At 52.9% G+C, this 71,442-nt stretch overlaps 1 protein-coding gene and 1 pseudogene across 1 annotated transcript; both read left to right on the top strand.

Annotated features, from left to right (window-relative positions):
* The first annotated feature begins 18,348 nt into the window (after positions 1-18,348).
* On the top strand, positions 18,349-45,591 carry tnip2 (TNFAIP3 interacting protein 2). The gene is made up of 6 exons (XM_070877704.1): positions 18,349-19,608; positions 32,453-32,764; positions 36,871-36,951; positions 40,555-40,887; positions 44,033-44,152; positions 45,185-45,591. Exons 1-6 carry the CDS (start codon positions 19,222-19,224, stop codon positions 45,464-45,466), a joined length of 1,515 nt encoding a protein of 504 aa, XP_070733805.1. The 5' UTR covers positions 18,349-19,221; the 3' UTR covers positions 45,467-45,591.
* Positions 45,592-48,536: 2,945 nt separating this feature from the next.
* Positions 48,537-48,776, top strand: LOC139279595 (U2 spliceosomal RNA; annotated as a pseudogene).
* Positions 48,777-71,442: the final 22,666 nt, after the last annotated feature.

The raw sequence follows: 71,442 nt of genomic DNA, 5'->3' as shown, positions 1-71,442 counted from the left end.
GCATCCTATGACTATACCATAAGGCACAGACCAGGCACAGACAACTGTGCCGACGTGCTCAGCAGGCTACCCCTAGCGACCACGGAAGGGTCTGACGAACAGGACTGTGAGGTAGTCATGGCAATCAATGCCCACGACGGCTCGCCAAATCAGAGCCTGGACGGCCAGCGACCCCACGTTATCCTTAGTGAAAAGATGTGTCCTAACCGGTGACTGGGCAGAGCCTCGCGATGCCTGCCCCGAGGAATTAAAACCCTTTCACAGGTGCATGCATGAGCTATCACTACAAGCAGACTGCCTGATGTGGGGCAGCCGAGTAGTCATGCCTCTGCGAGGCAGAGAGGCATTTGTCCGGGAGCTCCACTGCGAGCACCCGGGGATCGTTCTCATGAAGGACATAGCCAGATCCCACGTCTGGTGGCCTGGTATTGACGCAGACTTGGAGCTCTGTGTCCGAAAGTGCACCATTTGTGCCCAACTCAGCAATGCCCCCAGGGAGGCTCTACTGAGCCCCTGGCCCTGGCCTACCAAACCGTGGTCGCGGGTACACGTAGACTATGCGGGCCCATTCATGGGCAAAATGTTCCTCGTAGTTGTAGATGCATTTTCAAAGTGGATCGAATGCACCATTTTAAACTCGAGCACAACCTCCACCACTGTGGAGAGCCTCGCAATCATGTTTGCAATGCACGGAATCCCTGACATATTGGTCAGTGACAATGGTCCGTGCTTCACCAGGGCAGAATTCCAAGACTTTATAATTGACCACGGCATAAATCACGTCAAGACGGCACCGTTCAAGCCGGCCTCCAACGGCCAGGCGGAGAGAGCAGTGCAAATCATTAAACAAGGCATGCTTAAAATTCAAGGTCCCACGCTGCAGGGCTGCCTGTCGCAACTGCTGCTGGCATACAGATCTCGTCCGCATTCACTGACTGGGATCCCCCCCGCGCAACTGTTGATGAAAAGGACTTTAAAAACAAGGCTCTCATTAATCCTCCCAGACATGCACAAAATCGTTGAGGCAAAGTGCCGTAAGCTGACTGAGTACCATGACAGAAATTCGAGGGGGAGATGAAATAAGATAGGGGACAAAGTGTTTGTACTAAACTGTGACAGGGGTCCCAAATGGCTTGCAGGGATAGTAACGGGCAAGGAAGGAAACAGGCTACTTGTAGTACAAATGGACAATGGCAAAACTTGCCGGAGGCCTGTAGACCAAGTCAAAAGCAGATTTACCAACAACACTGCGGAACCAGAGGCAGACTACAATGTGGAACTCGCACCACACCTGGTGGACAGGCAGAGGGAACAACCTGAGGAAAGGGCAATCCCAACAGACAGCCCAGGCGAGTCAACAACAATCACACCAATCGAAACAGACAGCCCAGGCGAGATACCAGCAACCACACCCAAAGAAAAACAGACACAAGGCAAACAACTGAACCACAACTCAGACGCTCCACGCGAGAGCGTAGACCACCTGAGAGACTGAACCTATAAAGACAATAAGACCTTGATGGTCTTGTATCTTACATTATTATATATAACTGTATTCCAACATGCTATACATGACTGTAATAAGATATGACCTGTAACCACCAGCATACCTTACCACCAGGGGTGCACTTGCAAGAGACAGGTATATAAGGACAGGTCTCAGGCAAGTGCAGCATTCCAGAGCTGTGAAATAAAGGTGCAGGTCCAGAGTGACCTTGACTTCACTACATGCCTCGTGTGAATCTGTACTGAGGGGACAGGACTTTACAGAATGTTTGTCGGCTTTTCTGTTTTTCGGGGTGAAAACGAAGGCGAGGCGGGAAAGTTACTGGCCAGGAATAGTTTGCGTTTTGATAAGGAAGTTTCTGCATCTGGGCCCTGCTAAGGGAGGTGTTATACAATTTTTCATAGCTCAAAAATGGGAAACTCACAAACTAAAGTGCTGGGCCGTGTGTGCATGAGAGAGGCCTGGGGGAGGGGGTTGGGACCTTAAAAAACACACAGAAACTATGATGTATGAAATGATACAATGAACTCCGTACTGTGAGCCTGTGTTTAGGTGTAACCTGGTCGGTCTTTAATGAAGATACAAAGGTGAAGTTCAGGTTATATACCGGGCCCAGCAAGAGTGCACCTATGACCTATGGTGGGCAGACCTTACGTACATCCATTACAAAAACATTCCCGAAACATTGCCCACGCCACCACAACACAAATCGCTAAAAACAATTAATAGAACAAACACTCTCACTTACCTTCGGAGTACTCTACCTCTCTCTGTGTGCCGGCATGGCTGGACCGCACTCATTTCCCAGGCGGTCATTGCGGGCGCACTTCTGGGCGGGCGGGTCGGGGAAAAGGCCAAAGTATTGATGATGTCACAACACGAGGCGTTGCTCACCCGGCGCAGCTCTTCCCGCCGGTGCCGCCGCAAAACCCGGCCCGAGGATCGCGGCAGGGCGCTGGGCACCTCTCCGTGCCTCTCACACCGCTCCGCGGCCAGACCCCGAGCGCACAGGACCGGACAATCCAGCCCGTAGAGTTGGCTGCTGCTTCTGTATTACCAGAGTCTGTGCTCCAAAGTATAATTCATGCACTTTTACTGCGTTAAAGGCGCTATATAAATGCACGTTGTTATTGTTGCTGTTAAGAGTGTTCAGCATGATACGGCACGATATAAGTGCTTTCTTTTTTAACTTTGCAATGATTCCAACTTGTTCAAGTAGCCCCTGTTGCCGCACTCAATGATGATCATGAAATGGTAACCGAGGAGAAATACAACAACAACTTTGAACTTATACAGCGCCTTTAACACAGTAAAACGTACCCAGGTGCGAAATAAGGAGATATTCGGGAAACTTCACACCGAGCCACATAATGAGATATCAGGACAGGTGACCAAAAGCTTGGTCAAAGAGGTTCGGTTTTAAGGAGGGTCTTAAAGGAGAAAAGAGAGGTAGAGAGGCGGAGAGGTTGAGGGAGGGAGGTTTAGGTGACAGAGCATTACATACAACTTACAGCACAGAGACAGGCCATTCGGCCCAACTGGTCTATGCTGGTGTTTATGCTCCACACGAGCTCCGCCCATCCCTCTTCACCTCACCCTATCAGCATATCCTTCTATTCCTTTCTCCCTCATGTTCCCCTTAAAGGCATCTACGCTATTCGCCTGAACCACTCCCTGTGGGAGCGAGTTCCACATTCTCGCCACTCTCTGGGTGAAGAAGTTCCTCCTGAATTGCCTATTGGATTTATTTGTGACTTTCTTATATTTGTGGCCTCTAGATTTGGTCTCCCCCACAAGTGGAAATATCTTCTCTACATCTACCCTAGCTAACCACTTCGTAATTTTCAAGACCGCTATCAGGTCACCTCTCAGCCTTTGTTTTTCTAAAGAAAGGAGACCCAGCAAACAACATTATAATTTATAATCTATAATCAACAATAAAGGTTAAAGAGGCAAAAGCACAGTGTTACTCATAGTACATGGTGGGAGAATTATTGTGTGAGATAGGCTTCAATCAGTTGGCTGGCCATTTATTGGCTCTTAAATTCATGGTAAAGATGACTGGGGTGGGATTCCCAGAAGATTTCGCTGCTGAAATGCAGCAGCAGTTTCTCAAATCTACCACTAGATGGCAGCCCTGTAAAGTAACAGGAGTTTCCGAGGCTCTGCTTTATCAGACCGTGAGCTTTGAACTGGAGTGGGAGAAAAGGGAAGTACTTCGGTCAATGTGAGTCACCCTGGGCAGCTCTCACACACCTCCTAGTGGCCACCCGTGGAATATCATGGCCCAAAGGCCTGGGGGTTAAATTAGCACCCTTGCTTCTTGGCTAGAATGATGCCAGCCCAGAGAAAGTATGGTAAAGCCAAGAAGGGAGAAAATCAATCACATATAGCTTTTTTAAAAAATTCTCAAGACTAAAACGCAACCAATATGTATATATATATAAAATCTTTGCCTTTCGTACCTCTAGACTTGACTATTCTAACGCACTCCTGGCTAACCTCCCACATTCTACCCTGCGTAAACTAGAGGTGATCCAAAACGCAGCTGCCCGTGTCCTAACTCGCACCAAGTCCTGCTCACACACCATCATCATCACAGGCAGTCCCTCGAAATCGAGGAAGACTTGCTTTCACTCTAAAAGTGAGTTCTCAGGTGGCTGTACAGTCCAATACGGGAATTACAGTCTCTGTCACAGATGGGACAGACAGTGGTTGGAGGAAAGGGTGGGTGGGGAGTCTGGTTTGCCGCACGCTCCTTCCGCTGTCTGCGTTTGCTTTCTGCATGCTCTCGGCGACGAGACTCGAGGTGCTCAGCGCCCTCCCAGGTGCTCTTCCTCCACTTTGGGCGGTCTTTGGCCAGGGACTCCCAGGTGTCGGTGGGGATGTTGCACTTTATCAAGGAGGCTTTGAGGGTGTCCTTGAAACGTTTCCTCTGCCCACCTGGGGTTCGCTTGCCGTGTAGGAGTTCCGAGTGGAGCACTTGCTTTGGGAGTCTTGTGTCAGGCATGCGGTCAATGTGGCCCGCCCAACGGAGCTGGTCGAGTGTGGTCAGTGCTTCGATGCTGGGGATGTGGGCCTGCTCGAGGACACTAACGTTGGTGCGTCTGTCCTCCCAGAAGATTTGCAGAGTCTTGCGGACTCATCGTTGGTGTCCATCCATCACCCATCACCCCTGTGCTCGCTGACCTACATTAGCAGCTGGGGAGGTGTGATCGGCAGAGAGGGGGTAGGGAAACCAACTCCAACGATACCCTCCTCCAGATGAAATGCTTAGAACATGGCCTTGTTATAACCAACACCTTGTTCCGTCAGAGAGACAAGTATAAGGCTTCATGGCAACACCCTCGCTCCAAGCACTGGCACCTGCTAGACTACGTCATCGACAGAGCGAGGGACCGCAAGGACGTGCGCATCACCCGCACCATGACAGGAGTGGACGACTGCTGGGCGGACCACCCCCCAATCTGCTCTGTCATCACTATCAACGTAGCCCCAAAACAGCGACGGCAACAGAAACAATGCCGTAGGAAAATCAAAGCATTCAAAGACCCTGTTAAGAAAACTTTATTCAGCCAGCGCCTCACTGCCAACGACTCCCAGTGACCCAGAGATGTAGAGTGTCCACAGTGCCTGGTCTGCCCTCAAAGCCTCCTGCGAAGAGATGCTCGGTCACTCAACCAGGAAACACCAAGACTGGTTCGACGAGAATGACCAGGAGATCCAGGAGATAATAAGCCTCAAGCGCAATGCATTCTTGGGACTGGAAACAGCAACACAACTAGAGAGCAAGAAAGCAGCTCTACAGACGTCTGAAGGCCGAGGTCCAACATAAAACCCGTGACCTAAAGAACAGATGGTGGGTGGAGAAAGCACAGGAGATCCAGCAACTAGCTGACATCCACGACGTGTGTGGATTCTTTAGCGCAGTCAAGACCACCTACGGCCCAAGCACCCAAGGTCCTAGCCCACTGGGGGCTAAGAACGGAGAGGTGCTCATCAAGGACAGAGAGGCAGTCAGTGCCCACTGGAAGGAGTACTTCGAAGATCTCCTTAACTGAGACTCTGTCTTAGATGTGAGTGTCCTCGATTTCATCCCACAGCATGTTACCCGCCACCATCTCAGCATAACCCCAGCCCAGCATGAGGTTGAAAAGGCCAACCGACTACTGAAAAAACAAGAAGGCCTCAGGAGCAGATGGAATCCCCACTGAAGCATTAAAGCATGGCGGAGAAGCACTACTGGCGTGAATACATGATCTCATTTCCCTTATTTGGAAGGAGGACAGTATGCCAGGGGATTTCAGAGATGCCGTAATCGTGACCATCTTCAAGAAAGCTGACTCATCCGATTGCAGTAGCTACAGAGGAATCTCCCTGCTGTCTGCCTCAGGGAAAGTCATAGCAAGAAGCCTCCTCAATCGCCTTCCCCCTGTGGCTGTAGAGCTCTTTCCAGAGTCGCAATGCAGATTCTGTCCATTAGGGGGCACAATGGACACGATCTTCACCGCACGTCAAATCTAAGAGAAATGCAGGGAACAGCACCCAACCCTTATACATGGCCTTCTTTGACCTCACAAAGGCCTTCGACACTGACAACCGTGAGGGGTTATGGAGCGTCCTTGTCAAGTTTGGCTGCCCTCAAAAGTTTTTCACCATCCTTCACGACAACATACAAGCCATGATCCTGGCCAACGGTTCCACCACAGACCCAATTCACGTGCTGACCGGGGTCAAGCAAGGCTGTGTCATCGCACCAACCCTCTTCTCGATCTTCCTTGCTGCAATGCCCCACCTCACCCTCAATAACCTCCCCAGTGGAGTGGAGCTAATCCTCAGATCAAACAGGAAATTGTTCAACCTCCATCGCCTCCAGGCCAGATCCAAGGTCGTCCCATCCTCTGTCACTGAATTACAGTATGCAGACGATGCTTGTGTCTGCGCACACTCAGAGGTCGAACTCCAAACCATCGTCAACACTTTCACTGAAGCGCACGAGAATATGGGCCTTACATTAAACATTCGTAAGAAAAGGTCCTCTACTAATCTGCCCCCGCGACACAGCACTGCTCCCCGATTATCAAAGTCCACGACAAGCCCTTGGACAACGTGGACCATTTCCCATACCTCGGGAGCTTACTGGCAACAAGGGCAGACGTCGATGGCAAAGTCCAACACTGCCTTCAGTGTGCCAGTGCAGCCTTCGGTCGCCTGAGGAAGAGAGTGTTTGAGGACCAGGACCTCAAACCCGGCACCAAGCTCATGGTCTACAGGGCAGTAGTGATACCCGCCCTCCTATATGCTTCAAGAGACATGGACCATGTACAGCGGGCACCTCAAAGCACTGGAGAAGTACCACCAACGCTGCCTCCGCAAGATCCTGCAAATCCATCGGCAGGATAGGTGCACCAACGTCAGTGTCCTCGCTCAGGCCAACATCCCCAGCATCGAAGCACTGACCACACTCCATCAGCTCCGCGGGATGGGCCACATTGTCCGCACGCCCGATACGAGACTCCCAAAGCAAGCACTGTACTCAGAGCTCCGACACGGCGAGCGAGCCCCAGGTGGGCAGAGGAAATGTTCCAAAGACACCCTCAAAGCCTCCTTGAAAAAGTGTAACATCCCCACCGACACCTGGGAATCCCTGGCCCAAGACCGCCCAAAGTGGAGGAAGACTATTCGGGAAGGCGGCGAACACTTGAGTCTCTTCGCCGGGAGCGAGCGGAAGCCAAGCACAAACAGCGGAAGGAGCGCACGACAACCCAAGCGCCCCACCCACCCGTCCCTCCAACCACCGTCTGCCCCACCTGTGACAGAAACTGTAGGTCCCTCATCAGACTCAACAGGCACCTTGAGAACTCATATTAGTGTGAGAGCAAGTCATCCTCGACTCCGAGGGACTGCCTAAGAAGAAGAAGACATTAGCTTTTGGTTAAGCAACGCCTCGATTTCAAAATTCTCATCCTTTGTTTCAAATCCCTCCATGGACTCACCCCTTCCTATCTCCTCCAGCCCCACAACCCCCCGAGATGTCTGCGCTCCTCGAATTCTGCCCTCTTGAGCATCCCTGATTTTAATCGTTCAATCATTGGTGGCCGTGCCTTCAGCTGCCTGGGCTCCTCTCTAAACCGCTCCACCTCTCTTCTCCTTTAAGACGCTCCTTAAAACCTTCCTCTTTGACCAAGCTTTTGCTCATCTGCCCTAATGTCTCCTTATGTGACTCGGTGTCAAATCTTGTTCTATAAAACTCCTGTGAAGCACCTTGGGGAGTTTTACTACTTTAAAGGTGCTATATAAATACAAGTTACTGCTGGTATAAAATGTCCTATCCCTGTGAGAGTGGATTCAAATGGGTTGTGTGCATACACTGGTAGTGGGAGCAGACAGTGAGAATTTAATAAAACATGGTGGTCGGACTGAGCTGGGAGATACAGGCTGGAAAGAAATAAAGGGAGAAATATGAAAGTGTGTGGCGGGAAAGGGTCAAACAAGTAAATAAGTCTGGCCCAGACCAAGAGGAATAAATAATGAAGCCAAAAAAAACAGCGTGTATTTATATAGTGCCTTTCACAATCACCAGATGACCCAAACGTTTTACAGCCAATGAAGTGTAGTCACTGTTGTAATGCGGGAAACGCAGCACCCAATTTACACACAGCAAGCTCCCACAAACAGTAGTGCGATAATGACCTTATAATCTGTTTTAGTGATGTTGGTTGAGGGATAAACATTGGACGTATGGTGTCTTTAAGACGTCTGAAGGTGCTGCACAATGGTGTTATCAAGCAATATTTGACACCGGGCCAAATTAGGGAGATACTAGGGCAGATGACCAAAAGCTTGGTCAAAGAGGTAGGTTTTTTATAATATAGCATCTTAAAGGAGGAGAAGATCGGAGAGGTTTATGGAGGGAATTCCAAAGCTTAGAGCCCAGGCAGCTGAAGGCACGGCCGTTGATGGTGGAGCGATTATAACAGGGATGCTCAGGAGGCCAGAATTAGAAGAGTGCAGAGATCTTGGAGGGCTGCTGTGGGGCTGGAGGAGATTACAGCGATAGGGAGGGGTGAGACCATGGGGGGATTTGAAGACAATGTCGGTCGGCGAGCACAGGAGGTGATGGGTGAACAAGACTTGGGCAGCAGAGTTTCGAATGAGGCAAAAAAAACAAAGCACAGGGAAGACGGCACATCGAGAGAGCTTGACCCGCTCTGTGTTGTCCGCTGCCAGTCACTTTGAGTCATGGCATCAGGTTCATAAAAGCAGCGATAACGCAGGCACAATCTGACCCACTCACCCTGGTGGCAGCAAGGCAAGAAAGAACTTGCATTTATATAGCACCTTTCATAACCTTAGGACGTCCCAAATGAAGTACTTTTTGAAGCACGGTCACGTGTCGCAATGTAGGAAACGTGGCAGCCAATTTGCGCACAGCAAGCTCCCACAAACAGCACTGACTAGATGATCTGTTTAATAGTGATGTTGAATGAGGGATAAATATTGGCCAGGACACTGAGGAGAACTCCCCTGCTCTTCTTCAAAATAAAGGCTTTGGGGTCTGTTGCGTCCGCCTGAGAAGCAGAAGGGTCCTCGGTTTAACATCTTATATCTTTGGGTAATAAGGGAATCAAGGGATATGGGGACAGTGCAGGAAAGTGGAGTTGAAGTTGAAGATCAGTCATGATCTTATTGAATGGTGGAGCAGGCTCGAGGGGCTGAATGGCCTACTCATGCTCCTAATTCTTATGTTCTGATCCGTAAGGTGGCATCTCATGCAGTGCAGCACTCCCTCGGTACTCAACTGGGAGTGTAGTGCCTAGATTTATGTGCTCACGCACCTGGAGTGGGCCTCGAACCCACGGCCTTCTGGCTCAGAGGCGAGGCCGCTACCCACTGAGGAAGAACAAAGAGAAATAATTCTCCAATTGATCAGAAGTGAAAGGAGCTGGGCCTTGCTTCCTTATTGAAATGTTATTACGGTCGTACACTTTGTAATCTGGAAAGTGTAAGGCATCGTTTCCACTGACTGCATTGTGCATGACATCATCGCCACTGCCTCCAGAGTTGCTCGGGTCCCAAAGCCAGTGTGAGAAGTGTGGGTTAAACTCTCTTACTACTCACAACTCGACCAATCGACAACCTGACACTGGCTCAGTTTCAGATTGAATTGCTAGAAGACAGGTTTTCTGATTTGTGCCCTTTCTGATCACATCACACCGGGGAGAGAAAAAAAAATCACACAGATTCTGTCTCGAAAGACTAAAATAGGAACTGAATCACTGGGGTTTTCTCAAAACCTTTTGCCTCCGGTGGTATGAGACAGATTTATATTATGAATTGCGCTCAGATTGTACACTGATGGCACACATCACTTGCTTTAGTTTACTTCTTGTACTGTCAGCCGTGGTTCAGTGGGTAGCACCCTCCCTTGCCTCTGAGGTTGTGGGTTCAAGTCCCGACCCAGAGACTTGAGCACAAAAATCTAGGCTGACGTTCCAGTGCGGTACTGAGGGAGCGTTGCACTGCCGGAGGTGCCGTCTTTCGGATGAGATGTTAAACCAAGGTCCCATCTGCTCTCTCAGATGGATGTAAAAGATCCAATGGGCACATAGAAACATAGAAAATAGGTGCAGGAGTAGGCCATTCAGCCCTTCGAGCCTGCACCGCCATTCAATGAGTTCATGGCTGAACATGCAACTTCAGTACCCCATTCCTGCTTTCTCGCCATACCCCTTGATCCCCCTAGTAATAAGGACTACATCTAACTCCTTTTTGAATATATTTAGTGAATTGGCCTCAACAACTTTCTGTGGTAGAGAATTCCACAGGTTCACCACTCTCTGGGTGAAGAAGTTTCTCCTCATCTCAGTCCTAAATGGCTTACCTCTTATCCTTAGACTGTGACCCCTGGTTCTGGACTTCCCCAACATTGGGACCATTCTTCCTGCATCTAACCTGTCTAAACCCATCAGAACTTTAAACGTTTCTATGAGATCCCCTCTCATTCTTCTGAACTCCAGTGAATACAAGCCCAGTTGATCCAGTCTTTCTTGATAGGTCAGTCCCGCCATCCCTACATTACAACAGTCATTACAACTATTTCGAAAGAAGAGCAGGGGAGTTCTCCCCGGTGTCCTGGCCAATATTTATCCCTCAATCACCATCACTACTAAAAACTGATTATCAGGTCATTATCACATTGCTGTTTGTGGGAGCTTGCTGTGCGGAAAAATTGGCTGCCGCGTTTCCGACATTACGACTATTGTAACATAACTTTAAATCAAGTGTCCCCTTTCGGTAAGGGCACTAGAACCTTCAAATTTAGAAAATTAACTGGGAACTTTGCCAATCAAATTAAAATTCTGTTCCCGACAGGTGATGATGCTCTCCAGTCCCTCCGGTGCCTACCTCTCGCAGAAGGCCGCGAGCGTACCGGTGGACACCGCAAGCCTTTCCTACATTACAACAGTCATCACCATAGGCAAAACGAGGATGACTTGCTTCCACGGCAAAAAAGGATGAGTTCATAGGTGTTTTAATGAAGGACCTAATATTCCAGGACCCGAACTACATATTGAAGGGTGGAAGATGCCTGTGCGTGGATTTCTTTTAACGTGTGGTGGCCGTTGCACACCAGCCACCGCACGGGCTTGACAGAGCTAGGTCTTGGTCCAGAGGCAAGGATTACCCAAGACGACTGGAGACCAGTCTCTGCTGCACGGACCTAGTGTGCACACATATCACAGTGTGGGCTGACCCGTGCTGTCCCTGGGCCCCTGGCCCCGGACTCACGCCTCCCCTGGGCCCCATCACATCCCTCTATAGTCTCTCGCTGCTCCTGCTGTACCTGCCCACGCTCCAATCACCGACCTGGACCTTGATGACATCACTCTTCGCTGCTGTCGCCCTCCTGCACCAGCTCCCGCTGCTCCCTGAAGCAGTATGCCTCCACGCTGCTCCCAGGCTGCTGCACCTCCGCTCCTTTTATGGCCCCAACCTGCCGCTGGTGTTCTCAGTGCCTACACATCGAAAAGTACTTCATTGGCTATAAAGCGCTTTGGGACGTCCGGTGGTCGTGAAAGGCGCTATATAAATGTTAGTCTTTGCTTTTTTTTCAATCTTTTTTAAGAAAGAATTCCGAGGCTGTGGCCGCTGCTGGCCAGCTTGGATTACGTGCTCAAGTCTCTGGAGCAGGATCTGAAGCCGCAGCCTCTTGGCTCGGGGGGCCAGAGCACGGCCAAGGCTGAAACCGGCGGGGGACTCCACGGGAGACTTTGATTGGTGAAATGAAAACAGAAAGGCCCGGCAGTACACAGCGGGGTCAATCAACATCTGGGAAGTTGAAAGCTGAGGTTATGACGATTTGGCCGGGTATCTTCAATCCCACCCAGGCTCCCCTCCCTGTCGCCTTGCCAACTCCGGGGGGACACATTCCTGGAGGTTTCATCACATGACCCTAACCCTAACTCTAACCCTAACCTCCCACCTCCGACACCACCCCCGCCCAATCAAACTGCCGTTAACCTCATCTCTAATAGTTTTACAACGAATAAAAGACAATATTCAAAGGAAATGATAAAAGCACACCATGTACATAAGAACATAAGAAATAGGAGCAGGAGTAGGCCACCTGGCCCCTTGGGCCTGCTCCGCCATTCAATAAGATCATGGCTGATCTGATCATGGAATCAGCTCCACTTCCCCGCCCGCTCCCCATAACCCCTTATAGTTTAAGAAACTGTCTATCTCTGTCTTAAATTTATTCAATGTCCCAGCTTCCACAGCTCTCTGAGGCAGTGAATTCCACAGATTTACAACCCTCAGAGAAGAAATTTCTCCTCATGTCAGTTTTAAATGGGCGGCCCCTTATTCTAAGATTATGGCCCCTAGTTTTAGTCTCCCCTATCAGTGGAAACATCCTCTCTGCATCCACCTTGTCAAGTTCCCTCATAATCTTATACGTTTCGATAAGATCAGCTCTCAATCTTCTAATGAAAGAAAGACTTGCATTTATATAGCGCCTTTCATGACAACCGGACGTCCCAAAGTGCTTTACAGCCTTTTTCAAGTGTACTCACTGTTGTAATGTCGGAAATGCAGCAAGATCCCCCAAACAGCAATGTGATAATGACCAGATAATTGCTTTTATTGATGTTGGTTGAGGGATAAATATTGGCCAAGTCACTAGGGATAACTCCCCTGCTCTTCTTTGAAATAGTGCCGTGGGATCTTTTACGTCCATCTGAGAGAGTAGACGGGACCTCGGTTTAACGTCTCATCCGAAACACGGCACCTCCGACAGTACAGGGCTCCCTCAGCACTGCACTGGAGTGTCAGCCTAGATTTATGTGTTCAAGCTCCTGACTCAGATGGAGGGTGCTATCCACTGAGCCACAGCTGACACTTTTGATTTTTTTGCCAGTATGATTTTTCTCCTGGGTTGCTCTTTAAGGTTGAGTAGGTTGGGCCTCTACTCATTGGACTTCAGAAGAATGAGAGGTGATCTTATCGAAACGTATAGATTATGAGGGGGCTTGACCAGGTGGATGCAGAGAGAATGTTTCCACTGATAGGGGAGACTAGAACTAGAGGGCACGATCTTAGAATAAGGAGCCGCCCATTTAAAACTGAGATGAGGAGAAACTTCTTCTCTCAGAGGGTTGTAAATCTGTGGAATCCGCTGCCTCAGGGAGCTGTGGAAGCTGGGACATTGAATAAATTTAAGACAGTGATAGACAGTTTCTTAAACGATAAAGGAATAATGGGGAGCGGGCAGGGAAGTGGAGCTGAGTCCATGATCGGATCAGCCATGATCTTATTGAATGGCGGAGCAGGCTCGAGGGGCCGTATGGCCTACTCCTGCTCCTATTTCTTATGTTCTTATTTCCTGGAGATTCCAGGGCAGCCCTAGAGGGTGGCCAACCTTCGCCCTCAATGACTTCTCCGTGCCTTCGATTACTGTTTTCACAATCGTTTTCGAATTGGCATAAAAATCAACATTCTGAGGTTGAGGGAGTGTTCTGGTCGAGACGTTTAAAATGATAAAGGGATTCAATCGGGTAGATAGGGAATTGAGAACAAAGGGGGCATAAAGTTAGAGCCAGGCCGTTCAGGGGGTGATGTCAGGAAGCACTGAGGGTAGGAGAAATCTGGGACTCTCCCCCCCAAAAATGCTGTGGGTGCTGGGGGTCAATTGGAGCTTTGAAGGCTGAGAAGGATAGATTTTTTTGTTGGGTCAAGGTATCAAGGGACACGGAGCAAAGACAAGTAAATGGAGTTATAGAATCTATTATGTTTGTACTGTACCTATGAAGGACTCCACGAGGCAATGTGTTGTACTCAAACTGTAGTGACCTTGGTCCTTTGTTCATAACTCCAGAGTGAGGCACTAGCATGGTGGCTCCCCTTTTATACAGCCACTACCACCAGGGCAGGACAGGAAACGACGGTCTCCACCAGTTGCACCCTCTAGTGGTGCCAGCATAGTACATACACAGTGTAAACCTTATTGAAAGTACGTCGGGTAAACAAGTCTCCATTTTATGCAACTGTACAGTGACTACACAGAGAGTATATCTATAGTCTGCATATATAACAGAATCATAGAATGGTTACAACACTGAAGAATGTCATTCGGCCCGGAGGATGGGGATGGGGTGGGGGTGGGGGGGGGGGGGGAAAGAGCAGAAGGGGGCGGCAATCTGATGCAAATTGCCCAGTGACGCCCACATGAATGTTTTTTAAAATAGTAACGGTAATGGGTCAGTTGGGTATTTTTTGTGTGGGGGTGGGGCTAAATTAGGTGACAGGAAAAACCATTCTTGCAAATGTTATCACAAGTGATAAAGTATTACAGCATTCAAAATACCGCACGGATGAAATGTGTACAACACACTGGGTCTCCTTATTTTTTGAAGGAAAACTGGTCAATTGAAACCTGCTGATTATCATATCCCAGATATTCTACAACTCTGCTTTAACGTTGAAAATTCACGGCTATTCCCGAATGTTTCACCCAGATAGGTTTCCGAGTGTGCATATGTTAGTCACATTATCCATCTACCTACGTACGCATGCCTATATGAGTGTGTGACTATCTATATCAGGTCTGTATTAGGATCACTGTATATTTGATACATATTAATGACCAGGACTTGGTTTTAGAGGGCATTTTTTAAAGTTTGCAGATGACACAAAGCTTGGGGGCGATGAGGAGAGTTGTTGTGATCTGGAATGTTCTGGCTGAAAGGGTGGTGAAAGCAGATTCAATAATAACTTTCAACAGAGAATTTGATAAATATTGGGAAAGGAAAAAAAATTTGCAGGGCTATAGAAACATAGAAACATAGAAAATAGGTGCGGGAGCAGGCCATTCGGCCCTTTGAGCCTGCACCACCATTCAATAAGATCATGGCTGATCATTCACCTCAGTACCCCTTTCCTGCTTTCTCTCCATACCCCTTGATCCCTTTAGCCCTAAGGGCCATATCCAACTCCCTCTTGAATATATCTAACGAACTGGCATCAACAACTCTCTGCGGAAGAGAATTCCACAGGTTAGCAACTCTCTGAGTGAAGACGTTTCTCCTCATCTCAGTCCTAAATGGCCTACCCCTTGTCCTAAGACTGTGTCCCCTGGTTCTGGACTTCCCCATCATCGGGAACATTGTTCCCGCATCTAACCTGTCCAGTCCCGTCAGAATCTTATATGTTTCTATGAGATCCCCTCTCATCCTTCTAAACTCCAGGGAATACAGGCCCGGTCGATCCAGTCTCTCCTCATATGTCAGTCCAGCCATCCCAGGAATCAGTCTGGTGAACCTTCGCTGCAGTCCCTCAATAGCAAGAATGTCCTTCCTCAGATTAGGAGACCAAAACTGGACACAATATTCCAGGTGAGGCCTCACCAAGGCCCTGTACAACTGCAGTAAGAGCTCCCTGCTCTTATTCTCAAATCCCCTAGCTATGAAGGCCAACATACCATTTGCCTTTTTCACCGCCTGCTGTACGTGTATGCCAACTTTCAATGACTGGTGAACCATGATACCCAGGTCTCGTTAGACCTCTTTTCCTAATCTGCCGCCATTCAAATAATATTCTGCCTTTGTGTTTTTGCCCCAAAAGTGGATAACCTCACATTTATCCACATTATACTGCATCTGCCATGCATTTGCCCACTCACCTTACCTGTCCAAGTCACCCTGCAGCCTCTTAGCGTCCTCCTCACAGCTCACACCTCCACCCAGTTTAGTGTCATCTGCAAACCTGGAGATATTACACTCAATTCCTTCATCTAAATCATTAATGTATATTGTAAATAGCTGGGTTCCCAGCACTGAACCTTGCGGTACCCCACTAGTCACTGCCTGCCATTCTGAAAAGGGCCCGTTTATCCCGACTCTCTGCTTCCTGTCTGCCAACCAGTTCTCTATCCATGTCAGTACATTACCCCCAATACCATGTGCTTCGATTTTGCACACCAATCTCTTGTGTGGGACCTTGTCAAAAGCCTTTTGAAAGTCCAAATACACCACATCCACTGGTTCTCCATTGTCCACTCTACTAGTTACATCCTCAAAAAATTCCAGAAGATATGTCAAGCATGATTTCCCTTTCATAAATCCATGCTGACTTGGACCAATCCTGTCACTGCTTTCCAAATGCGCTGCTATTTCATCTTTAATAATTGATTCCAACATTTTCCCCACCACTAATGTCAGGTTAACCGGTCTATAATTCCCCGTTTTCTCTCTCCCTCCTTTTTTAAAAAGTGGTGTTACATTAGCTACCCTCCAGTCCATAGGAACTAATCCAGAGTCGACAGACTATGGAGAAAGAGCATGGGAGGGGGGAGTGGGACTACTTGGATCGTTCTTTCAAAGAGCCGGCACAGGCACGATGGACCGAATGGCCTCCTTCTGTGGTGGGGTTCAGTTTATTTGTAGCAGTTAAGATGTTGAAACTTCAATTACATCGCCGCTGAGTCCCTTTTCTTGGGTAAATATGCCCACTTTTCACAGCCACTCCATGTAGCCCCTGTGACATACTCAGGGTTCAATCTAATCACCCATTCTTGCACCATCTACAAAGCCAAAATATCGAACCAGAATTAGAGAGGTCGTTTCCACTTATGGGGAATCAAAAACTCGTCGGACATAAGTATAAAATAGTCACCAATATATCCAATAAGGAATTCAGGAGAAACTTCTTTACCCAGAGAAAATTCTTTACCCACCACCTGCGTACCATGGCTACTGTGTGTACCATCTACAAAATGCACTGCAGCAACTCGCCAAGGCTTCTTCGGCAGCAACTCCCAAACCCGCGACCTCTACCACCTAGAAGGACAAGGGCAGCAGACGCATGGGAATATCATCACTTGCAAATTCTCCTCCAAGTCACACACCATCCTGTTTTGGAAATATATCGGCGTTCCTTCACCGTCGCTCAGTCAAAGTTTTGGAACTCCCTCCCTAACAGTACTGAGAGAGTACCTTCACCACACGGACTGCAGCGGTTCAAGGCGGTGGCTCACCACCACCTCCTCAAGGGCAATTAGGGATGGGCACTAAATGCCAGCCTTGCCAGCGACACACACATCCCAGGAACGTAAGAACATAAGAAATAGGAGCAGGAGTAGGCCATACGGCCCCTCGAGCCTGCTCCGGCATTCAATAAGATCAAGGCTGATCTGATCATGGACTCAGCTCCACTTCCCTGCCTGCTCCCCATAACCCCTATCCCCCATCGCTCAAGAAACTGCCTATTTCGGTCTTAAATTTATTTCATGTCTCAGCTTCCACAGCTCTCTGGGGCAGCGAATTCCACAAATTCACAACCCTTTGAGAAAAGAAATTTCTCCTCAGCTCTGTTTTAAATGGACGGACCCTTATTCTAAGATCATACCCTCTAGTTCTAGTCTCCCTCACCAGTGGAAACATCCTTGCTGCATCCACCTGGTCAAGCGCCCTCATAATCTTACACGTTTCTACAAGATCACCTCTCATTCTTCTGAATTCCAATGAGTAGAGGCCCAACCTACTCAACCTTTCCTCATAAGTCAACTCCCTCATCCCCGGAATCAACCTAGTGAACCTTCTCTGAACTGTCTCCACAGCAAGTATATCCTTTTGTAAATATGGAAACCAAAACTGCACGCAGTATTCCAGGTGTGGCCTTACCAATACTCTGTGCAGCTGTAAACAAAAAAATGTGGAGTGATTGAGGCGAACTGCATAGAGGCTATAAGGGGAGGCTAGATAAATACATGAGGGAGAAATGAATAGAAGGCTATGCTGATGTGGTGAGATGGAGGGGGAGGGGGATGGAGGGCTGGTGTGAACATAAACACTGACATGGACCAGTTGGCCCGAATGGGCTGTTCCTGTGCTGTAATATTCTATGTAATTCTGTGTAAGGATTATAACCAGGGTTCCACGGGGGCTTTGTCCAAACTCAGGATCACTTCCTGGAATTGACAAGACGAGAGAGAGAAAAATAAATGCACACCTACATCAAGTGATCTACTTTTGAGAAACCTTTGGAAAGGGGTGGGTTTATTTACATACCATTCCAGTAAATCTCGGCTCGTTCACAATCCCCGGGAGATGTCCCACTGCTTGTGTCACCCCCTCCTCCTCCTCCCTCTTTTTCATATGAAACTGAAACGAAATTGACATAAGGACAAAAAAAAGAGGATGTGGCTGCTACGACCCGCTAACGCCCACTGCTCTAATAAATAGCGTTAAGTAAAGATATATATGTTTAGAATTTTTTTGGTGGGCACGGGCAAGGACTAAAACGACCGTATTAAAGATAGTAAACCCCTTGTTTGAAATACATCTTACTTGGGGTGAGAACAGGAAGCGTTGGGACGTCACATGAAGCCCTGCCTATATACTTTCTTCTAGATAGAGGCGTGCGCATTTGTCAAAGCAGTTGTTGTCACCGTGATCGTATTTCTCTTGCAACGGGACTTCACCGGAGCTTTTTTTTGTGCCTTAACGAGAAATCGGTATTCAGAACAAGACGGGCACACGCGAGTCAAGGGAGCAAGGCTGGTGACTATTTTGTGAGCGACAGAGAAAGAAACAAAAAGTACGAGAAAAATCCGAAGAGACAGAGCGAGAGAGAGAGAGAGAGAGAGGGGAATCCCCAGGAGGAAATTCCCTCCTGGATGGAAATACGCCGATTGTGAAATGACACGAAGCGGACGGAATGCATACATTCATTCACTGCCCGAGGACTGGCGTTAACCTCTGCACAGTTCCCCAGTCTTCAGTCTCAGCCCAGAGAGACAATCAGCGTCTTACATACTGTGCCTTCTTAACTTTTAATAGACCCCCAAAAAAAGTGCACTCTGCGCCTTTAGTATACTTATTTTGAAAAGACTGTGAACGCAGGGTCGCTGCTTAGTGATCGGGATATTTTGGGGTAGTAATTTTTTTTTTTAAAAATGACACTTTGTCATGTCTGAATCAAGATTTAGACACATTTTCTTCGATTTAATACTCGCCCTTTAAAGATTGTTGGGTCGGTAATTTACTGAGTATCATATTTTTTTGGCTACATTGTTAATTTGACACAATGTTTAATCAGTATTTCTTCCACTTATTGTATAGCTTTTAATAAGCTTTTTTTTTAAAAAAAGAGGGTGATTTACTGACCTTTTTTTGCATTTAAAACGAATGTAAATCTGGCACTGTTTCTACACCATGTCTGTGGATGATGAGAGTGCAGGGCGGCTTGTGGTGAACTTTAGCCAGTTGCAGGACCTGGTGGACACGCTACAGAAGGATAATCGGGTGCTGACGACCAAGCTCAAGAGCTACAGCACCATCGCCACCTTCTACCACGAGAGCCGGCAGGAGCTGGCCGGCCTGAGGCGGCAGATCGCGCAGAAGGACGGCTTGGCCCGGCAGCTGCAGGCTCGGCTGGCCGCCTACCAGGGCAGCGCCGCCCGCCTGGGAGCCGAGCCCGCGGCCGGCCTGGGACCCGCCGGCTCGCTGCTGGACAGCCTGCTCCAGGAGGTGACCAGAGCCAAGAAGGAGCTGGCCGACTCGGCGCGTGATTGGCAGCGGGAGAAAGACCAGCTCAAAGAGGTAACTACACCGAAAATAAAAGTGACAATTAAATCTGCCTTTGGGAACAGAGGAGGCTGAGGGAAACCTGATTTGAGGTGTGTGGAAATGATGAAACATGGAATACAAGAGTTATATTCAAAAGGGAGTTAGATGTGGCCCTTACGGCTAAAGGGATCAAGGGGAATGGAGAGAAAACAGGAAAGGGGTACTGAGGTGAATGATCAGCCATGATCTTATTGAATGGTGGTGCAGGCTCAAAGGGCCGAATGGCCTGCTCCTGCACCTATTTTCTATGTTTCTATGTTTTTCTACACTTGAACTGTATAAAACACTAGTTAGGCCACAGCTGGAGTACTGCATGCAGTTCTGGTCATCGCATTACAGGAAAGATGTGATTGCACTAGAGAGGGTACAGAGGAGATTTCCGAGCATGTTGCCAGGACTGCAGAATTTTAGCTATGAGGAAAGATTGGATAGGCTGGGCTTGTTTTCTTTGGAACAGAGAGACCTTATGGAAGTGTATAAAATTATGAAAGGTCTAGATTGGATAGGAAGGACTTATTTCTCTTAGCAGAGGGGTCAACAACCAGGAGGCATAGATTTAAAGTACAGGTTGAACCTCCTTTATCCAGCACAACCCCTGGCCCAGCACTATTCCCAGCCGCTCCGACATGAACAAATTGAAGTCCTTCCTCGTTGCCGACTCCCGCAATCGCTGGCCTGACCCCACGATCCACCGCCACCCCCCCCCCCCCCCCCCCCATCCCTCATGATCTTTCTGCTGCACTCCCAGCCCCAAGCCAGCAAGCCCTGATATCCCCTTGATCAGTACCTGTACCATCCAATTTAATGTGACCTCCCCTCGTCTGGAAAAATCCCTTATCCAGAACAGGCCAGGTCCCGGGGTGCCAAATAAGAGAAGTTCAACCTGGGTCTCAGTCGAAGGCTTAGAGGGAAGTTGAGAACTTTTTTCACCCAGGGGGAGGTGGGGATGTGGAACTCACTTCCTGAAAGGGTGGTAGAGGCAGAAACACACATCACATTTTAAAAAGTACTTGGACATGCGCTTGTAACCGACAAGGCTATGGACTAAGAACTGGAAGGTGGGCATAGACTGGGTAGCTCATTGTCTGTGCCGGACGAAAAATTGTGATAAATCTGGTCATTATCATGTTGTTGTTTGTGGGAGCTTGCTATGTGCAAATTGACTACACTTCAAAAGTACTTAATTGGCTGTGAAGCACTTTGGGACACCCTGAGGGAGTGAAAGGCACGATAGAAATGCAAGTCTGTCTTTTTCTGATGGGAAAAACCATGTAGTAATTTTTTTTTTGTATGACCCTTAATCTGGATTACATCTGAATAAGAAGAGCAAATGCACAACTTCTCTTAAGAGGCCTTTAACAAAATAATTTCTGTTTTGGGCCAAGCAATCTCCTTCTGTGCTGTAAATTTCTATGATTTCTGTATTATAATACAGTCTGATTTACAGTTTAAAAAAACCTCGGCTGCTAGTACAAGGAATAATCCTACTTGGGAACAGTGGTGGGAATACGATCCGTAATAGCTTTAAAAAAGGGAAGTGGCTCTCTCTTTGATTAAAAACTAATTAAACGGGTATAGTGAATTGGATTGAGTGGACAGCTGTTTCAGAGAGCTAGCGCAGGGTGGATGGGCCAAATGGCTTTGTTTGGTGGTTTTCACATAACACGGGGGAAAACAGACAAAGTTATGGAATTCGATTCCCTTAAAACACTAGTTTAAAAAATGCTCAAATCTGCCTAAGCGGAATGTACCTCGACTGCTCGAGTAGCTTTGGCTCCTGATGCACAGCCTGAGACTCGGCTGACATTATATCAATGGAAGTTCCTTTCTTCCGTCACTGTAAACCTATAGCCCTGATTACAACACCACACGTGTATATATAGAGAGGTCTCCGCAAATACTTTAAGTAATTAATTGTTTGTGAAGCACTTTGAGATAGTCCTGGGAGTTAAGGTGCTATATAAATGCAACAAAAAAAACACCCACTAATCTCCTTCAGGGAAGGAAATCCTTGTATGACTCCAGTCCCATACTAACGTGGTTGACTCTTAACTGCCCTCTGAAATGGCCTAGCAAGCCACTCAGTTGTACCAAACCGCTACCAGCGATTCAGGAAGACTGCTCACCACCACCACCTTCTGAAGAATGGGGAATAAATGCTGGCCTTGCTAGCGACGCCCACATCCCGAGAAGGAAGAAACAGAAATTAATTTTTTTAAAGGCATCTTTAAAGAGAAGTTGTTGCATTTTCTCTTCCTTATTCAGATGTAAGCCAGATTAAGGTTCAAACGGGCAAAACCATGTAATTTTTTTTTCATCAGAAAAGGACAGGCTTGCATTCATATAGCACCTATCATACCCTCAGGGTGTCGCAAAGCACTCCACAGCCAATGAAGTAGTTTTTGAAGTGTAGTTGCTGTTGTAATGTAGGAAACGCGGCAGTCAATTTTCACACAGCAAGCTCCCACAAACAGCAATGTGACAATGACCCGATAATCTGTTTTTAATGATGTTGATTTGAGGGGTAGATATTGACCCAGGACACCCTGCTCTTCTTCGAAATAGTGCGGTGGGATCTCTGATGCCCACCCGAGAGAGCAGACAGGGCCTCGGTTTAACGTCTCACCCAAAGGAACGGCACCTCCGACAGTGCAGCACTCCTTCGGTACTGGCACGCGGAAGTGCCGGCCTAGATTATGCACTCAGGTCTCTAGAGTGGGACTTGAACCCAGATGCAAGAGAGGTAGCACTGAGTCTTGACTGAACCTTCAATGGGAGCTGATTCCCTTTGTTTATGATTCACTGATGCCTGCGCATAGAATGAGGTTGATAATCCCCGGGGATGTATTTAATTAATAAGCACAGCTACATTTGTAGCCTGGAACCCTTGATGTCAGGGAACCCTATAGATTATATTTCCCTAAATTCAACACTGGGTCCCCCCTCCCCCTCTCCCTGCAACCCCTGGGCCACTTTGCAAGGGAAAGCCCACTGACTGGTCCGTGCGTGCGTCCCACAGGCTTGCACTCGATACTTTCAGGATGTGGAATTGTCCTCGATGGGGGCCAACAAATGAAGGAATAGAATGTACTGGGGAGTATTTTCACATGAAACCCCAAGGGCAATGAAGACATTTTCCTTGTCGTTGTGCTCAGATTGATATCTGTAAAACCCAGCGACGGGTCTGTAAAACTTCCCACTGTGCTCAATGCAAACGACACCCAGCAGCGAGGTGATTGATTCCGTCTTCCCAAACTGCCTTGTGCTTTGGATGGAGCTGAATTACACCAGTGGGACTGGCAGGTACAGAGCTGTCCTTGGTGGTGTTAGTTAGGAGAAGCAATTCCTAGAATCATGCAGCACAGAAGAGGGTCATTCAGCTCATCCGACCTGTGTTGGTCATGCGTTGCGAGCATGTCACAAGAATTGTATCGGCTTAAATCCTATGTTGCCCGCAATGTATTGGCGCTCACGCCCCAAACAAGCTCCGAGATGCCGCAGGCGTTTAACTAGGCTCGGTTCTAATGACGAGAAATTAAATCGCCAGAGGAAAGGATGGGAACAAGGATGGAAAGATAATAGGAGAGTCTAATATTCAGGCCAACAACGTAGAATAATATAGAATTTACAGCACAGAAAGAGGCCATTCAGCCCAACTGGTCCATGCCGGTGTTTATGTTCCACACCAACCTTCTCCTAACCTGCTTCAAATCACCCTATCCTTCTATTCCTTTCTCCCTCATGTGTTTATCAAGCCTCCCCTTAAATGCATCTGTGCTAGTCACCTCAACCACTCCCTGTGGGAGCGAGTTCCACATTCTAACCACTCTCTGGGCAAAGAAGTTTCTTCTGAATTCCATGTTGGATTTATTAGTGATTATTTTATATTGATGGCCCGTAAGTCCGATCTCCCCCACAAGTGGAAACATCATCGCCTCATCTATCAAACCGCTTAATAATTTTAAAGCCCTCTATTAGGTCACCCCTTGTTTTTTCTAGAGAAAAAGAGCCCCAGCCTATTTGAAAAAGGATTGCTTTCCAGGGTAAGGCTGAGGGTGAGACCGTTCCCCGTGGGGAGTGGACAGGAAGAAGAGAGACAGAAAATTGGAGAATTAGCCACCCTGCACCTCCGATCAAAGGCCTAGGAGTGGCTTGTCTGCTTTGTCGGGGGAAATGATGTCGGGCAAAATCATAACCTGCGAGTGAATGATATTCGGGCCATTAGAGCTAATGACTAATCTGAAATGCAGGCACTCATCTTCTGGTAAACACCCATTCATTATTACTTGTTGCCATACTAGTCATACTAACCAGGCTGACCATAAATATCATCATAGCACATTTCCTTGTGTCAAAGCCCATGTCAAGTTTTCTCATAGAAAGAAAGAACAAATTACTTAGCGTCTTTCACAAACTCCGGACGTCTCAAAGCGCTTTGAGGTTCTTTTGATGTGTTGTCACAATTGTAACGTAGGAAATGCGGCAGCCAGTTTGCGCACTGCAAGTTCCCACAAACAGCATTGGGATAATGACCAGATATTCTATTTTATGTCATGCTGGTTGAGAGATAAATAATTGTCCAGGACACTGGGGAGAACTCACCCGCTCTTCTTTGAATAGTGGCCCTGGGTAGATTGACTGGGCAGACGCTGAGAGAATGTCTCAGGATAAGGGGTCAGCCATTTAAGACTGAGATGGTGAGGAATTTCTTCAGTCACAGGGTTGTGAATCTTTGGAATTCTCTATCCCAAAGATGCTGAATAGTATATTCAAGGCTGAGATCGATAGATTTCTGGACTCTAGGGGATTCGAGGGATATGGGGATCGGGCGGGAAAGTGGAGTTGAGGTCGAAGATCAGCCATGATCTTTTAGAATGGCGGAGCAGGCTCGAAGGGCTGTACAGCCTACTCCTAATTCTTATGTTGTGTTTTCTGCCCACCTGTGAGAGCAGACGGGGCCTCGGTTTAATGTCACATCAGAAAGGCAGTACCTCCAACAGCGCAGCACTGCCTCAGTGCTGCATTGAAGCGTCAGCCTAGATTTTGTGCTCAAATCTCTGGAGTGGGAGTTGAACCCACGACCTGCTGATTCGGAGATGAGAGTGCTACCCACTGAGACACAGCAGACCAACCATCTCGCTGCTGGCTAATCATTTGCTTTTTTTTATCCCATTGTGTTCTGAGGGTACCAGTCTTTAGCACTAGGATGCACTTGCTGTGTTCAAATCATCTTTGTTGCTCCACGCACTCTACCCTTCCTCATGGCTTCACGAGTGGTCACTCTAGTCGATCATCTGATGCTGGACATTTTCCTTGCCCAGAATACCTGACGCGCATCAACTCTGCCATCTTTTAAAAAATATTACTAATTCTCAGGATGTGGGCGTCGCTGGCAAGGCCGGCATCTTCGTGCCCATCCCAAATTGCCCTGAAAAGGTGGCGGTGGGCACCTTCTTGAACTGTTAATGATGATGGTTTGGTACAACTGAGTGGCTTGCTCGGACACTTCTGAGGGCAGTTAAGAGTCAACCACGTTGGACATGTTGCAAATATATAGTGATGTGAAAGATAAGAAAGAAATACTTGCACAATCACCGGACGTCCCAAAGCACTTTACAGCCAATGATGTACTTTGTGAAGTGTAGTCACTTGTAATGTAGGAAACATGACAGCAAGCTTCCCACAAACAGCAATGTGATAATGACTAGATAATTTGTTTTTTTTGTGATATTGTTTGAGATAAATATTGGCCTGGGCACCGGGGAGAACTCTTAAGAATATAAGAAATAGGAGCAGGAGTAGGCCATTTGGCCCCTCGAGCCTGCTCCGCCATTCAATAAGATCATGGCTGATCTGATCATGGACTCAGCTCCACTTCCCTGCCCGCTCCCCATAACCTTTTATTCCCTTATCGCTCAAAAATCTGTCTATCTCCACCCTAAATCTATTCAATGACCCAGCCTCCACAGCTCTCTGGGGCAGAGAATTCCACAGATTTACAACCCTCTGAGAGAAGAAATTCCTCCTCATCTCAGTTTTAATGGGCGGCCCCTTATTCTGAGACTATGTCCCCTAGTTTTAGTTTCCCCTATGAGTGGAAATATCCTCTCTGTATTCACCCTGTCGAACCCCCTCATTATCTTATATGTTTCAATAAGATCACCTCTCATTCTTCTGAACTCCAATGTGTATAGGCCCAATCTACTCAACCTATCTTCATAAGTCAACCCCCTCATCTCCAGAATCAACCTAGTGAACCTTCTCTGAACAGCCTCCAATGCAAGTATATCCTTCCTTAAATACAGAGACCAAAACTGTACGCAGTACTCCAGGTGTGGCCTCACCAATACCCTGTACAGTTGTAGCAGGACTCTCTGCTTTTAAACTCTATCCCTTTTGCAATAAAGGCCAACATTCCATTTACCTTCCTGATTACTTGCTGTACCTGCATACTAACTTTTTGTGTCTCATGCACAAGGACCCCCAGGTCCCTCTGTATTGCAGCACTTTGCAATTTTTCTCCATTTAAATTATAATTGGCTTTTCTATTATTTCTGCCAAAGTGGATAACCTCACATTTTCCCACATTATACTCTATCTGCCAAATTTTTGCCCACTCACTTAGCCTGTCTATATCCCTTTGCAGATTTTTTGTGTCCTCCTCACAGTTTACTTTCCCACCCATCTTTGTATCATCAGCAAACTTGGCTACATTACACTCAGTCCCTTCATCCAAGTCATTAATATAGATTGTAAATAGTTGAGGACCCAGCACTGATCCCTGCGGCACCCCACTAGTTACTGTTTGCCAACCGGAAAATGAGCCATTTATCCCAACTCTCTGTTTTCTGTTAGTTAGCCAATCCTCTATCCATGCTAATATATTATCCCCAACCCTGTGAACTTTTATCTTGTGCAATAACCTTTTATGTGGCACCTTATCGAATGTCTTCTGGAAATCCAAATATACCACATCCAGTGGTTCCTCCTTATTCACACTGCTCATTACATCCTCAAAGAACTCCAGCAAATTTGTCAAACATGATTTCCCTTTCATAAAACCATACTGACTCTGCTTGATTTAAATTATGCTTTTCCAAATGTCCCGCTACTGCTTCCTTAATAATGGACTCCAGCATTTTCCCAACAACAGATGTTTGGTTAACTGGTCTACGGTCTATAGTTTCCTGCTTTTTGTCTGCCTCCTTTTTTAAATAGGGGCGTTTCATTTGCGGTTTTCCAATCCGCTGGGACAGCTCCAAAATCCAGGGAATTTTGGTAGATTACAACCAATGCATCTATTATCTCTGCAGATACTTCATTTAAGACCCTAGGATGTAAGCCATCAGGTCCAGGGGACTTGTCCGCCTTTAGTCCCATTATTTTACCGAGTACTACTTCATTAGTGATAGTGATTGCATTAAGTTTCTCCCTTCCTATAGCCCTGTGATTATATCCACTATTGGGATAATTTTAGTGTCTTCTACCGTGAAGACCGATACAAAATATTTGTTCAATGTCTCTGCCATTTCCCTGTTCCCATTATTAATTCCCCAGTCTCATCTTCCAGGGGACCATCAGTTACTTTAGCCATTCTTTTCATTTTTATGTACCTGTAGAAACTCTTTTAAAAGTTTCCCAATCCTCTGGCCTCCCACCAGTCTTGGCCACATTGTATGCCCTTGTTTTCAATTTGATACCATCCCTTATTTCCTTAGTTCGCCATGGATGGTTATCCCTTTTCTTACAGTCTTTCCTTCTCATTGGGATATATTTTTGTTGCGAGTTATGAATTAACTCCTTAAATGTCTGCCACTGCTCATCAACCATCCCATACTTTAATCTATTTTCCCAGTCCACTTTAGCCAACTCTGCCCTCATACCTTTGTAGTCTCTTTTATTTAAGCTTAGGACACTGGTTTGAGATCCAACTTTCTCACCCTCCAACTGAATTTGAAATACAACCACGTTATGGTCACTCATTCCTAGAGGATCCTTTACTAGGAGATCATTTATTAATCCTGTTTCATTACACAGTACCAGATCTAAGAGAGCCTGCTCCCCGGTTGGTTCCGCAACGTACTGTTCAAGGAAACTATCCCGGATATGAACTTTTCCTCAAGGCTACCCTGGCCAATTTGCTTTGTCCAAACAATTTGAAGGTTAAAATTGCCCATGATTATTGCTGTTCCTTTTTTACAAGCCTCCATTATTTCTTGATTTATACTCCCGCAGTACAGCGGGACCTGTGGGTCCTTGTGCATGAAACACAAAAGAATAGTATGCAGGTACAGCAAGTGATCAGGAAGGCCAATGGTATCTTGGCCTTTATTGCAAAGGGGATGGAGTATAAAAGCAGGAAAGATTTGCTACAGCTATACAAGGTTTTGGTGAGACCACACCTGGAATACTGCGTGCAGTTTTGGTTTCCATATTTACGAAAGGATATACTTACTTTGGAGGCAGTTCAGAGAAGGTTCACTAGGTTGATTCCGGGGATGAGGAGGTTGACTTATGAGGAAAGGTTGGGTAGGTTGGGCCTCTACTCATTGGAATTCAGAAGAATGAGAGGTGATCTTATTGAAACGTATAAGATTATGAGGGGGCTTGACAAGGTGGATGCAGAGAGGATGATTCCACTGATGGGGGAGACTAGAACTAGAGGACATGATCTTAGAATAAGGGGCTGCCCATTTAAAACAGGGATGAGGAGAAATTTCTTCCCTGAGGGTTGTAAATCTGTGGAATTTGCTGCCTCAGAGAGCTGTGGAAACTAGGACATTGAATAAATTTAAGACAGAAATAGACAGTTTCTTAAACGATAAGAGGACAAGAGGTTTTGGGGAGCGGGCAGGGAAGTGGAGCTGAGTCCATGATCAGATCAACCATGATCTTATTGAATGGCGGAGCAGGCTCTAGGCCCGTATGGCCTACTCCTGTTCCTATTTCTTATGTTCTTATGTTCAACAGAGTTGCTACTGTTTGGGGGGCCTATAGACTGCGCCCACCAGCGACTTTTCCCCCTTATTATTCCTTATCTCCACCCAAACTGATTCAACATCTTGATCTTCTGAGCCAATATCAATTCTCACTAATGCACTGATCTCATTCTTTATTAACAAAGCTACCCCACCTCATTTTCCTTTCTGTCTGTCCTTCTGAATTGTAAAATACCCCATAATATTTAGTTCCCAGTCCTGGTCACCTTGCAACCACGTCTCTGTAATGGCTATCAGATCGTACCCATTTGTGCCGTCAACTCATCTATTTTGTTACGAATGCTACATGCATTCAGATAAAGAGCTTTTAAATTTGTTTTTTTTACCATTTTTTTCCTGCTTTGACCCCACTTTCTGATTCACCTTTTATGTTTATACATTCTGTCCCTTCCTGTCACGCTCTGGTTTTCATTTCCCCCAGTGCCACCCTGCTCTGTTGCCTTCTCCTTATTCTTTGACTTGTTAAATTTTTGCTCACCTGAATCCCCCACCCACTCCACTAATAAGTTTAAAGCTCTCTCTACAGCCCTAGTTATTTGATTTGCCAGGACCCTGGTCCCACACGGTCTCAGTGGAGCCCGTCCCAACAGCCCGCTTACCCCAGTGTCCCACAAACCAAAACCCATTTCTCCTCTGCTCTTCTTCGAAATAGTGGCCATGAGATCTTTTACGTCCACCTAAGAGAGCAGACGTGGCCTCGGTTTAATGTCTCATCTGAAAGATGGTACCTCCGACAGTGCGGTACTCCCTCAGCACGGCACTGGAGTGTCAGCCGAGATCTATGTGCTCAAGTCTCTGGGGTGGGACTTGAACCCACAACCTTCCGACTCAGGACACGAGGGTGCTGCCCACTGAGCCACAGGCTAACATGTGATATAAAAACAGGAAATGCTGGAAATACTCAGCAGGTAGTAAGGGGAAGTTCGATTAACACAAGAGGGAGAAAGGAATAGAAGGATATGCTGGAGGGATAGGATGGGGCTCAAGTAGAGCATAAACACCGATGTGGACCTGGTTGGCTGAATGGCCTGTTTCAGTGCTGTACATACTATGTAATTGTATGTATTTGCGTTGCTTGTTTTAAATGGTTAAGTAATTTATTTTTGTGGGCAAGAAATGGCTTTGAATTCAGTAGTCTGTCGTGTGTCCGCTTGGCCTGGTACTAGCACTCTCTCTTCCGAGCCAGAAGGTAGTGGGCTCAAGGTCCACTTACCATCTCGAGTAGATCATCTCCAGTGTAGTGCTGAAGGAGTGCTGCACTGTCGGAGGTGCCATCTTTCGGGTGAGACCTTAAACCGAGGCTGGCCTCTCGGGTGGATGCAAAAGATCCCACGGCACTATTTTGAAGCAGGATGTCCTTGCCAATATTTATCCCTTGGCCAACCGCTGTTTGTGGAAGTTTGCTGCCTGCAAATTGACTGCCTCTGTTGGCTCCGAAACTCGAGCAACTACACGTTAGTGGATTGGCTGTGAAGTACTTTGGGGCGTCCTGAGGGTGTGAAATATGTTGTATAAATGCGAGTTCTTTCTTTACCGGCGTAAGTGTTTCCAATCGGAACACATCAAATAACAGGTGCCAGCACTGTCTGTTCACCCTGCCCACAGGTCTTGTGCAAGGTTCTATAAAGTACTGCCGGTAATGAGGGGGTTTCACAGCCAGGGGCAGTTGAATTAACATTCTAGTCAGACAAGAGAAACTATATAACAAGATGATGATGATGATGATAAAAATAGGTTGACTTCCAACAGAGGAATAAGTATCTTGGTTAAATGAATGGGTTACACAGGTTGGAGCAGGAACATTAGACTTGGGACATGTATTTACACAGTGCGATGAGAAGCCAAGGGAAGGGCTTGATGTGGATCAGTGAGTGACGGCTCAGGGTTGCAACAGTGATAATGGCTGAGGTCAGCCTGGAGTTTTGGAAGTTGCTGAATGTGGCATCTGATCAGAACGTCTTCGCACTGGGCTGTCTCACAATAGATCACCCACAATGTGTCACCATGCCATGTGACTTGAACCCACCAACCTCTGACTTGGAGGCGAGTGTGTCGCCCACTGAGCCACGAGTTCACACCTTGCTCCCCAATTAACGCACAGCTCATTTTCTGCGGGTTGCTGACTCTCGCCCAAGTGATGTTGTGGAAAGGGCCACCTTGGCTGCTGCCTTCGGGCATGAGGTCGGGACGAGCGACGCGTTTCATGGTGTTTCCTGAAGTGCCCCTTGTGCAGTGTAGACTGCCCACTTCCTGTGTACAGCACACTCACACATCATATACAGCACCCTCTCAGCATCACCTTCCCCACCTCATATACAGCACCCTCACAAACATTAACTCTGTTTTTCTCTCTTCATAAATATAAGATCGTTACTAATAAATCCAATCGGGAAATAAGGAGAAACCTTTTACCCAGAGAGCAGTTAGTTTGTGGAACTCGCTCCCACAGGGAGTGGTTGAGGCAAATTGCTTGGGGACGCTTTCAGAAAGTAGAGGAGGACAGGAGAGAAAAGGCAATAGACAGAGAGAGGCTGAATGAGGTGAATGGAATGGAAGGAGACTCAATGAGTACAAACTCTAGCCTAGTTGGGCCTTTCAGCCTGTTTCTGTGCTGTATATTCTATGATTCTATGAATTAAGGGCCCCGCCACAGGCCAATGCTCAGGAAAGCAGCAAAGCAATGGAGATCTACGCTCCCAAAGGGAGAACGGGGAAATTACATTGGTTAACAAATCACAAGGGTTTGAGCCAAAGGAGGAAAACGCCAATGCTGACACGGGATTCAAAGTTTTGTTACGACAATGAGTGAAAAAAGAAAGACTTGCATTTATATAGCGCCTTTCACAAACTCAGGATATCTCAAAGAGCTTTACAACCAATGAAGTACTTTTGGAGTGTAGTCACTGTTGTAATGTGGGAAACACGGCAGCCAATTTGTGCACAGCAAGATCCCACAAACAGCAATGTGATAATGAGCAGATCATGTATTTTTTGTTATGTTGAATGAGGGATAAATACTGGTCAGGACACCGGGGATAACTCCCCTTGCTCTTCTTCGAATAGTGCCACGGGATCTTTTACATCCACCTGAGAGAATAGACAGGGACTGGGTTTAATATCTCATCCGAAAGACGGCACCTCCGACAGTGCAACACTCCCTCAGCACTGCACTGGAGTGTCAGCCTAGATTTAGGTGCTCAAGTCCCTGGAGTGGGACTCGAACCCACAACCTTCTGACTCAGATACAAGAGTGCTGCCCGCTGAGCCACACGGGTGGATGTTAAACGATATTCAAAAACTATGTTCAGTAGGTTGATTCCTGAGATGAAGGGGTTGACTTATGAAGGAAGGTTGAGCAGGTTGGACCTATATTCATTGGAGTTTAGAAGAATGAGAGATGACTTTATTGAAACATATAAGGTGCTGAGGGGATGCAGAGAGGATGTTTCCCTTTGTGGGGGAATCGAGAACTAGGGGGCATAGTTTCAGAATAAAGGGGCCGCCCATTTAAAACTCAGATGAGGAGGAATGTCTTCTCTCAGAGGGTTGTAAACCTGTGGAATTCTCTGCCCCAGAGAGCTGTGGAGGCTGGGTCATTGAATATATTTAAGGCGGAGATGGACAGATTTTTGAGCGATAAGGGAGTCGAGGGTTATGGGGAGCGGGCGGGGAAGTGGAGCTGAGTCCATGATCAGATCAGCCATGATCTTACTGAATGGCGGAGCAGGCTCGAGGGGCTAAATGGCCTACTCCTGCTCCTATTTCTTATGTTCTTATATTAATTGGTTTCTTCTTGCCCCCCCCCCCGCCCCCCGCAGGATCTGCAGACGGTTGAGCTGCGGCTGAGGGAGAAGGAGCACGAGGTGGAGCAGATGGTTGGAAGCTCGCAGCACCAGAAGGACGGGGAGATCGCCAGGCTGCGGCGGGCGCTGGGGGAGAAGGACCGGCTCCACGCCACCCGGGAGCTGTGGTGCCGCTCGCTGGCGGACGAGGCCGAGCAGCTGCAGCTCCGGCTGGCCGGCACCGCCGACATGTGCCAGCAGCTGGCGCGGCAGCTGGAGGAGCAGCGGGCCCGGGGCGCGGGGCACGGGACGGAGCAGGAGCCCATTCCCCCGGAGCAGGGCGCTGAGGTACTGACGCTGTCGATTCCACCCTGGGCTGGTTCCGATCGCCCAAAGCGGGAGGCCGGGGAGGGAATGTGCCCGCTTGCTTGGGATGTGAAAGATAATTGTTTGGGATGTGAAAGATAAGGGAGCCGAGGGTTATGGGGAGCGGGCAGGGAAGTGGAGTTGAGTCCATGATCAGATCAGCCATGATTGTATTAAATGGCGGAGCAGGCTCGAGGGGCCATATGGCCTACTCCTGCTCCTATTTCTTATAGCCTTGTAAAACAAGATATTCTCTTGGAGAAGCCAGTTGAAAGTTCAGGAACTGTATCTGATTTTCTGAGCCACTACTCTAAGTAGAGTAGTTGAGTGATGTTCATCATTGAGGCATCACCTCAGATTCTTTGGGTGCTAATAGATTGCAGCATTCATCTAAGAAAGATAAGGGTGTTGACATGAGGAAAGGCTGAGTAGGTTGGGCCTCTACTCATTGGAATTCAGAAGAATGAGAGATGATCTTATCGAAACGTATAAGATTATGAGGGGGCTTGACAAGGTGGATGCAGAGAGGATGTTTCCACTGATGGGGGAGACTAGAACTAGGGGGCATAATCTTAGAATAAGGGGCCGCCCATTTAAAACTGAGATGAGGAGAAATTTCTTCTGAGGGTTGTAAATCTGTGGAATTCACTGCCTCAGAGAGCTGTGGCAGCTGGAACATTGAATACATTTAAGACAGAAATAGGCAGCTGCTTAACTGATAAGGGGATAAGGGGTTATGTAGAGCAGGCGGGGTAGTGGACCTGAGTCCATGATCAGATCAGCCATGATCTAAATAAATAGCGGAGCAGGCTCGAGGGGCCGTATGGCCTACTCCTGCTCCTATTTCTTATGTTCTTATGAATGTCCCCAATTGCTTGGGATGTGGGCAATGACTATAGCCCTGAGAAGGTGATGGTGGGACTCCTTTGCCATCGCCATTTGTCATATTTACAGCTGATTGGCCAGCTAGGTCACTTCAGAGGGCACTAAGGGTCAACTCGCACCAAGTCCCACGCACCCATCACCCCTGTACTCGCTGACCTACATTGACTCTCGGTCCAGCAGTGCCTCGATTTCAAAATTCTCATCCTTGTTTTCAAATCCCTCCATGGCCCCATCCTTCCTTATCTCCTCCAGCCCCACAACCCTCCAAGATCTCTGCCCTCCTCCAATTCCGGCCTCTTGAGCATCCCTGACTTTAATCGCTTCACCATCAGCGGCCGTGCCTTCAGCTGCCATGGCCCCAAGCTCTGGAATTCCCTCCCTAACCCTCTCTGCCTCTCTACCTCTCTCTCTCTCTCTCCCTTTCAACATGCCTCGTTCCTGTCCTAATAACGCCGTGTGGTACGGTGTCAAATTTTTCTTTCATAATGCACCTGTGAAGTACCTTGGGACGTTTTACAAAGTTAAAGGTGCTATATAAATGCAAGTTGTCGATGTAGGAATAGGAGTAGGCGTCTACTTCTGCTTTTTTCCAAAATTAGATAATTGTAGATAGGCGCTTTGGTCAGAGAGTGTGAAATGCAGAAATTCCCCAGACCCACAGACTGTCTGACCTCACAGCCCAGACCCACGGATTGTCTGACCCCACAGCCCCCAGACACTGCCCAGACCCACAGACTGTCTGACCCCACAGCCCTGACCCACAGACTGTCTGACCCCACAGCCCCCAGACAAGGCCCAGACCCACAGACTGTCTGACCCCACAGCCCCCAGACACAGCCCAGACCCACGGACTGTCTGACCCCACAGCCCCCAGACACAGCCCAGACCCACGGACTGTCTGACCCCACAGCCCCCAGACACAGCCCAGACCCACAGACTGTCTGACCTCACATCCCGCAAGAACCTCATCCCAAAACAGTCACACACCACCTACACGTCTCCTGAATTTTGAGCTATTTGGCCTCGGAGCACTCCTTGCAAGTTTTGAAAGGGTGAGTTATCGAGCTACGAAAGATTGACCTCGCAAATCTGCTCCCGAGGGAGAGAGTTGAAATTTCCCGAGAGAAGTGGTGGGAGATTTATATCCAGCGAGCTGCGGTCGGAGGTTTGTCTCGTGATGTGAAGTGCAGACTTTCCCCGTCCTCAATCTTGACCTGATTTGATTAATGTTGGGACTTTCCAGCAACAGGAAGAAAAAAGGTTAGACAAAGATAGCTGTAAATGTACTATGTATTGTAACCTTCCTGGTGACATGGCTTTGATCACGTTTGTCTTCCACTACTTTCAACTGAATTTGTTCTTTAACAAGAACTTTTTTTCTCTTTCGAATTTGCGACAAGTTTAATTGTAACTATATGGTGTCAGTATTTCTAGATGTTTGTGGAATAATACAGCACAGAAGGAGACCATTTGGCCCATCGTGCCTGTACCGGCTCTTTGAAAGAGCGATCCCATTAGTCCCACTCCCTGCTCTTTTCCCATAGCGCTACAATTGTTTCACCTTCAACTATTTATCCAATTCTCTTTTGAATGTTATTATTAAATCTGCTTCCACCGCCCTAAGAGTATTGCAGCTCACATCAACTCACTGCGCTAAAAACAAACCTGCTCATGTTGCCTCTGGTTCTTTTGCCAATGGCCTTTTATCTGTGTCCTCTGGTTACTCACTCTCCTATCAGTGGGAACTGTTTCTCATTTATTCTATCAAAACCCCTCATGATTTTGAACACCTCTATCAAATCTCCTCTTAACCTTCTCTGCTCAGCTGGAGTACTGCGTGCAGTTCTGGTCACCAGAACTGTGATTGCACTAGAGAGGGTACAGAGGAGATTTACGAGGACGTTGCCTGAACTGGAGAATTTTCGCTGTGAGGAAAGATTGGATAGGCTGGGTTTGTTTTCTTTGGAACAGAGGAGGCTGAGGGGATAACTCATTGAGGTGTATAAAATTATGAAGGAACTGGAGAGAATGGATAGGAAGGACCTATTTCCTTTAGCAGAGGGGTCAACAACCAGGGGACATAGATTTAAAGTAATTGGTAGGAGGTTTAGAGAGGATTTGCTCGGAAATTTAGTGAGGTCTGGAACTCACTGCCTGAAAGGGTGGTAGAGGCAGAAACCCTCACCACATTTAAAAAGTACTTAGATAGGCACTTGAAGTGCCGTAACCTGCAGGACTACGGACCAAGAGCTGGAAAGTGGGATTAGGCTGGATAGCTCTTTGTTGGCCGGCGCGGACACGATGGACCGAAATGGCCTCCTTCCGTGTTGTAAATTTCTATGATTCTGTGATCTGCTGCTGAAGCCCTCATCCACGCCGTTGTTACCTTTAGACTTGACTATTCCAACGCACTCCTGACTGGCTCCCACATTCTACCCTACGTAAACTTGAGGTGAAGCAAAACTTGGCTGCCTGTGTCCTAACCCGCACCAAATTCCACTCACCCATCACCCCTGTGCTCGCTGACCTACATTGGGTCCTGGTTAAGCAACGGCTCGATTTCAAAATTCTCATCCTTGATTTCAAATCCCTCCATGGCCTTTGTAATCTCCTCCAGCCTCACAACACCCTGAGATGTCTGTGCTCCATTAATTCTGCCCTCCTGAGCATCCCCGATTATATTCGCTCAACCATTGGTGGCCGTGCCTTCTGTTGCCTAGGCCCCAAGCTCAGGAACTCACTCCCTAAACCTCTCTACTTCTGTTTCCTCCTTCAAGACGCTCCTTAAAACCGACCTCTTTGACCAAGCTTTTGGTCACCTGCCCTAATTTCCGCTTGTGCGGCTCGGTGTCAAATCTTTTGTCTTGGATTACTCCTGTGAAATACCTTGGGATGTTTTACTACTTTAAAGGGGCTACATAAACACAACGTTGTTGTTGCTTAATTTATTTTCTCCCAGGTGCTGCTCCCAGCAGTGACCTGGAGATTGGTCTTTAACTCCTGGAGCTCCCCCCCCCACCCCGGCAATCCTGGAGGGTTGGTGACGATCCCTAGCTACCTCACTCGCAAATCGTTTGCCACGAGCACGGGCCGTGAGAAAGCAGCTTGTTCCCACGACAACGTCCGCGCTTAGCCCCAAGCTCAAGACCTGCTTCTGCTATAGTACGAACAAAGGCCTCACAACATGACCTTGCTCTCAACAGCGGCTTCAGGCGGATTCACCCGAGACCAATGCATGCAAACTGCTGGAGGAGAACCAGACGCTGAAACAGAAAGTCGTTTATGTAAGTAGGTTGAATGTGTTCCCTTCACCCTGTGCAAAATGGTGCCTGTATCTTCTCTTGGTTTAAAATTCTCATCCTCGTTTTCAAATCGCCCTATGGCTTTTCCTCTCCCTATCTCTGTAATCTCCATCAGCCCCACAACCTTTAACTCCTGGGTACTTGTGATGAAACACAAAAGGATAGTATGCAGGTACAGCAAGTGATCAGGAAGGCCAATGGTATCTTGGCCTTTATTGCAAAGAGGATGGAGTATAAAAGCAAGGAAGTCTTGCTACAGCTATACAGGGTATTGGTGAGGCCACACCTGGAATACTGCGCGCAGTTTTGGTTTCCATATTTACGAAAGGATATACTTGCTTTGGAGGCAGTTCAGAGAAGGTTCACAAGGTTGATTCCCGAGATGAGGGGGCTGACTTATGAGGAAAGGTTGAGTAGGTTGGGCCTCTACTTATTGGAATTCAGAAGAATGAGAGGTGATCTTATCGAAACGTATAAGATTATGAGGGGGCTTGACAGGATGGATGCAGAGAGGATGTTTCCACTGATGGGGTAGACTAAAACTAGAGGGCATGATCTTAGAATAAGAGGCCGCCCATTTAAAACTGAGATGAGGAGAAATTTCTTCTCTGAGGGTTGTGGATCTGTGGAATTCGCTGCCTCAGAGAGCTGTGGAAGCTGGGACGTTGAATAAATTTAAGACAGAAATAGATAGTTTCATAAACGATAAGAGGTTATGGGGAGCGGGTAGGGAAGTGGAGCTGAGTCCATGATCAGATCAGCCATGATCTTATTGAATGGTGGAGCAGGCTCAAGGGGCCGTATGGTCTACTCCTGTTCCTATTTCTTATGTTCTTGTGTTAACCCTCCGCGATCTCTGCGCGCCTCCAATTCTGGCCTCTTGTGCATCCCTGATTTTAATCATCCCATCATTGGCCACCGAGGCCCCAAGCTCAGGAAATCCCTCCCTAAACCTCTCCATCTCTCTCCTCCTCTCTCCTCTTTCAAGGCACCCCTTAAAACCTACCTCTTTTAACCAAGCTTTTGGTCTCCTGCCCCAATATCTCCTTATGTGGCTCACTGTCACATTTTATTTTCTAATCGCTCTTGTGGAACTATTTTACTACATTAAAGGCGCTCGATAAATGCTGTGGAGTGGAGCTGAAAATTAGCTACTACACGCACTTAAAGCTCCCGAGCCTTTGAGTGATCTTCACACTTGGGGACTTGGACTGCTTGCCAATTAGGAATGTCGACCAATAGCCACAGACTTTTCCAAAACATCCGGGCTCCCCGATGGTTTTAAGCTCCTGGCAGCATTGCCGCGGTGTTAGTGATTCGTTATCGCCACTTTGCGCCAGGCAGTACTCGCACGATGACTCTCTGCTGCATGCATCCAAACGTTGCTGTTTATTCATTCGTGGGATGTGGCCGTCGTTGGCAAGGCCAGCATTTATTGCCCTTCCCTAATTGCCCTCGAGGAGGTGGTGGTGAACTTGACCCGCTGCAGTCCGTGTGGTGAAGGTATTCCCACAGTGCTGTTAGGGAGGGAGTTCCAGGATTTTGACCCAGCGACGATGAAGGAACGGCCGATATATTTCCAAGTCAGGATGGTGTGTGACTTGGAGGGGAATTTGCAGGTGATGATGTTCCCACGCGCCTGCTGCCCTTGTCCTTCTAGGTGGTAGAGGTCGCGGGTTTGGGAGGTGCTGTAGTGTAGTGGACCAGTGATCCTGAGGCCTGGAATCCTAAGGGGTTGTCTTATATCCAGGAGTAGGCCATACAGCCCCTCAAGCCTGCTCCGCCATTCAATAAGATCATGGCTGATCTGATCTTGGCCTCAGCTCCACTTCCCTGCCCGCTCCCCATAACCCTCGACTCCCTTATCGTTCAAGAATCTGTCTATTTCCACCTTCAATACAGTCAATGACCCAGCCTCCACAGTTCTCTGGGGCAGAGAATTCCACAGATTCACAACCCTCTGGGAGAAAAAAATTAATCCTCATCTCCATTTTAAATGGGCGACCCCTTATTCTCAAAATATAGCCCCTAGTTCTGGATTCCTCCACAAGCGGAAACATCCTCTCTGCATCTACCCTGTCAAGCCCCCTCAGAATCTTCTATGTTTCAATAAGCTCACTTCTCATTCATCTGAACTACAATGAGTAGAGGCCCAACCTGCTTAACCTTTTCTCATAAGTCAACCCCCTCATCTCAGGAATCAACCTAGTGAACCTCTCTGAACTGCCTCCAAAGCAAGTTAATCCCTCCTGTTTTGCTACGTTAAAGGCGCTGTATAAACAAACGTTGTTGTTAAATAAGGAGACCAAAACTGTACGCAGTACTCTAGGTGTGGTCTCTGTACAGTTGTAGCGAGACTTCCGCACAGGGCTTGACAGGGTAGACGCTGGGAGGATGTTTCCCCTGGCTGGAGAGTCTAGAACCAGGGGTCACAGTCTCAGGATAAAGGGGCTGAGATGAGGAGAAATTTCTTCACTCAGAGGGTGGTGAATCTTTAGAATTCGCTACCCCAGAGGGTTGTGGAGGCTCGGTCTTTGAGTATATTCAAGATGGAGATCGATAGATTTTTGAATATTAAGGGAGTCAAAGGATACAGGGATAGTGCAGGAAAGTGGAGTTGAGGTAGAAGATCCGACATGACCTCATTGAATGGCGGAAAAGGCTCAAAATCGATAGATATAGATCTCTCTCTTTAGCAACCCCTCAGAGTCGAAGATGACTTACTTCCACACTAAAAATGAGTTCTCGGGTGACCAATGAGTCCAATGCGGGACCTACAGTCTCTGTCACAGGAGGGGCAGATGGTGGTTGAAGGGACGGGTGGGTGAGGTGCTTGGGTTGCCGTGTGCTCCTTCCGCTGTTTGCGCTTGGCTGCCGCGTGCTCCCGGTGAAGAGACTCGAGGTGTTTGGCGCATTCCCGGATGCTTCTCCTCCACCTTGAGTGGAGTTGGGCCAGGGATTCCCATGTGTAGATATACTTGGATTTATATAGCCCCTTACACGACCACCGGAAGTCTCAAAGCGCTTTACAGCCAATGAAATACTTTTTGGAGTGTGGTCACTGTTGTAAAGGCCTACTCCTGCTCCTAATTCTTAGGTTCTTTAATACTCTATCCCCCCCCACCCTTGCAATAAAGGCCAATATTCCATTTGCCGTCCTAATTACTTGCTGTCATCATCATCATCACAGGCAGTCCCTCGAAATCGAGGAAGACTTGCTTCCACTGTAAAAGTGAGTTCTCCGGTGACTGTACAGTCCAATACGGGAATTACAGTCTCTGTCACAGGTGGGACAGACAGTGGTTGGGGGAAAGGGTGGGTGGGGGAGTCTGGTTTGCCGCACGCTCCTTCCGCTGCCTGCGCTTGATTTCTGCATGCTCTCGGCGACGAGACTCGAGGTGCTCAGCGCCCTCCCGGGTGCTCTTCCTCCACTTAGGGCGGTCTTTGGGCCAGGGGCTCCCAGGTGCCGGTGGGGATGTTGCACTTTATCGAGGAGGCTTTGAGGGTTGTCCTGGAAAACATGGACCTGCACGCTAACTTTTTGTGCACTCTTTTTTTTGTTTGTTTTTAAAATGCCCCGCGCAGGTGGAAGACCTCAACGCCAAGTGGCAGAACTACGACGTCAGCCGCGAGGAGTACGTGAAGAGGCTTCACCAGCAGCTGAAGGAGCTGAGGTCGCGGGCGGAGCAGCCGACGGGATTCGGCCTCCCCCAGGCCGGCGCGGACATCCTGCGGCAGGAGATCCTGCGGCTCAACCGGCTGCTGGAGGAGAAGATGAAGGACTGCGGCCGCCTGGCGGGCTACAGGGACGGGCTGGAGCAGGCGAGGGCGGCGGCGCAGCAACTCCGCGAGGAGCTGGAGGCCGCGAGGGTGGCAGGGGGGGCCGTCAGAGAGAGGATGCAGATGCTGGAGCAACAGGTACGTGAAGGCAAAACAAAAAGACACTTGTGTTTCTGGAGCGGCCTTTTCACAACCTCAGGACGACCCAAAGCGCTTTGCACCCAACAAGGCCCTTTTTTTTGGGGGGGGGGGGGAAGTGGAGCCACCGTTGTAAATTAGGATCAGCAGCAGCCAATGTGCGCACAGCAAGATCCCACAAACAGAAATGTGATATTGGCCGGGGCATCTTCAAAGATTTGTGTACATACACGCTCAGGTCTCTCGCTCTATCTTTCTCTCTGTTCCGACTTAGCTTATATTGCCTCTCCTCATTCTTCCGACAAAAATACATAGAATCATAGAAATTTACAGCAGGGAAGGAGGCCATTTCGGCTCCTTCGTGTCCACGCCGGTCGACAAAGAGCTATCCAGCCTAATCCCACTTTCCAGCTCTAGGTCTGTAGCCCTGCACGTTACAGCACTTCAAGTGCACATCCAAGTACTTTTAAAATGTGGTGAGGGTTTCTGCCTCTACCACCCTTTCAGGCAGTGAGTTCCAGACCTCCACAACCCTCTGGGTGAAAAAGATTCTCCTCAGATTTTCTCTAAACCTCCCCCCCCCCAAATTACTTTAAATCTATGACCCCTGGTTGTTGATCCCTCTGCTAAGGGAAATGGGTCTTTCCCATCCACTCTATCCAGGCCCCTCATAGTTTTATACACCTCCCATAAGATTTTCCCTCAGCCTCTTGTGTTCCAAAGCAAATGAACCCAGCCCATTCAATCGTTCCTCATAGCTAAAATTCTCCAGTCCAGGCAACATCCTCGGAAATCTCCTCTGTGCCCTCTCTAGTGCAATCACATCTTTCCTGTAATGTGGTGACCAGAACTGCACGCAGTACTCCAGCTGTGGCCTAACTAGTGTTTTATACAGTTCAAGCATAACCTCTTTGTTCTTGTATTCTATGCCTTGGCTAATAAAGGCAAGTATTCCGTATGCCTTCTTAACCACCTTATCTACCTGGCCTGCTACCTTCAGGGATCTGTGGACCTGCACTCCCAGGTCCCTTTGTTCCTCTACACTTCTCAGTGTCCGAGCATTTAATGTGTATTCCTTTTCCTAGTTAGCCCTCCCCACGTTTAAAAAAAATCCACGCACAGGCATCTTCCACCCTTCAATATATAGTGTGGGACCTGGAATGTCAGGTCCCTCATTGAAACACCTGTGAACTCGCCCCTTTTTGGAGTGGAAGCAAGTCATCCTTGATACGAGGGACCGCTTAAGAAGACCTCATACTTCTCGGATTGAATTCCATTTGCCAATGCCCTGCCCACCTGACCAGTACATTGATATCTTCCTGCAGTCCGCTGCTTTCTTCATCATTATCAACCACACAGCCGGTTTTTGTATCATCTGCAAACTTCTAAATCATACCCCGCTACATCTCTGCATTAAATTTCATTTGCCATGAGACTGCCCATTTCACCAGTCTATGTCCTTCTGATGTCTGTTCCTATCCTTCTCACTGTTTGCTGCATTGCCGAGTTTCGCGTCACCTGCAAATGTTGAAATTGTGCCCTGTGTACCCACGTCCAGAGAGAACTGCAGAGAGGGGCGTGATGACCTATGAACCTGTGGAGAAGGCTGCCGAGGAAAGGCCATTGCACTCATCGAGCGCACCACTCTCAGTTGCTGATGCAGCTTCCACGCCCCCCCCCCCTCCCCCCCGCCCTGCTCCCTCGCCCCTCCCTCGCTCTCGCTCCCGCCCCGCCCCGCCCTGCTCCCTCGCCCCTCCCTCGCTCTCGCTCCCGCCCCGCCCCGCCCTGCTCCCTCGCCCCTCCCTCGCTCTCGCTCCCGCCCCGCCCAGCCCCCCCCCCCACCCTCGCTCTCGCTCCCGCCCCCTGTCCCCACCCTCGCTCGCCCACTCCGCCCCCACTCATCACACAATCTCCTGGGGGAGGCAACCAAAAATAATAGTGGGCATTTCAGGAAAACCTCGGGGTAAATTCTTCTCCGACTCACCGAGGCCAGGCTCCAGGCGGGGATGGCTGTGCGTGACACATCGCGGTCACAGCCAGCTGGTGATTAGAAATGTCCTCGATCAGGAACTTGGCAAGTTCCCTATTGTTTTAAAAAAAGGACTGAAGTGACTCACCACACATCTTGGCACTTTGATCCAATGACTTCTCTGCGCAAGGGAATACACCCTGCCATTGAAACTCAGCAATTCCCCAGTTACTCTGGACATGCTCTCCACCACCCCACCTCCAGCCTTCCCCTTCCATCTCGGCCAGTAAAGAAAGACTTGAAAGAACTTGCATTTATATAGCACCTCAGGACGTCCCAAAGCGTTTTTACAGCCAATGACGTGCTTTTGAAGTGTAGTCACGGTTGTAATGTAGGGAACGCGGCAGCCAATTTGAGCACAGCAAGCTCCCACACACAGCAATGTGATAATGACCAGATAATCTGTTTTTGTTGATTGGCCTACTCCTGCTCCTATTTCTTATGTTCTTATGAATGTCCCCAATTGCTTGGGATGTGGGCAATGCTTATAGCCCCGAGAAGGTGATGGTGGTGGGATTCCTTTGCCATCGCCATTTGTCATATTTACAGCTGAGTGGTCAGCGAGGTCACTTCTGAGGGCACTAAGGGTCAACTGGCACCAAGTCCCACTCACCCATCGCCCCTGTGCTCGCTGACCTACATTGGCTCCCGGTCCAGCAGTGCCTCGATTTCAAAATTCTCATCCTTGTTTTCAAATCCCTCCATGGCCTCGCCCCTCCCATTCTCTGTAACCTCCTTCAGTCTCAACCCCACAGAGATAGCTGTACTTCTCTAATTCTGCCCTTCTGAGCATGCCTGATTATAATCACTCAACCATCGGTGGCCGTGCCTTCAGCTGCCTGGGCCCCAATTTCTGGAACTCCGCTCCTCTACACCTCTCTCCTCCTTCAAGACACTCCTTAAAACCTACCTCTTTGACCAAGCTTGTGGTCACCTGCCCTAATTTCTTTTTATCTGGCTCAGTATCAAATTAATTTGTTTTGTCTTATAACACTCCTTGGGACGTTTTACTACGTTAAAAGTGCTATATAACTGCCAGCGGTTGTTGCCTCCCTTAGACCTACCCCGGAAAATCTGTAAACAATCTCTTAAACCAATTTGCGTTGTTGGTTGTAGGTCCTGGTGTATAAGGACGATTTCAAGTCGGAGCGGGAAGACCGAGAACGAGCTCAAAGCAGGATTCAGGAGCTGGAGGAAGAATTGGCCAGTCTGAGGCTGCAGTTGCCAAGGAAACAGGTAAAAATGGGAGGCGGTGGAGATGTCAGTGACAGGGCAGAAGTGCAGCCCTCTGTACTGTGGCTGGGCACACACTTGCTTCCGAGTCAAGTCCCACTCCAGATCCTTGAGCCCCATAATTCAGGCCGACACTCCCAGTGCGGTGCTGAGGGAGTGCCACGCTGTCAGAGGTGCCATCTTTCAAATGAGACGTCAAACTGAGGCCTTGTCTGCCCTCTCTCGAGGACGTAAAATATTACCATTGCAAAGAAGAGCAGGGGAGTTCTGCCCGCTGTCGTGGGCCAATATTTATCTCTCACCTAACATCCCTAAAACAGATCGCCTGGTCATGTATTTCATTGCTATTTGTGGGAGCTTGCTGTGCGCAAATTGGCAGCCGCGTTTCCTACAGTGACCGCACTTCAACAAAAAAAAGTACTGGCTGCTAAGTGCTTTGGGATGTCGTGAAAGGCGCTATATAAATGCAAGATCTTTCTTTTAATACTGCCTTGCCGGTGTTGCCTTCATCCCAACGACTGTAATACAAGAAAACCCCGCTGTTTGTGGGATCTTGCTGTGCCTTTGCATTTTGGCTGCAGCGACAAAATTCAATCTCTTTGAGAAGTTTGAGAGAGAAAGAAAGACCTGCATTTTTCTTTGAGGCAGTCCCTTGGAGTCGAGGATGACTTGCTTCCACATTAATACGAGTTCTCGGGTGACTGATGAGTCCAATGTGGGACCTACAGTCTCTGTCACACCTGGGGCAGACGGTGGGTGGAGGGACGGGTGGGTGGGGTGCTTGGCTTGCCGTGCGCTCCTTCCGCTGTTTGCGCTTGACTTCCGCATGCTCCCGGTGAAGAGACTCGGTATTCGGTGCCTTCCCGCATTTATATAGTGCCTTTCACCACCTCCGGAGGTCCCAAAGGGTGTTGCAGCCAATCAAGGGCTTGTTTTGAAGTGTAGGCACTGCTGTAACGTAGAGGTGTCGGGGGATGTTGTGGAAAGGCCGAGTCAAGTCGCCGAACCGGCAATAATTGCGCCCTTGCTTTGCAGGAGCACCGGGACCCAGCTGGCCGTCTCCACGGCAACGCGAAGGCCCACTACCGAGAGCCGGAAATGGCGGAGCCGTTGCTCGGTAACGGCACGGAGCCGCCCTCGACGCACCGGGGGAGCAGCTCTCCATCGCCGGAGACCCCCCGGCCCATCTTGCCGGGCAGCAGCCCGGGGCCCGAGCCGAGGCAGCAAGGATTTCTGCAGTGCCCCAAGTGCATGAGGCTGTTCAACGACGAGGTCAGCAACGAGTGTCTGCGGCACATCTCCGAGTGCTGCCAGTGACCCCGACCGACTCTCGGGGGACGGGGAGGGGTGAAACGACACTGTCCGTCGCCAGCAAACCCCACGTACGGCCAGGGGCCCCCACAGGCTCACAGCAACCAGCGCACGGCTTGGACCGACAAAACTTTGCAGAGGGGGTATGGGGGTGGGGGGGGGGAGAGCTACGTTAAAACAAGACTGTTCCCAGGTACGACGGAGACAGAGTGCGTACACCGGCACTCCAGTCCAGTGCTGAGGGAGCACTGCCCCGTCACACTTGCTGCCTTTCGGAGGAGACGTTAAACCGAGGCCCCGTCTGCTCTCTCGGGTCGACGTAAAAGATCCCGCGGCCACTGTTTCGAAGAAGAGCAGGGGAGTTCTCCCAGGTGTCCTGGGCCAGTACTTATCCCTCAATCAACATCAGTTAAAAACAGATGATCTGGCCATTAACACACTGCTGTTCGTGGGATCTTGCTGTGCGCAAATTGGCTGCCGCGTTTCCCACATTACAACAGTGACTGCACTTCAAAAAGTACTTCACAGGCTGGAAAACGCTTTGGGACATCCTGAGGTTGTGAAAGGCTCCGTATAAATGCAAAGTCATTTTGCAGGTTGTGTTGCAAGATGTTTAAAAAAAAAACACTGGCCTTAAACAATCCCCACAAAGGAAAAGTAAAATCCAACGCTCAATCATTGTAGTTACACAGTTGTTGGAGCCAAGAACACAAAGCAAGGCATAGCACGAGTACTGCCTGTACGGTCACTGCTTGGATAGGCAGGGGAAGTTACTCTGAGCCCAAGTATATCGCTGTATTCACAATATGGAACTGGATAGGGATTGGGAGAGAACTAAACAGGGAGAGGAGGGGGAGGGAAGGGAGTGCGAGATGGAGAGGGGAAGGGCAGGGACAATGGGATTTAGATTAAGAAACGAGGGAAGAGAGAGACTGTGAAAAATCAAATGTGAAATGAAATAAAAAGGAATTGCTGCACAAGCAGCCGATACCAGAGATGTTCAGCCATGAACTCATTGAATGGCGGTGCAGGCTCGAAGGGCCGAATGGCTTACTCCTGCACCTATTTTCTATGTTTCTATGAAGAGGTGGTTGCTGACACACTGAGAGAAAGCAGTTAGGATTTATGGACCTGGAGGAAGTGATGTGTGGGAGAGGTCCAGGGCTGATGGTAACCAGGGTAGAGTGTGGTATGAATCGAACACCAACACTGGGCAATGCCCCGTTGATTATAATTCCGTCTCACCCACCCTTCGTGGCTACTGCCAGTTCTTGGGTTGCTGGAATGCAGTTCTGGACTCCTTACTGGGAAAAAAAAACCCCAAGGTCCATTTGCGTTCACTGTCTACCATTCTGGTACTCGCATGATACAACGATGGCGGAGTTGTTGACCAATCTCAGCGATCAATCTCTATCGGCTAGTCTCGAACAGACCCAGACATGAGGCAAGGAAAACCGCCAATGATGGAGAATTTGGGAACCACAGAACATAAGAATTAGGAGCAGGAGTAGGCCATTCGACCCCTCGAGCCTGCTCCGCCATTCAATAAGATCATGGCTGATCTTCGACCTCAACTCCACTTTCTCACCCGACCTCCATATCTCTTGATTCCCCTAGAGTCCAACAATCTATCCCAGCCTTGAATATATTCGACAATTCAGCATCCACAGCCCTTTGGGTAGAGCATTCCAAAGATTCTGAGTGGAAAAAATTCCTCCCTTATCTCAGTCTTAAATGGCCGATCCCTTATGCTGAGACTGTGCTCCCTAGTTCTAGATTCTCTAGCCAGGGGAAACAAGCTCTCAGCATCCACCCTGTCAATCCCACCCCCCCTCAGAATCCTATAAGTTTCACTGAGATCACCTCTCCTTCTCCTAAACTCCACAGCCACCTGTCCCTCCCAAACGTGCTCCACTCCGCTCTGGTCATGTCCCAAATGACTCATACGCTGGATTCCCCCAACCATGTTATTCTCCGAGATGAACATGGCCGCCGTGTGAACTTGACTTGCCGTGGCATCCCTTTCCCCGGGGACGTCGCGCAGCGGCTGAACTTTGCTGCCGTGGAAAGTGCCCCCAACGCCCCTCCGCCCCTCCGCCCCTCCGCCCCTTTGCTGGAAGCTGTGCCATCCTCTGAACGGGCGACTGGGCGAAGTGCACGGCATGGCACGGCCTCGGGTGGAGGCAGAAGCGGGAGCCGGGTGTCCGGCGCCCCGCGGTCCGTCCAGACCCGCCATTACCGCGCCAGTGCCGACCTCCGTGAGCGTGGCGCACGTCGAAGAGCGCGATGCATAGTCGGGCAAACGTGACTCTTTCAAAAAAAAAACCAGTGTCACCTTGAAAGAAAGGTTGAGGAAGTCCCACAATTCAAGTTGCATAAACCCAGATCTTTGATCTTAAAAAGATATTTATTGAACTATTTAAACAAGTGTTTAGCATTTCCGCACTGGTTGGGTTTAAGGCTGGTTGAAAACTCGCTTTATTTTACCAAAGGTATCCAAGGGGCGTGGGCCAAAGGCAGGTACATGGAGTTAGGTCGCAGATCAGCCATGAACTCGTTGAATGGTGGAACAGGCTCGGGGGGGGCTGAATGGCCTGCTCCTGGTCCTATGAGTAGGTGGACAATCAAAGGTTGAGCCTTGATATTAACCCGCACTGTACCCGCACTTGCAGCCCAACATGTGACTGCGAAGGGAGATTCTTGCTGGCCCCGAAGAGCAATCGGTCCCCTTCACACCTGCTCTACCTCCTGACATTTCTGGAAGTCTTTGTTTCAAAACGCTGGGCTCCTGTGGGCGGGGAGTTCCAGTTCGAGCGACCTCTGAACTGTTCCGTCAGACAGTACAATCGGCCTCTTGCACCCCCCCCCCCCCACTGCATTGTGGGTAAAAGTGTGCCGAAAGTGACCCCCTGTGTTTTTAAGGTTTCACAAAGATGGCTTTGGGAATTAGCCGGGGAGCGGAGGGGGGTGGTCGCCGTGACTATGGTGGGTGTCTGCTCTCCCTGTACCGCAGCAGAAGTTCCCGTTTCTGTAAATCTGTAGCGATAGACAATAGGGCCCGGGGTTGGTGATCAAGGTCACTTCTCGGCCTTTTGGCTAAGATCATGCGTAACTGACCTGACAGGGGAGTAATCATGACCCCAACGTGGTTCTCCCTGGATCGGGAAGGTGGTTCTCCTATGCTTTTTGGAAATAGGAGGTGGGTGGGGTGGCTTGACCCATCCACCTCCACGGAGGTGTGTGTGGGGGGCCTGACCCATCCACCTCCATGGCACGAACCTGGTATTGCAGTACTTCCAGGAACGGTGCAGTGGCTCTAGGCCTTTTGGCTAAGAGCATTGGCGCAGGGTGATCCTTGATGTGTGCAAGGTGACCTCTGGCATTTGTGATTTGACAAAGAATTGGAAAGATTGGCTACGAATAAAAAAAAAAATCAAGGTCCCGGCCTCGGAACCAAGTTCCTGTTCTGTTCCGCCAGTCAGTCGGATCCTGGCTGTCAGCAGCTGTGCGCATTATCAGCAGATCTGCAGACTAGAATTTTCCACACAGGAGCTCGGGAGCTCCACGTCACAAAGGGTCATCGTCATTTCCAGCTATTATTTATTTTGAGGTTTGTCCATGCGGAATTAAACAGACAAGCCCCACCCCACTGGGCACTCGATGAGGTTTGCCTAGCAGTAGCAAGTTCAGTGGTTCAACTCTCGGCCCTCGCCGAGTTTGCTGATCGATCTTGAGCTATGAGTAGGAAGGGGTTACTACAATTGGACCACGGGAACAGGAGACCATTCAGCCCCTCAAGCCTGTTCTGCTATTCAGTTAGATCAAGGCTGATCTGTATCTGAGCTCCATTTGCCCGCCTTGGTTCCCTAACCCTTAGTACTCTTACCGAACAAAAATCTGTCCATCACAGTGTTGACATTTTCAATTGACCTCCAGCCTCAACAGCTATTTGGGGGGAAAGAGAGTTCCAAATTTCTACAACCCTTTGTGTGAAGAACTGTTTACTGATTGGCCTGGCTCTAATTTTAAGGTTAGACCCTGTATTTCTGGACTCTCCCATCAGAAGCAATACTTCTATACAGTAATATAGTGGTTATGTTACTGGACCAGTAATCCAGAGGCTTCGACTAATGATCCAGGGACACGAGTTCAAATCCCACCGCGGCAGCTGGATAATTTAAATTCAGTTAATTAAATAAATCTGGGATAAAATGCTAGTGTCAGTAATGGTGACCATCAAACTATTGGATTGTTGTTAAAAAAAAAACATTTAATTCACTAATGTCCTTTTAGAGAAGTAAATCTGCCGTCCTTACCCAGTCTGGACCTATATGTGGCTCCTGAGTCACAGTAGTGTGGTTGACTCGTAACAGCCCCTCTGAAATGACCGAGTGAGACACTCTCAGTTAAAGGAGCAATTAAGGGATGGGCAATAAATGCTGGCATTGCCCACATCCCGTGAATGAATCTACCCTATCCCATCCTTTAGTCCATCTTGGAACAACTCATGAGGGATAGTAAACTACTTTATAAGAATTCTGGGAATTCCAAACTTGTGTCCAGGATTTTACTTCCAAAAACACAAAAGAGTGGACCGTTTGTGAGCAAGTGTTCACAACACACATTGGTTCGTGCTCCACTAGTTGGTTGCAGCTATTGATGCAGCATTGGGCCAGTGCACACGGTGGTCTCCAGTAATCATTCTACATCGCACAATGTTTCAATTGTGGCAGGTTTTCTTTTAATATTATTCTAGTTTTGTTACTCGTGTCATATTCCTCCCGCCCCCGCCTTTTGTATGTGTCGTTTGTTTCACTGAATTTCCACTTGTTGAAATTCCTGCAATTTTTTTTGTTGTTATCTGAAGTAACTTTATTTGAAACTGTTAAATATGACACTGTACACAGTGCTTAAATTATTTTTGTATTAAAATCGGTTTTGAAAAGTCCCGGTGTGTTGTTGAAATGCTTCACCATGTGCTGTTCACCAGTTCAGTCGCCCTCCTGGTTCTAACGCCAAACACTGAAATACAAACCGGAAACACTCAGCGGGCCGGGCAGCACCGGCGGGAAGAGAGAGAGAGAGAGAGAGAGAGAGAGAGCGACAGAGTTAACGTTTCAGGTCGACGACCCTTCGTCAGAACTGGAAGAAGTTAGAGGTTCAACAGCTTTTAAACAAGTGTAGGGGCGGGGAAAGAACAAAAGGGAAGGTCAGAGATTAAGTATCAAAAAGGGATCATGGAGAAATTGCACTTTTATTCTGATTTCCCCTCTTTGAGTTACTGGGACCGGATTATTTTTTAATTTTCACTTAATTTTGTGCCTAAGAATGTTGTTGCAGGAGATGGAAAATCAGGCACTTGCCAACATTCATTGGTATCACATTTGTTTTAAACATTTGTGGGGGGTGCGGGGGAATAAGGCTCATTATGCAACTGGTAGTTGAGGTCAGGATGGTGGGTATTTGATTAGGGATCATAGGAATGACTAGACGTAAAAAGATTTTGCCATCTACCTTCCCCGGTAGTAGCACGATACAACGATGATTGGGGTTGTTGACTAATCACAACATTTCAGTAGAACGACAGCATCGTGGTTATGTTACTGAGGCCAATTATCCAGATATGCGAGTTCGAATCCCACCACGGCAACTGGGAAATTTAAATTCAGTTCATTAAATAAATCTGGAATAAGAAGCTATTGTCAGTGACCATGAAATTGTTGTTAACTCAACTAGTTCACTAATGTCCTTTTAGGGAAGGAAATCTGCCGTCCTTACCCGGTCTGGCCTGTATGTGACTCCAAACCCACAGCAATGTGGTTGAAACATAGAAACATAGAAAATAGGTGCAGGAGTAGGCCATTCGGCCCTTCTAGCCTGCACCGCCATTCAATGAGTTCATGGCTGAACATTCAACTTCAGTACCCCATTCCTGCTTTCTCGCCATACCCCTTGATCCCCCTAGTAGTAAGGACCTCATCTAACTCCTTTTTGAATATATTTAGTGAATTGGCCTCAACAACTTTCTGTGGTAGAGAATTCCACAGGTTCACCACTCTCTGGGTGAAGAAATTCCTCCTCATCTCGGTCCTAAATGGCTTACCCCTTATCCTTAGACTGTGACCTCTGGTTCTGGACTTCCCCAACATTGGGAACATTCTTCCTGCATCTAACCCCGTCAGAATTTTAAATGTTTCTATGAGGTCCCCTCTCATTCTTCTGAACTCCAGTGAATACAAGCCCAGTTGATCCAGTCTTTCTTGATAGGTCAGTCCCGCCATCCCGGGAATCAGTCTGGTGAACCTTCGCTGCACTCCCTCAATAGCAAGAATGTCCTTCCTCAGGTTAGGAGACCAAAACTGTACAGCATACTCCAGGTGTGGCCTCACCAATGCCCTGTACAACTGTAGCAACACCTCCCTGCCCCTGTACTCAAATCCCCTTGCTATGAAGGCCAACATGCCATTTGCTTTCTTAACCGCCTGCTGCACCTGCATGCCAACCTTCAATGACTGATGTACCATGACACCCAGGTCTCTTTGCACCTCCCCTTTTCCTAATCTGTCACCATTCAGATAATTGTCTGTCTCTCTGTTTTTACCACCAAAGTGGATAACCTCACATTTATCCACATTATACTTCATCTGCCATGCATTTGCCCACTCACCTAACCTATCCAAGTCGCTCTGCAGCCTCACAGCATCTCTCCACCAACATACACCACCATGACCATCTTTTTCCAACAGAGTTTTCAGGTAGGAGGACTGTCATTTGCACGAAGCAGGGGATGTTTGAGTACATTCCTTCAGTGAAGGATGGATGGTGGGGCGGTGGGTGAAGAGGGGTGGTTATATGCGTGCTGGTATGAGCAGTCCGGTTAACTTATGTAGTAGGTGGGGGAAACTCTGGCCTCAGCTGCCCCTCTGAAATGGCCGAGACAGACACTCAGTTGTACCAAATCGCTGTGACACTGTGGGAGTACCTTCAGCACACGGACTGCAGCGGTTCAAGAAGGCAGCTCACCACCACCATCACCTATAGGGAAATTAGGGATTGGCAATAAACATCTGCTCTGAACTACCAATGATAGATGAGGCCCTCGGTTTAACGTCTTGACCCAAAGCCCATTGCTGCATATCTCCCCCTCCCCATCTGCCTCCCTCCCCCACTTGGCCCCTCCCCCACCTACCCCCTCCCCCCATCTGGCCCCTCCCAGACCGCTGTCCCGGTCAGAGATTAGCTAATGCAGCACAGACCAAACTACACCTCATTTAATATGCAAATAAGACGTGTTCCCTGCTTGAACAGGTCACATGACTGTTCTTAAAGCTGAGGCCAGGGTTTCCCCCACCTACTACATAAGTTAACCGGACTGCTCATACCAGCACGCATATAACCACCCCTCTTCACCCACCGCCCCACCATCCATCCTTCACTGAAGGAATGTACTCAAACATCCCCTGCTTCGTGCAAATGACAGTCCTCCTACCTGAAAACTCTGTTGGAAAAAGATGGTCATGGTGGTGTATGTTGGTGGAGAGATCGAAGTTGTTCTCCTTAGACCAGAGAAGGTTAAGGGGAGATTTGATAGAGGTACTCAACATCATGAGGGTTTTGATGGAGTAAATAAAGAGAAACTGGTTCCACTGACAGGAGGATCGGTATTCTGGGTATTCTACGGTAAGTGTCTCACCTCCTGACTCCCCAAAGCCTTTCCATCATCTACAAGGCACCAGTCAGGAGTGTGATGGAATACACTCCACTCGCCTGGATGAGTGCAGCTCCAACAACACTCAAAAAGCTCAACACCATCCAGGACAAAGCAGCCCGCTTGATTGGCCCCCCATCCACCACCTTCAACATTCACTCCCTCCACCACCGGCGCACCGTGGCTGCAGTGTGTACCATCTACAAGATGCACTGCAGCAACTCGCCAAGGCTTCTTCAGCAGCATCTCCCAAACCCACGACCTCTACCGCCTAGAAGGACAAGGGCAGCAGCTGCATGGGAACACCACCACCTCCACGTTCCCCTCCAATTGTTTGCGGCAGAGGAGCAGCGAGAGATCGTAGCGGAGGTGCGGCAAATGAGGGTACAGAGCCCAGAAGAGCCTCCCTAACAGTACTGTGGGAGTACCTTCCCCACACGGGCTGCAGAAGTTCAAGAAGGCAGCTCACCACCACCTTCTCGAGGGGCTATTAGGAATGGGCAATAAATGGCGACCTTGCCAGTGATACCCACATCCCGTGAATTAATACATTTTTAAAAATGTAAACATTGGACACAGATTTAAAATAATAGGCAAAACAACCAGAGGAAAGGTGAGATCTTTTCTATGCAGTGAGTTGGTGTGATCTGGAATGCGCTGTTTGAAAGAGCGGTGGAAACACATTCAACGGTAACTTTCAAAAGAGAATTGGATATATACTTGATAAAGGAAAATATTGCAGGGCTATGGGGAAAGAGCAGGGGGAGTGGGACTAATTGGATAGCGCTTTCAAAGAGCCAGCACAGGCACAATGGGCTGAATTACCTCCTTCTGTGCTGTATGACTTTATGAGGGCTAACCAAGGTATTGTGCAAAGGCATTACAGTGATTTTTTTTTTCATATTGTATTGACCTAGCGTTACTCCGTTAACCTTTACTCTAAACTGGCAGCACTGATCTTGAACCTTTGACGACGAGGTCTCTTCCCTGATCAACAGACTTCAGTACAGACCCCGCATCAAAAATGTAAACACAAACAATATTAAAAGAAAGCGATCAGGTCAGATAACTGTTTTCATTAGTTCCCAAAGCTCTCCAGCACTGGGGGTTTTCCTCACATCATGTCTGGGTCCGTTGTACACTAACTGGAATCATAGAGTCACCATTCGGCCCATCGACTCTGTGCCAGCTCCTTGAAGAGCCCAGTTAATCCCCCTCCCCCGCTCGTTTGCCAAATCCCTGCAGTTTGCTCTCCTTCCAGTATTTATCCAATTCCTTTTTGAAGGCTGCTATTGAATCTGTGTCCAGCACCATTTCAGGAGTGCAGTCCAAATCCTAAAGTAAAAACGTTTTTCCTCGTGTTGCTTCTGGTGCTTTTGCCAATCGCCTTAAATCTGTGTCCTCTGGTTATCCACCCTACAGCCATTGGAAACAGTTCCTCTTCCTTGACTCGATCTAAACCTTTCATGAATTTGAATGACTCTATCAAATCTGCCCTTAGCCTTCTCTGTTCTAATGAAAACAACCCCAGCTTCTCCAGTCTCTCCATGTAACTAATGGATAGAGATCGATTGCTATGCTTGGTTCACAACTCCATTAACGTTGGATCATGTGACTCATCATCATCATCATCATCATAGGCAGTCCCTTGGAATCGAGGAAGACTTGCTTCCACTCCTGAAGTGAGTTCTTTGGTGGCTGAACAGTCCAATACGAGAGCCACAGACTCTGTCACAGGTGGGACAGATAGTCATTGAGGGAAGGGGTGGTTGGGACTGGTTTGCCGCACGCTCTATCCGCTTGATTTCTGCACGCTCTCGGCATTGAGACTCGAGGTGCTCAGCGCCCTCCCGGATGCGCTTCCTCCACTTAGGACGGTCTTTGGCCAGGGACTCCCAGGTGTCAGTGGGGATGTTGCACTTTATCAGGGAGGCTTTGAGGGTGTCCTTGTAGCGTTTCCGCTGCCCACCTTTGGCTCGTTTGCCGTGAAGGAGTTCCGAGTAGAGCGCTTGCTTTGGGAGTCTCGTGTCTGGCATGCGACCTATGTGGCCCGCCCAGCGGAGCTGATCGAGTGTGGTCAGTGCTTCGATGCTGGGAATGTTGGCCTGGACGAAGACGCTAAATGTTGGTACGTTTGTCCTCCCAGGGGATTTGTAGGATCTTGCGGAGACATCAGGCGACTACCGGGATGGTGGAAGGTGAACTTGATGACCTTGGACCTTTCCCGTCTGGTAATTCCGTCGTTCCTATGCTAAAACAAAAACCAAATACTGCGGACTCTGCAAACCTGAAATAAACACAGGATAACGCTGGAAACACTCAGCGGGTCAGGCATCATCTGTGGAGAGAGCAACAGGGTCCATGTTTCAAGTGGGTGACCCCTCGTCAGAACTGGAAGAAGTTCGAGATGTAACAGTTGATGAACAGGGGCTGGGAAAGGCAGGGAGGAGGGGAGGAAAGAACAAGAGAGGAGGTCTGCGATCGGCAGGGGTGATTAAACGACCAAAGGGATGATGCCAAGCTTGCGGTATGACTGATGGTTGCATTTCCTGATAAAGAAAAGAATAGTTGCGCGAGTGCAAAACACATTTCCAATGCGTTGGCAGGAGTCACTCTGATTACGGATCCCCAGGCAGTGCCAGAAGGTTTCTTTTTTCTGTCTGTCTTCTCTGCTCCTCCATCGGTGGCCGTGCCTTCAGCTGCCTGGGCCCCAAGCTCTGGAACTCCCTCCCTATACCTCTCCGACTCTCTCCCCTCCTTTAAGACACTCCTGAAAACCTACCTCTTTGACCAAGCTTTTGGTCACCTAATTTCTTCTTATGTGGCTGGGTGTCAAATGTATTTGTTTAGTCTGATAACAACAACAACTTTTATTTATATAGCGCCTTTAACAAAGTAAAATGTCCCAAGACGCTTCATGGCAGTGTTATAAGACAAAACAGATAAAATTGACACCGAGCTACACAAGAAGAAATTACGGCAGGTGACCAAAAGCTTGGTCAAAGAGGTAGGTTTTAAGGAGCGCCTTAAAGGAGGAAAGAGAGGCAGAGAGGCGGAGAGGTTTAGGGAGGGAGTTCCAGAGCCGAGGGCCCAGGCAGCTGAAGGCACGGCCGCCGATGGTGGAGCGATTATAATCAGGGATGCTCAAGAGGGCAGAATTAGAGGAGCGCGGACATCTCGGGGGGGTTGTGGGGCTGGAGGAGATTACAGAGATAGGGAGGGCCATGGAGGGATTTGTAAACAAGGATGAGAATTTTGAAATCAAAGCGTGTTTAACCGAGAGCCAATGTAGGTCAGCGAACACAGGGGTGAAGGGCGAGCGGACTTGGTGCGAGCTAGGACACGGGCTGTCGAGTTTTGGGTGATCTCAATTTTAGAGGTAACTAAAGGCATGGGTGAGGGTTTCAGCAGCAGAAGAGCTGAGACAGGGGCTCCTGTGAGGCGCCTTGGGACATTTTACTATGTTAAAGGCGCGATATAAATTCAAGTTGTTGTTGCTCCTCTAACTCCTGAAAGCATGAGTCCTCCGCGCGCGGGAGGGGTGGGTTTGGGGGTGAGATACGGTTCTACGCGATGTCCTCCTGTAACTCACCCGAGCCTCGTCAGACAGCACGGGCCGGTGAGGCGGGGCAGCCTAGCCCGATTCGATGCTATCCTGACCCCACCACCCCTCAGACACACTTCAACCGAAAGACTTGCATCAGACCTCACTGCCGCACGGATCAAACAGGCCGCTGCGAGGGGGGGTTGATGGGTATCCCACTGCCGATACCGATCAGTGAAACTCCATTAATCATCAAGTGATCACAAGTTTCAGATCATTCGCTAGTTTTTGATATAAACCACAGGTTTTTTTTTCTCTAAATTTAAACTTCTGGAATATCTCGAGTTTGCCAGCCGTGGCTCAGTGGGTAGCACTCTCGTCTCTGAGTCAGCCAGTCATGGATTCAAGCCCCACTCCGGAAACTTGAGCACAAAAATGCAGGCTGACACTCCCAGTGCAGTGCTGAGGGAGCGCTGCACTGTCCGAGGTGCCGTTTTTCTGGATGAAACGTTAAACCGAGTTCCTGTACGCCCTCTCAGGTGGATGTAAAAGATCCCATGGCATTCAAAGAGCAGGGGAGTCCTGGTCAATCATCATCATAGGCAGTCCCTCGGGGTAGAGGATGACTTGCTTCCATACTAAAAATGAGTCCTCAGGTGACCGATGAACTCATGTTAAACGGTGGAAGATGTGCGCAAATTCTTTTAACGTGGGGTGGCCGTTGCACACCAGCCACCACACGGGCTTGACAGAGCAAAGTCATGGTCCTGTGGCAAGGGAATCCAAGACAACTGAAGACCAGGCTGCCCTGCTGACCTGGGTCAATACATACACACAAACTCAAACATACTCCAACTGTCCTCGTTCCTTCCTCCTTCCCACAAGACCACTCTGTTATGTATGAATAAAGAGTCTGACTGGATACTGTGAGGTCAAAGTAAAGTGTGACCTTAGTCTTTTATTGCAGGTCTCCAGAGGGCCTCGCCAGCCTGTGAGGCCTTCTTAAGTACAGGTGTTCCCAAGGGACTCTAAATCTGCATCAATACCGGGCCACCACACGTGGGATCTGGCTTTCACTTTCATCATTACGATGCCTGGGTGAGTACTGTGAAGATCACTGATGAAAGTGTCCCTGCCCTTCTTGGGGACCACTACCCGATTACCCCACAGAAAACAGTCTGCCTGTATAGACATTTCACCTTTGTGCTGCTGGTACGGCTTTATCTCTTCCTGCATTTCTACTGGGACACTGGACCAGCTCCCATGAAGCACACAATTTTTTACTCGGGACAGTAAGGGGTCCTGGCTCATCCAGGTTCTAATCTGTCTGGCTGTGACTCTTGAATGCTTCCATAACCATGACTAAATCTGCGGGCTGTGCCATTTCCACCCCCGTGGTGGGCAATGGCAGCCTACTGAGAGCATCGGCACAGTTTTCTGTGCCTGGCCTGTGGCGGATGGCATAGTTGTATGCAGACAACGTGAGCGCCCATCTCTGGATGCGGGCCGATGCATTCGTATTTATCCCCTTACTTTCTGAAAAAAGCGATATCAGCGGCTTATGGTCAGTTTCCAATTCAAATTTGAGCCCAAACAGATATTGATGCATTTTCTTTACCCCATAAACACTCGCTAACGCTTCTTTTTCAATCATGCTGTAGGCCCTCTCAGCCTTAGACAGACTTCTGGATGCATAAGCAACCGGTTACAATTTCCCAGGTTCATTAGCTTGTTGCAACACACACCCGACACCATATGACAATGCTTCACATGCTAGTACCAAACGCTTAAATGGATCATAAAACACAAGCAATTTGTTTGACCATACAATTTTCTAGCTTTTACAAAGACATTTCCTTGGCTTTTGCCCCATACCTATTCATTTCCTTTACGCAGTAAGGCGTGCAGTGGTTCTAACAATGTGCTGGGACCCGGTAAGAAGTTACCAAAATAGTTCAGGAGTCCTAGAAACGACCGCAGCTCCATCACATGCTGTGGCCTTGGTACATTCTCGATTGCCTCCGTCTTCGAATCGGTGGGCCTGATGCCATCCACCGCGATTCTTCTCCCCAGGAACTCCAATTCAGGCGCGAGGAAAACGCACTTCGAGCATTTTAACCTGAGCCCCAGGCGGTTGAGTCGACTCAAAGAGCCTCCTCCAGGTTCTGCAGATGCTCGACTGTGTCCCACGATGACCTGTAACCAAGATGTCGTCCTGGAAGACCACCGTGCACGGGACCAACTTCAGTAAGCTTTCCATGTTTCTCTGAAATATCACCGCGGCTGATCGAATCCCAAATGGGCATCTTTTGTAAATGAAGAGACCTTTGTGCGTGTTGATGTAGGTGAGGCCCTTCAAGGATTCCTCCAGCTCCTGCATCATGTAGGCCGAGGTCTAGTCCAGCGTCGTGAACGTCCTTCCTCCCACCAGCGTTGCAAAAAGGTCGTCAGCCTTTGGTAGTGGGTATTGATCCTGCAGGGAGAAATGATTGATAGTTACGTTGTAATCACCACAGATTCTGACGGTGCTGTCTCCCTCGAGGACTGGAACAATCGGACTGGCCCACACGCTGAACACGATCGGTGAAATGATGCCCTCTCGTTGCAGCCGGTCCAGCTCGATCTCCACCCTCTCTCGCATGTACGGTACTGCTCTCACCTTGTGATGGATGGGTCGCGCCCCCGGAATTAGGTGGATCTGCACTTTTGCACCTTGGAACTTCCCCATGCCCGGTTCAACCAGCGAAGGAAACATGTTTAAGACTTGGGCACACGAAGTGTCATCAACGGATGAGAGCGCTCGGACGTCATACCAGTTCCAGCGTATATTTCCCAGCCAGCTCCTGCCGAGCAGCGTGGGACCATCGCCCGGTACCACCCAGATTGGTAGCTTGTGCACCGCTCCATCATAGGAGACCTTTACAGTAGCACTGCCGATTACGGGAATCAGTTCCTTTGTGTAAGTTCTCAGTTTCGTGCGAATGGGAGTCAGGACTGGCCTTGAGGCCTTGCTGCACCACAATTTATCTAAAGTCTTTTTGCTCATAATGGACTGGCTCACGCCCGTGTCCAGCTTCATTAACACCAGGAGTCCATTTAATTTAATTCAACCTTCAGCATTATCGGGAGACATTTTATGATACATGTGTGCACCCCATATACCTCTGCCTCCTCGGTCTGAGGTTCTGGTTCATCGTGATCCGCCGTGGATCTGTCCTCCTCTGCAACATGGTGGTTTGCAGGATTAGCAGGGTTTGCAGCTCGCCTGAACATATGTTGGAGGTGTCCCATTGTTCCACAGCCTTGGAACAAACATACCCTTTGAAGCGGCATGAATGGAAATGATGATCACCCCCGCAGTGCCAACAAGGTGTTAATGGCCTTGCATTCATCACCCTTGATGGTGGACTCTGAGACATCTGCGGATGTGCAGCTGCAGGCATGTGGGGCCTGCCCTATACGTTGCAATTTGAAAACAACATCACTTTGTTCACAATACTTGTAGCAGCACTCGTGTGCTGAGAGATTTGCTTAGTATTGTCACTGGTGGCAATGAACACCTGGGCTATCGCTATGGCTTTACTCAAGGTTGGAGTCTCTACAGCCAAAAGTTTGCAAAGTATCACTTCATAGCCAATGCCAAGTACGAAGAAGTCTCTGAGCATGTGCTCCAATTGTCCTTCAAATTCGCAATGTCCTGCAAGGCATCTCAGCTCGGCGATATAACTCGCCACTTCCTGGCCCTCAGACCTTTTGTAGGTGTAGAATCGGTACCTCACTATCAGACTGCTTTCCTTTGGGTTCAGATGCTCCCGGACCACTGTGCACAAATCATCATACGATTTCTCTGTGGGTTTCGCTGGAGTGAGCAGATTTTTCATGAGGCCATACGTTGGTGCCCCAGACGGTGAGGAGGATCGCCCTTCGTTTGGCAGCGTTCGCTTCTCCTTTCAGCTCATTGGCCACAAAGTATTGGTCGAGTCGCTCCACAAAATTTTCCCAATAATCTCCCTCCGCAAATTTCTCCAGGCTGCCCACTGTTCTCTGCATCGTTGGGTTCGTCATCTGTATCTCGTCGCCAGTTGTTACGTATGAATAAAGAGTCTGACTGAATACTGTGAGCTCAAATTAAAGTGTGACCTCAGTCTTTTATTGCAGGTCTCCAGAGTGCCTCTCCAGCCTGTGAAGCCTCCTTAAGTACAGGTGCTCCCAAGGAATTGTAGGATTTGTGGAATTGATAATACGCAATGTGAGCCTCACGACCTCACAGCCTCCTTATTGGCCTGTGCTGCGCCTTCCCTTGGTCTTGTCTACACTGCTCCACCTCTGGGCTCCGATCTCTCCACTCCTCCATGTCTTGTCCGTCCTCTCCTCTCCGCCTCCTACTTCCAGACCTCACCCGTCCCGACCTCCGCGCCTCACCCACCCCGACCTCCGCTCCTCGCCCGCCCCGACCTCCGCTCCTCGCCCGCCCCGTCCTCCGCTCCTCGCCCGCCCCGACCTCCGCTCCAACCTCCGCTCCTCGCACGCCCCGACCTCCGCTCCTCGCCCGCCCCGACCTCCGCTCCAACCTCCGCTCCTCGCCCGCTCCGACCTCCGCACCTCGCCCGCCCCGACCTCCGCTCCGACCTCCGTTCCTCGCACGCCCCGACCTCCGCTTCAACCTCCGCTCCTCGTCCGCTCTGACCTCCGCACCTCGCCAGCTCCGACCTCCGCTCCGACCTCCGCCCCGACCTCCGCTACTCGCCCGCCCCGACCTCCGCTCCTCGCCCGCTCTGACCTCCGCACCTCGCCAGCTCCGACCTCCGCACCTCGCCCGCCCCGACCTCCGCTACTCGCCCGCCCCGACCTCCGCTCCTCGCCCGCCCCGACCTCCGCTCTGACCTCCGCTACTCGCCCGCTCCGACCTCCGTTCCGACCTCCGCTCCTCGCCCGCCCCGACCTCCGCTCCTCGCCCGCCCCGACCTCCGCTCCGAACTCCGCTCCTCGCCCACCCCGACCTCCGCTCCGACCTCCGTTCCGACCTCCGCTCCTCGCCCGCCCCGACCTCCGCTCCTCGCCCGCCCCGACCTCCGCTCCGAACTCCGCTCCTCGCCCACCCCGACCTCCGCTCCGACGCCCGCCCCGACCTCCGCTCCGACCTCCGCTCCTCGCCCGCCCCGACCTCCGCTCCTCGCCCGCCCCGACCTCCGCTCCGACCTCCGCTCCTCGCCCGCCCCGACCTCCGCTCCGACCTCCGCTCCTCGCCCGCCCCGACCTCCGCTCCGACCTCCGCTCCTCGCCCGCCCCGACCTCCGCTCCGACCTCCGCTCCTCGCCCGCTCCGACCTCCGCTCCTCACCCGCCCCGACCTCCGCTCCTCACCCGCCCTGACCTCCGCTCCTCGCCCGCCCCGACCTCCGCTCCGACCTCCGCTCCTCGCCCGCCCCGACCTCCGCTCCTCGCCCGCTCCGACCTCCGCTCCTCGCCCGCCCCGAACTCCGCTCCTCGCCCGCTCCGACCTCCGCTCCTCGCCCGCCCCGACCTCCGCTCCTCGCCCGCCCCGACCTCCGCTCCGACCTCCGCTCCTCGCCCGCCCCGACCTCCGCTCCGACCTCCGCTCCTCGCCCGCCCCGACCTCCGCTCCGACCTCCGCTCCTCGCCCGCTCCGACCTCCGCTCCTCGCCCGCCCCGACCTCCGCTCCGACCTCCGCTCCTCGCCCGCCCCGACCTCCGCTCCTCGCCCGCCCCGACCTCCGCTCTTCGCCCGCCCTGACCTCCACTCCTCGCCTGCCCCGACCTCCGCTCCGACCTCCGCTCCTGGCCCGCCCCGACCTCCGCTCCTCACCCGCCCCGACCTCCGCTCTTCGCCTGCCCCGACCTCCGCTCCTCGCCCGCCCCGACCTCCGCTCCGACCTCCGCTCCTTGCCCGCCCCGACCTCCGCTCCTCGCCCGCCCCGACCTCCGCTCCGACCTCCACTCTTCGCCCGCCCCGACCTCCGCTCCTCGCCCGGCCCGACCTCCGCTCCTCGCCCGCCCCGACCTCCGCTCCTCGCCCGCCCCGACCTCCGCTCCTCGCCCGTCCCGAACTCCGCTCCTCGCCCGCCGCGACCTCCGCTCCTCGCCCGCCCCGACCTCCGCTCCTCGCCCGCCCCGACCTCCGCTCCTCGCCCGCTCCGACCTCCGCACCTCGCCAGCTACGACCTCCGCATCTCGCCCGCCCCGACCTCCGCTCCTCGCCCGCCCCGACCTCCGCTCCTCGCCCGCCCCGACCTCCGCTCCTCGCCCGCCCCGACCTCCGCTCCTCGCCCGTCCCGAACTCCGCTCCTCGCCCGCCCCGACCTCAGCATCTCGCCCGCCCCGACCTCCGCTCCTCGCCAGCTCCGACCTCCGCACCTCGCCCGCCCCGACCTCCGCTACTCGCCCGCCCCGACCTCCGCTCCTCGCCCGCCCCGACCTCCGCTACTCGCCCGCCCCGACCTCCGCTCCGACCTCCGCTCCTCGCCCGCCCCGACCTCCGCTCCTCGCCCGCTGCGACCTCCGCTCCGACCTCCGCTCCTCGCCCGCCCCGACCTCCGCTCCGACCTCCGCTCCTCGCCCACCCCGACCTCCGCTCCGACGCCCGCCCCGACCTCCGCTCCGACCTCCGCTCCTCGCCCGCTCCGACCTCCGCTCCTCGCCCGCCCCGACCTCCGCTCCTCGCCCGCCCCGACCTCCGCTCCGACCTCCGCTCCTCGCCCGCCCCGACCTCCGCTCCGACCTCCGCTCCTCGCCCGCCCCGACCTCCGCTCCGACCTCCGCTCCTCGCCCGCCCCGACCTCCGCTCCGACCTCCGCTCCTCGCCCGCTCCGACCTCCGCTCCTCACCCGCCCCGACCTCCGCTCCTCACCCGCCCTGACCTCCGCTCCTCGCCCGCCCGACCTCCGCTCCGACCTCGGCTCCTCGCCCGCCCCGACCTCCGCTCCTCGCCCGCTCCGACCTCCGCTCCTCGCCCGCCCCGAACTCCGCTCCTCGCCCGCTCCGACCTCCGCTCCTCGCCCGCCCCGACCTCCGCTCCTCGCCCGCCCCGACCTCCGCTCCTCGCCCGCCCCGACCTCCGCTCCGACCTCCGCTCCTCGCCCGCCCCGACCTCCGCTCCGACCTCCGCTCCTCGCCCGTCCCGACCTCCGCTCCGACCTCCGCTCCTCGCCCGACCCGACCTCCGCTCCGACCTCCGCTCCTCGCCCGCCCCGACCTCCGCTCCTCGCCCGCCCCGACCTCCGCTCCGACCTCCGCTCCTCGCCCGCTCCGACCTCCGCTCCTCGCACGCCCCGACCTCCGCTCCTCACCCGCCCCGACCTCCGCTCTTCGCCCGCCCTGACCTCCACTCCTCGCCCGCCCCGACCTCCGCTCCGACCTCCGCTCCTGGCCCGCTCCAACCTCCGCTCCTCACCTGCCCCGACCTCTGCTCTTCGCCTGCCGCGACCTCCGCTCCTCGCCCGCCCCGACCTCCGCTCCTCGCCCGTCCCGAACTCAGCACCTCGCCCGCCCCGACCTCCGCTCCTCGCCAGCTCCGACCTCCGCACCTCGCCCGCCCCGACCTCCGCTACTCGCCCGCCCCGACCTCCGCTCCTCGCCCGCCCCGACCTCCGCTCCGACCTCCGCTCCTCGCCCGCCCCGACCTCCGCTCCGACCTCCGCTCCTCGCCCGCCCCGACCTCCGCTCCTCGCCCGCTGCGACCTCCGCTCCGACCTCCGCTCCTCGCCCGCTCCGACCTCCGCTCCGACCTCCGCTCCTCGCCCACTCCGACCTCCGCTCCTCGCCCGCCCCGACCTCCGCTCCGACCTCCGCTCCTCGCCCGCCCCGACCTCCGCTCCGACCTCCGCTCCGACCTCCGCACCTCGCCCGCTCCGACCTCCGCACCTCGCTCGCCCCGACCTCCGCTCCTCGCCCGCTCCGACCTCCGCTCCTCGCCCGCTCCGACCTCAGCTCCTCGCCCGCCCCGACCTCCGCTCTGACCTCCGCTACGCGCCCGCCCCGACCTCCGCCCCGACCTCCGCTCCGACCTCCGCTCCTCGCCCGCCCCGACCTCCGCTCCTCGCCCGCTCCGACCTCCGCTCCGACCTCCGCACCTCGCCCGCTCCGACCTCCGCACCTCGCTCGCCCCGACCTCCGCTCCTCGCCCGCCCCGACCTCCGCTCCTCGCCCGCTCCGACCTCAGCTCCTCGCCCGCCCCGACCTCCGCTCTGACCTCCGTTACGCGCCCGCCCCGACCTCCGCCCCGACCTCCGCTCCGACCTCCGCTCCTCGCCCGCCCCGACCTCCGCTCCTCGCCCGCCCCGACCTCCGCTCCGACCTCCGCTCCTCGCCCACCCCGACCTCCGCTCCTCGCCCGCCCCGACCTCCGCTCCGACCTCCGCTCCTCGCCCGCCCCGACCTCCGCTCCGACCTCCGCTCCTCGCCCGCCCCGACCTCCGCTCCTCGCCCGCCCCGACCTCCGCTCCGACCTCCGCTCCTCGCCCGCCCCGACCTCCGCTCCAACCTCCGCTCCTCGCCCGCTCCGACCTCCGCTCCTCGCCCGCCCCGACCTCCGCTCCAACCTCCGCTCCTCGCCCGCTCCGACCTCCGCACCTCGCCCGCCCCGACCTCCGCTCCTCGCCCGCCCCGACCTCCGCACCTCGCCCGCCCCTACCTCCGCTCCTCGCCCGCCCCCCGCTCCTCGCCCGTCCCGAACTCCGCCCCGACCTCCGCTCCTCGCCCGCCCTGACCTCCGCTCCGACCTCCGCTCCTCGCCCGCCCCGACCTCCGCTCCGACCTCCGCTCCTCGCCCGCCCCGACCTCCGCTCCGACCTCCGCTCCTCGCCCGCCCCGACCTCCGCTCCTCGCCCGCCCCGACCTCCGCTCCGACCTCCGCTCCTCGCCCGCTCCGACCTCCGCTCCTCGCCCGCCCCGACCTCCGCTCCGACCTCCGCTCCTCGCCCGCCCCGACCTCCGCTCCTCGCCCGCCCCGACCTCCGCTCCGACCTCCGCTCCTCGCCCGCCCCGACCTCCGCTCCTCGCCCGCCCCGACCTCCGCACCTCGCCCGCCCTGACCTCCGCTCCTCGCCCGCCCCGACCTCCGCTCCTCGCCCGTCCCGAACTCCGCTCCTCGCCCGCCCCGACCTCCGCTCCTCGCCCGTCCCGAACTCCGCTCCTCGCCCGCCCCGACCTCCGCTCCTCGCCCGCTCCGACCTCCGCTCCTCGCCCGTCCCGAACTCCGCTACTCGCCCGCCCCGACCTCCGCTCCTCGCCCGCTCCGACCTCCGCTCCGACCTCCGCTCCTCGCCCGCCCCGACCTCCGCTCCAACCTCCGCTCCTCGCCCGCTCCGACCTCCGCACCTCGCCCGCCCCGACCTCCGCTCCTCGCCCGCCCCGACCTCCGCTCCTCGCCCGCCCCGACCTCCGCTCCGACCTCCGGACCTCGCCCGCTCCGACCTCCGCACCTCGCCCGCCCCTACCTCCGCTCCTCGCCTGCCCCCCGCTCCTCGCCCGTCCCGAACTCCGCCCCGACCTCCGCTCCTCGCCCGCCCCGACCTCCGCTCCTCGCCCGCCCTGACCTCCGCTCCGACCTCCGCTCCTCGCCCGCCCCGACCTCCGCTCCTCGCCCGCTCCGACCTCCGCTCTGACCTCCGCTCCTCGCCCGCTCCGACCTCCGCTCCGACCTCCGCTCCTCGCCAGCTCCGACCTCCGCTCCTCGCCCGCCCCGACCTCTGCTCCGACCTCCGCTCCTCGCCCGCCCCGACCTCCGCTCCGACCTCCGCACCTCGCCCGCTCCGACCTCCGCACCTCGCCCGCCCCTACCTCCGCTCCTCGCCCGCCCTCCGCTCCTCGCCCGCCCGCCCCCCGCTCCTCGCCCGCCCCCCGCTCCTCGCCCGTCCCGAACTCCGCCCCGACCTCCGCTCCTCGCCCGCCCCGACCTCCGCTCCTCGCCCGCTCCGACCTCAGCTCCTCGCCCGCCCCGACCTCCGCTCTGACCTCCGCTACTCGCCCGCCCCGACCTCCGCTCCTCGCCCGCCCCGACCTCCGCTCCTCGCCCGCCCCGACCTCCGCTCCGACCTCCGCTCCTCGCCCGCCCCGACCTCCGCTCCAACCTCCGCTCCTCGCCCGCTCCGACCTCCGCACCTCGCCCGCCCCGACCTCCGCTCCTCGCCCGCCCCGACCTCCGCTCCTCGCCCGCCCCGACCTCCGCTCCGACCTCCGGACCTCGCCCGCTCCGACCTCCGCACCTCGCCCGCCCCTACCTCCGCTCCTCGCCTGCCCCCCGCTCCTCGCCCGTCCCGAACTCCGCCCCGACCTCCGCTCCTCGCCCGCCCCGACCTCCGCTCCTCGCCCGCCCTGACCTCCGCTCCGACCTCCGCTCCTCGCCCGCCCCGACCTCCGCTCCTCGCCCGCTCCGACCTCCGCTCTGACCTCCGCTCCTCGCCCGCTCCGACCTCCGCTCCGACCTCCGCTCCTCGCCAGCTCCGACCTCCGCTCCTCGCCCGCCCCGACCTCTGCTCCGACCTCCGCTCCTCGCCCGCCCCGACCTCCGCTCCGACCTCCGCACCTCGCCCGCTCCGACCTCCGCACCTCGCCCGCCCCTACCTCCGCTCCTCGCCCGCCCTCCGCTCCTCGCCCGCCCGCCCCCCGCTCCTCGCCCGCCCCCCGCTCCTCGCCCGTCCCGAACTCCGCCCCGACCTCCGCTCCTCGCCCGCCCCGACCTCCGCTCCTCGCCCGCTCCGACCTCAGCTCCTCGCCCGCCCCGACCTCCGCTCTGACCTCCGCTACTCGCCCGCCCCGACCTCCGCTCCTCGCCCGCCCCGACCTCCGCTCCTCGCCCGCCCCGACCTCCGCTCCGACCTCCGCTCCTCGCCCACCCCGACCTCCGCTCCTCGCCCGCCCCGACCTCCGCTCCGACCTCCGCTCCTCGCCCGCCCCGACCTCCGCTCCGACCTCCGCTCCTCGCCCGCCCCGACCTCCGCTCCTCTCCCGCCCCGACCTCCGCTCCGACCTCCGCTCCTCGCCCGCTCCGACCTCCGCTCCTCGCCCGCCCCAACCTCCGCTCTGACCTCCGCTACTCGCCCGCCCCGACCTCCGCTCCAACCTCCGCTCCTCGCCCGCTCCGACCTCCGCACCTCGCCCGCCCCGACCTCCGCTCCTCGCCCGCCCCGACCTCCGCTCCTCGCCCGCCCCGACCTCCGCTCCGACCTCCGGACCTCGCCCGCTCCGACCTCCGCACCTCGCCCGCCCCTACCTCCGCTCCTCGCCCGCCCCCCGCTCCTCGCCCGTCCCGAACTCCGCCCCGACCTCCGCTCCTCGCCCGCCCTGACCTCCGCTCCGACCTCCGCTCCTCGCCCGCCCCGACCTCCGCTCCGACCTCCGCTCCTCGCCCGCCCCGACCTCCGCTCCTCGCCCGCCCCGACCTCCGCTCCGACCTCCGCTCCTCGCCCGCTCCGACCTCCGCTCCTCGCCCGCCCCGACCTCCGCTCCGACCTCCGCTCCTCGCCCGCCCCGACCACTGCTCCTCGCCCGCCCCGACCTCCGCTCCGACCTCCGCTCCTCGCCCGCTCCGACCTCCGCTCCTCGCCCGCCCCGACCTCCGCTCCTCGCCCGCCCCGACCTCCGCTCCTCGCCCGCCCCGACCTCCGCTCCGACCTCCGCTCCTCGCCCGCCCCGACCTCCGCTCCTCGCCCGCCCCGACCTCCGCTCCTCGCCCGCCCCGACCTCCGCACCTCGCCCGCCCTGACCTCCGCTCCTCGCCCGCCCCGACCTCCGCTCCTCGCCCGTCCCGAACTCCGCTCCTCGCCCGTCCCGAACTCCGCTCCTCGCCCGTCCCGAACTCCGCTCCTCGCCCGCTCCGACCTCCGCTCCTCGCCCGCCCCGACCTCCGCTCCAACCTCCGCTCCTCGCCCGCTCCGACCTCCGCACCTCGCCCGCCCCGACCTCCGCTCCTCGCCCGCCCCGACCTCCGCACCTCGCCCGCCCCTACCTCCGCTCCTCGCCCGCCCCCCGCTCCTCGCCCGTCCCGACCTCCGCCCCGACCTCCGCTCCTCGCCCGCCCTGACCTCCGCTCCGACCTCCGCTCCTCGCCCGCCCCGACCTCCGCTCCGACCTCCGCTCCTCGCCCGCCCCGACCTCCGCTCCTCGGCCGCCCCGACCTCCGCTCCGACCTCCGCTCCTCGCCCGCTCCGACCTCCGCTCCTCGCCCGCCCCGACCTCCGCTCCTCGCCCGCCCCGACCTCCGCACCTCGCCCGCCCTGACCTCCGCTCCTCGCCCGCCCCGACCTCCGCTCCTCGCCCGTCCCGAACTCCGCTCCTCGCCCGCCCCGACCTCCGCTCCTCGCCCGTCCCGAACTCCGCTCCTCGCCCGCCCCGACCTCCGCTCCTCGCCCGCTCCGACCTCCGCTCCGACCTCCGCTCCTCGCCCGCTCCGACCTCCGCTCCTCGCCCGCCCCGACCTCCGCTCCAACCTCCGCTCCTCGCCCGCTCCGACCTCCGCACCTCGCCCGCCCCGACCTCCGCTCCTCGCCCGCCCCGATCTCCGCTCCTCGCCCTCCCCCCGCTCCTCGCCCATCCCGAACTCCGCCCCAACCTCCGCTCCTCGCCCGCCCCGACCTCCGCTCCTCACCCGCCCTGACCTCCGCTCCGACCTCCGCTCCTCGCCCGCCCCGACCTCCGCTCCTCGCCCGCTCCGACCTCCGCTCCGACCTCCGCTCCTCGCCCGCTCCGACCTCCGCTCCGACCTCCGCTCCTCGACCGCTCCGACCTCCGCTCCTCGCCCGCCCCGACCTCCGCTCCGACCTCCGCTCCTCGCCCGCCCCGACCTCCGCTCCGACCTCCGGACCTCGCCCGCTCCGACCTCCGCACCTCGCCCGCCCCTACCTCCGCTCCTCGCCCGCCCCCCGCTCCTCGCCCGTCCCGAACTCCGCCCCGACCTCCGCTCCTCGCCCGCCCCGACCTCCGCTCCTCGCCCGCCCTGACCCCCGCTCCGACCTCCGCTCCTCGCCCGCCCCGACCTCCGCTCCTCGCCCGCTCCGACCTCCGCCCCGACCTCCGCTCCTCGCCCGCCCTGACCCCCGCTCCGACCTCCGCTCCTCGCCCGCCCCGACCTCCGCTCCTCGCCCGCTCCGACCTCCGCTCCGACCTCTGCTCCTCGCCCGCTCCGACCTCCGCTCCGACATCCGCTCCTCGCCAGCTCCGACCTCCGCTCCTCGCCCGCCCCGACCTCCGCTCCGACCTCCGCTCCTCGCCCGCCCCGACCTCCGCTCCGACCTCCGCACCTCGCCCGCTCCTCGCCCGCCCCCCGCTCCTCGCCCGTCCCGAACTCCGCCCCGACCTCCGCTCCTCGCCCGCCCCGACCTCCGCTCCTCGCCCGCTCCGACCTCAGCTCCTCGCCCGCCCCGACCTCCGCTCTGACCTCCGCTACTCGCCCGCCCCGACCTCCGCTCCTCGCCCGCCCCGACCTCCGCTCCTCGCCCGCCCCGACCTCCGCTCCGACCTCCGCTCCTCGCCCACCCCGACCTCCGCTCCTCGCCCGCCCCGACCTCCGCTCCAACCTCCGCTCCTCGCCCGCTCCGACCTCCGCACCTCGCCCGCCCCGACCTCCGCTCCTCGCCGGCCCCGACCTCCGCTCCTCGCCCGCCCCGACCTCCGCTCCGACCTCCGGACCTCGCCCGCTCCGACCTCCGCACCTCGCCCGCCCCGACCTCCGCTCCTCGCCCGCCCCGACCTCCGCTCCTCGCCCGCCCCGACCTCCGCTCCTCGCCCGCCCCGAACTCCGCTCCTCGCCCGCTGCGACCTCCGCTCCGACCTCCGCTCCTCGCCCGCCCCGACCTCCGCTCCGACCTCCGCTCCTCGCCCACCCCGACCTCCGCTCCGACGCCCGCCCCGACCTCCGCTCTGACCTCCGCTCCTCGCCAGCTCCGACCTCCGCTCCTCGCCCGCCCCGACCTCCGCTCCTCGCCCGCCCCGACCTCCGCTCCGACCTCCGCTCCTCGCCCGCCCCGACCTCCGCTCCGACCTCCGCTCCTCGCCCGCCCTGACCTCCGCTCCGACCTCCGCTCCTCGCCCGCCCCGACCTCCGCTCCGACCTCCGCTCCTCGCCCGCTCCGACCTCCGCTCCTCACCCGCCCCGACCTCCGCTCCTCACCCGCCCTGACCTCCGCTCCTCGCCCGCCCCGACCTCCGCTCCGACCTCCGCTCCTCGCCCGCCCCGACCTCCGCTCCTCGCCCGCTCCGACCTCCGCTCCTCGCCCGCCCCGAACTCCGCTCCTCGCCCGCTCCGACCTCCGCTCCTCGCCCGCCCCGACCTCCGCTCCTCGCCCGCCCCGACCTCCGCTCCTCGCCCGCCCCGACCTCCGCTCCGACCTCCGCTCCTCGCCCGCCCCGACCTCCGCTCCGACCTCCGCTCCTCGCCCGCCCCGACCTCCGCTCCGACCTCCGCTCCTCGCCCGACCCGACCTCCGCTCCGACCTCCGCTCCTCGCCCGCTCCGACCTCCGCTCCTCGCCCGCCCCGACCTCCGCTCCGACCTCCGCTCCTCGCCCGCTCCGACCTCCGCTCCTCGCCCGCCCCGACCTCCGCTCCTCACCCGCCCCGACCTCCGCTCTTCGCCCGCTGACCTCCACTCCTCGCCCGCCCCGACCTCCGCTCCGACCTCCGCTCCTGGCCCGCCCCAACCTCCGCTCCTCACCCGCCCCGACCTCCGCTCTTCGCCTGCCCCGACCTCCGCTCCTCGCCCGCCCCGACCTCCGCTC

The sequence above is a fragment of the Pristiophorus japonicus genome, chromosome 1 (genome assembly GCF_044704955.1).
Source record: "Pristiophorus japonicus isolate sPriJap1 chromosome 1, sPriJap1.hap1, whole genome shotgun sequence".
Classification (NCBI taxonomy): Eukaryota; Metazoa; Chordata; class Chondrichthyes; family Pristiophoridae; genus Pristiophorus; species Pristiophorus japonicus.
The sequence above is the reverse complement of the archived record's forward strand: the minus strand, read 5'-3'. Positions and strand labels throughout refer to the sequence as shown.

Excerpts from the sequence above, each read along its gene's own strand:
- tnip2 (XM_070877704.1), top strand. The coding sequence starts at position 19,222 with ATGTCTGTGGATGATGAGAGTGCAGGGCGGCTTGTGGTGAACTTTAGC. Across the intron at positions 32,765-36,870 it reads CCCCGGAGCAGGGCGCTGAG|CGGCTTCAGGCGGATTCACC; the intron begins GTACTGACGCTG and ends TGCTCTCAACAG. Across the intron at positions 40,888-44,032 it reads TGCAGATGCTGGAGCAACAG|GTCCTGGTGTATAAGGACGA; the intron begins GTACGTGAAGGC and ends TGTTGGTTGTAG.